The sequence below is a fragment of the Oryx dammah genome, unplaced genomic scaffold (assembly GCF_014754425.2).
Source record: "Oryx dammah isolate SB20612 unplaced genomic scaffold, SCBI_Odam_1.1 HiC_scaffold_18, whole genome shotgun sequence".
Classification (NCBI taxonomy): domain Eukaryota; kingdom Metazoa; phylum Chordata; class Mammalia; order Artiodactyla; family Bovidae; genus Oryx; species Oryx dammah.
Window position 1 is genome coordinate 117,908,646 of NW_024070202.1, and position 71,617 is coordinate 117,980,262.

A 71,617-nucleotide genomic window follows, 5' to 3' on the forward strand; every position below is an offset into this window, starting at 1 on the left:
CTGTGTAAACGAATGAACTACCGTCAATGAAGCTGTCTTCCCAGACAGTTTCACTCGCCCAGACATAGCGCACAGCGTGGCCCCGCCCAGGGGCCGTGGAGGGGGCGGCAGGCGGGACGCAGAGTCAGGCGAAGCGCTCCCCGCAGCCTGGCCCACCCCGTCCTCGTGCACCCACGCTCTCCCAGGCGCTCCGGGTGCCACCCTCTGATCCGTGCCCCACCCTGGACCTGCACTGGCTGTCAGCGCAGCAGCACAGGGGCACACACAGACCTGAGCAGCCCCGCGGAGAACACGCCTGGGCCGGCCTGAGATGCAATGCTCCTGGGGCAGGACTGAGTGACCCCAGTTGCCAAGGCCACTTGAATGAGAGCACTTTTCAGTTTCTTCCTTAGTAAGTTGCTTGTTCATGTAAGAAGTCGTCCCCGCCAAGGCCTCCAGCTAAGCCCAGCCAAAATCGCCAACCTGCGGACTTACTCACAGCTCAGATGAGTCTTACTGCTTGAAACCCGCTGAGTCCGGGGTGGAAAAGGGCTGTAATGGGTCATTACTGCGACCACAGACGTTGGACATGGAATCGTGGAGGGACTGAGTGGAGACAGACAACAGCCAGACCATATGTGATACCTGAATGTTGGCCCACAGTCTGGCAGCAGCCAGACAGGAAGCCAGCCCGTAGCCTCTGCCGCCAGCAGGCCAGGCAGTCAGGACTGACCCACACCAGCTTTGGTGTGTTTTACCCATGCTGTCAAGTCAGGGCAAAGCAGAAAGGCTAAGTGTGCCCCAAACCAGGCACACCAGATGTCCTGCGTCTGTCGTATGCAGCCCGTCCCCAGCTTCCCAGTGCCCGCAGCCTCCAGCAGGGCACCCTGAGCCTCCCCCGTTTCACTCCTGCCCATCTTCGAGGCTCTGCTGAACGCAGTGCTGGGGGCCAACGCCCTCTTGAAAGAAAGCCCTCAATCAACAGCACGTCTTCCTGGTCTGTCTTTCTTTACCTCCACTGCACGAGGGAGCAGAGAAGTGTAGACGTTATTACCAGCTCTGACAGAGGTATAACCAGGAGCCAAATGGACGGGTCATAACGTAAATAAAAGTGCCTGGTCAAAAAGCTGTGTTTTCATATCCCTTCGCTTTAGCTTTGCCTTATACAGCAGAGTCTTTCGTTGCAGATGACTTGAGACATTCCTCACCGTGTGCCTAGGGGCTTCTCTTAACCCTTCAACCTCAAAGCCTTTCTCCTCTGAAGCCCCTTTCCTAGTGATCATCCTTGTCAATCTCCTCTAAAGTCACCGCCTAATCTAAATCCACCAGATCTTCAATCAGCGATGGCTTTCCCCGTGAGGCCATTTCCATCAGCTACAGTACGTCCTGATGCTCACTAGATCTGTAATCTTAGCTTTGCAATCTCTTTGCCTCGTGTTCTTAAAAGTGTTCAGTGTCCGTCCTCAGTCAGAGGCGGAGAGAGAAGCTGCAGCACAGCTGAAAGCGGGGCATGGGAGGGACATTTCTACAGAGCTAATTCTGTAAGTGCTTTGGTAGATCAACTCTGATCATGAAGCCAGGAAGCGATACTTCACTCTTCTCATAATCTTCTTGTGTTTTAGAAAGATCTTTCGGAAACAAAAAACATTATGGTAAAAAATTATATCTAAAAACAACCCTCAATACTTTTTATTTTTTATATAGCATGTCAAGTGTGATTCCCTTGATCACACATTCATTTTTATAGTCTATCTCTTTGTATACATGCATTGGAGATATGGCTAAATGGTATTCACCAAATGTTCATGATAACTACTCCTTATGGTGGAGCCTTGAGTGTGTTCACATATGTTTATACATGTGTGTATATGTTTACTTTCTTCTTTGTAGAGTTATATATTGTTAGAAGTTGTTTAAAAGGCTCTATGATTTTACAAAACAGTAAAGTTTTTCTTTTTGACACCCCAAAAGTTGAAAGTATACAGATAAACATCTATTTATTCAATAACTTACTGACAATTTATGAAAGTAAAAAACAATCAGGGAAGAGTTTAGAAATGTAGTAGGTACAAGAAGGCTAAGGGAGTAAGTAAAAAAAAATCAGGGATCATATAAAGTAAAAGGTTAAAAAACTAAAAGAACAGATAATGAGGGAGGGAGAAAGAAAAATTACCCAATGAAAGGGAATGAAAGAAAGTAACCCAAGAAGAAGACAGTTATAGGGGGAAAAAGCAAACAAAACATCTAGATTCACAATGCTGACTTTTACTTTGACATGTAAATAGCTTGCAGACATCACTCCCATACTCACAAGGAAAGAGCTGAAAAAAATCAACAACTTTTCTTAGGACAACCAGAGATTAAGATCAGAGGGCAAACCATCACACCAAAACCAGAGCTGGCTCGCTAATCGCTGCAGCGCAGGCCGGCTTAAGAGGTAAAGACCACTGGGGGCCAGGTCTTCCGTGAGCTGTACCTCCAGGAGTTTCACCAGGTTCTCACGGTGAATCCTGCCGGAAGACTCCCCTCCCCTGGTGTCCATGGCGGTGGGAGGGAACACACAAGGGAGGAGGCATTCTGAAATACACACGGAGCTTCCTCTTCTTTGCTCAGAGACCTGCCCTCACGGGGAGCTTTGCTGTCGCAGCCTGGGGAGAGGACCAGTGGCTGAGCCGAGCCCCTGCTATTCCTCCTGCCTCACATGAGGGGGCGAAGGCTGGCGGACTCTCGTCAAGGGCACAGCCCATGGACGCCGGCCCACTGAAAGTGAAGATTTATCCCAAGATTACAGAATTCTCCTCCTCCCCCATACCCAGCCACCACATCAGCAGGGCTCCAGGATAATCAGAGTGGATTATGACTGAGAAAGACCAGGCGGAGCATCTGTCCAAGAGAGAGTTTCGAGGGAAGAACAGGAAAGAGCAAAGATCACAGCGGAAATGGAAGCGTTGGTACCTCCAGCTACAGCAAGGATTAAACACAGCGCGACTCCTCACCAGATAAGCAAAAAACATGGCACTGAAGGTCTAGTCACCTCACTTCCTATTACCCAAAGCACATGCCTGGCTCCCACCAAAAGTAATAACACACGCAAAAGGCATTTTAAAAACTGCTGTCTGGGATGCGCCTGGTGGTGCAGTAGATGGGAAGCCACCCGCCAGTGCAGGGGACACGGGTTCGATCCCTGGTCTAGGAAGCTCCCACATGCCACGGACACCACAGCTACTGAAGCCCACACGCCCTAGAGCCTGTGCTCACAAGAGGAGCCGCTGCAACAGGAAGCCCGCGCTCCAGGACGAAGAGTGGCCCCGCTCACCACAGCTAGACAAAGCCCACACCCAGCAGCCAAGACCCAGCGAAGCCAGAAACTCAACAACAAATCCGATTTGCAAAAAAACCTGAGCTCTGAAAAGACAAAGCAAGCATGTGAACCGAACTCCAGTGTGGCAGCGATTTTGAAATTATCAAATGGGTCTTTTTTAAAACAATGACAAATATGATGATGGTTCGGGCGGGGAAAAAACGCACAACATGCAAGGACAGACAGGAAATTTAGGCAGAGACGGAAATTCTAAGAAAGAGTCAAGAGGAAACCCTAGAAATCAAAACTGCTACAAACAGCTGAGTGCCTTTGCTGGTTCATCAGGAGGCTGTGGCACACGGCCAAGGAAAGACTCAGCTAGCTTGAAGACCCGCCAGTGAAAACGTCCCAAACTGAAGTGCAGAGAGGAAAAAGAAGCAAAAAGAAGGAGAACATCCAGTAACTGTGGACAATTCCCAAAGATTTAATATTTGTGTAATTAGACCATTGGAAGGAGAAGGAAAGAGGCGGAAAAAGAAATATTTGAAATAATAATGGATAAGAATTCTCAAAAGTAATGGTAGACACCAAACCACAGATCCAGGAAGCTCAGCAACATCAACCAAGATAAATACCAAAAATTGTATACCTGGCATATCACATACAAATTACAGGAAACCAAAGGGAGAGACGAAATCTTGAAAGTCAAGAGAGAAAAAAAACTCACCTTACCTATAGAGGAATAGGATAATATTTACATCAGACCTCCCCTCAGAAATCAGGCAAGCAAGGAAAAAAAGTTGAGTAAAATATTCAAAGCATTGAAAAAAAAAAACCCCCACTAACCTAGAATTCTGTATCTAGTGAAATTATCCTTCAAAGTGAAGGGGACACTAACAATAATCTGAAAAGGAAATAAAACAATTCAATTTTCCACTGCATCCAAAAGAATAACATATTTAGGAATAAACTTATGCAAGGAGGTGTAAGGCTTTTACACTGAAAACTACAAAATCTTGCGGAAAGAAATTAAAGAAGACCGTAATAAATGCAAAGATACCCTATGTTCTTGGATTGGAAGGCTTAATACTGTTAAAATGACTCCCAAATGCGGTACAGAGATTCATTGCAATGAACCCCTATCAAAATCCCAATAGTGTTTTTGCGGAAATGGGAAAATAAATTCTAAAACTTATATGGAAGCTCAAGGGACCTAAAATAGCTAAAACAATCTTGAAACAGAAGAGTAAAACTAGTCTCCTAGGGCTCAATTTATGGCAGCTGCATAGGGACAGACACAGAGACCAGTGTACCAGAACTGAGATGCCAGGTCTACATCTATGGTTAACTGATTTTTAACAAAGGTGCCAAGACCATCCAATGGGAAACAGGTGGTGTCTTCCCAAAAACCGTGCTGGGAAAAATAGGTGTCCACATGCAAGAAAATGAACTGCACCTTTGCCTTACAGCATATACAGACATTAACTCAAACTAGATTAAAGAACTAAGTGTAAGGGCTAAAACTACAAAACTCTTCGAGGAAAACATTAAGGGGAAATCTTCATGACACTGGATTTAGTGATGATTTCTTTAGTGATGATACCAAGAGCACAATCAACAAAGGAAAACACAGATAAATGGGCCTATTGAACTATGAAATGTCTGCTTATAAAAGAAGATGCATGAAGGGAGTGAAAGGACATACCACAAAATGGGAAAAACATTCGCAAATCACATAGATGATAAACGTTTCATTTCCAGAATATATAAAGATCTCCTAAAATTCAAAAACAAGCATACAAGCCAATTCAAAGATGAGCAAGTGACTTGAATAAACATTTCTTCAAAGACAATATGTAAATGGTCACCAAGCACATGAAAAGCTGCTCAATGTCATTAGTTATCAGGGAAATGCAAATTAAGGTCACGGTGAGATACCACCTCACAACTATTAGGATAGCTGTAACACTTTTAAGTTCAAATTAGCAAGTGTTGGAGATAATGTGGAGAAACTGAACTTGTACATTTCGGACAATGTAAAATGGTGCATCTGCTGTATAAAAGTGTAGTGGTCACGTACCATACGACCAGCAATTTCCCTCCTGGTATGGGCACAGAAGAATTCAAAACAGATATTGAACAAATGCAAGTACACGTGTGTTCACAGTAGTGCTATCAACATTAGCGAAAACATGGGAACAGCCCAAGAATGGATACACAAATTGTGGCATACACATACAGTAGAATATTACTCAGCCACAAAAAAGAATGAAGTACGGACACATACTACAACATGGATGAGCCTCAAAAACATCATGCTGACTTAAAAAGAGCAGACACAAAAAGCCATATAGTGTATGATCCTACTTATATGAAACATCCAAAAGGGGTAAAGCCATAGAGTTAGAATGCAGACTGGTGGTTGCCAGGGGCTGGGGGAGGAGGGAATGGTATGGGATGTTATTTTCACCATGGAGTTATCAGAATGCTTTGGAACTAATCAGAGGTGGTAGTTGCACATTTTGAAGATGTTAAATGCCACTGAATTGTTCACTGTAAAATGGTTAACTTTATGCTATGTGGATTTCACCTAAATAAATTGTTTTTAAAATAATGGAGAAATACAGACCTTTTCAGACAAAAAAAAAAAAAAAAAAAACTGAAGGAATTTGCTCCCAGGAGAATTGTCTTGCAAGAAATGCCTAAAGTTCTTCAGAAAGAAGGGAGATGACATGGGTCAGAAATTCAAATATACTTTTTTAAAAGTATATTTGAATAAAAAAGATGGTTAGAGAAGGAACAGATGAAGGCAAAACAAAATTTTTCATTTTTTCATGTTCTTCAGTGATCAAATAGATGTATTGTTTGTTCAATATAATCAACAAAGAGCAATATATTGGATGATTTATAGCTTACAGATAAGTGAAATGATGCCAATGTTATAAGGAATGGCAGAGAATGACAGTCTACTCCTATCCATGAAGCAACATAATGTTATTTGAAATCAGATTTAGGTTAGTTGCAAATGTATACAGTAAACTTAGTCACTTGGTCGTGTCTGACTCTTTGCAACCCCTTGGACTGTAGCAGGCTCCTCCATCCATCGGATTTTCCAAGCAAGAATAATGGAGTGGATGGCCATTTCCTTCTCCAGGAGATCTTCCCGACCTAGGGATTGAACCCGGGTCTCCAGCATTATAGGCAGATGCTTTACCATCTGAGCCACCAGGGAAGTCTCCACTGAAACAATTTTTAAAGGAGTATAATTGATATACTAAGAGAGAAAACAAAACAATATAAAATGTTCAGGTAAAATCACAAAAGGCAGAAAAAGAAGGAAAGACCAAAAAGAAACACAGAACAAATGCTAAAAAAATAGAAAACATATATAGCAATAAATATTAATCCAACTCTATAAGGATCACTTTATAGTGAATGATCTAAACACATTAAAACACAGAGACTGACAAAGTGGATTAAAATACAACAGTCAACTACATGTTGTTTAAAAGAAACCCACTTTATATAAAGACAATGCTAGATTAACAGTAAAGGGATAGAGACAGATATACCATGCTAGCACCAATCAAAAGAAAGCTGGAGAAGTTGTATTGATGTCAAACAAAGCCAACCTAAGGAGAGGATAATCATCAAAGATAAAGATAGGCATTTCATAATGATAAATGAGTCAACTCTACATGAAGACATAACTATTTTTAATGCGTATGTACCTAACAACAGGTCAAAATATGTGAGGCACAAATTTACAGATCTGCAAGAAGAAATAGATAAATCCACTATTATAAGCCTCCCATCAATAACTGACAGATCCATCCTGTAGAAAATCATTAAGGACACAGTTGAGCTGACCAGCACCATCAATCAACCAAATTTAATTGACATTTAAAGAATAGTTCATTCAACAACAGCACAATGTACATTCTTCCCAAGTTCATATGGAATATTCATCAAGATAAACCACATCTGAAACTAAACTACTACTTATCAATAACTGAAACAGTTTGAAAATGCTGAAATATTGGGGAAATCAATTACACATTTCTACATAAGACATGAATCACAGAAAAAAGTCTCAAGATTTTTTTTAATACTTTAAATATGAAAATGTAATTTACTGAAGTTTGTAGGATGCATAAAAAGCAGTGCTTAAAGAAAAATGTACAGTATTGAACGCATGTTAGAAAATAAGAAAACTCTAAAATCAAGAATCCTGGCTTCTGCATTAGGAATCTAGAGCAAGAAGAGCAATATAAACCAAAAGCAAAGAGAAGAAAATAAGTAATAAAAATTAGTGCAGGAACCAATGAAATTGAAAACAGGAAAACAATAGAGAAAAATCAACAAAATCAAAGCTGGTACTTTTAAAAGATCAATAAAATGTATAAACCTCTAATCAAGGAAAAAAGAGAAGACAGAAATTGCTAATCAGAAATTCAAATGGGATGATCAATGGATTGCTACTGACCCATTGGACATATAAAAATAGTAAAGGGATACTCTGAACAATTTCAACATCCACAAATTTGATAACTTATATTAAACAGGCCAATTTCTTAAAAGATAAAATCTAACAGAACTTTTAAAAAGAAAAAGAGATAATCCGAACAGCCTATATTTAATAATAATATAGGTGCTAGAAAAATTAAGCAGCAGGTCAAGAGTGTTTCACTGCTGCTGCTGCTGCTGCTAAGTCACTTCAGTCGTGTCCGACTCTGCGTGACCCCATAGACGGCAGCCCACCAGGCTCCACCGTCCCTGGGATTCTCCAGGCAAGAACACTGGAGTGGGTTGCCATTTCCTTCTCCAATGCATGAAAGTGAAAAGTGAAAGTGAAGTTGCTCAGTTGTGTCCAACCCTCAGTGACCCCATGGACTGCAGCCTACCAGGCTCCTCAGTCCATGGGATTTTCCAGGCAGGAGTACTGGAGTGGGGTGCCATTGCCTTCACTTTTAAGAAAGAAATCACACAAATTTTCTACAATCTCACCCAGAAAAACAGAAGCACTACCCTGATACCTGCACCACATAAAGGTATTATAAGAAAGGAAGACTTACAAACCAATGTCCTGATGAAAATAGATACCAGTTTCTCAACAAATTATTAGCAAATAGAACCCAACAATGCATGAAAAGAATTACATACCATGACCAAGTGAAATTTAATCCAGTAATGCAAAGCTGACTCAACACTGAAAAATCAATTAATGCAATCCATCACATCAACAGGCTAAAGAAGAAAAATCATATGATCTTATCAATGGATGCAGATAAAGCATATGACAAAATTCAACACCCATTCATGACAAAAAACTCTTAGTGAACTAGGGATAGAGGGGACCTTCCTTAACTTGATAAAGAACATCTGTGAAAAACCTAACAGCTAACATCAGAGTTTACTGTGAGAAGACCAGCGCTCTATCCCTCTCATGGGGAAACAAGCAAGAATGTGTCCTCACTCCACACCTATTCAACATCACACTGAAAGTCCTAGCTAGTGCACTAAGACAAGAAACGTGAACGATAAAGATATACACATTGGGAATCTTTGTTCTCAGAAGATACGATTCTCTACAAAGAAAACACCAAAGAATGAGCAAAAAGGAAGAAAAAAAAAGTACTGGAACTAATAAGCAATTATAACAAGGCTGCAGGATATAAGGTTAATATAAAAAAATCAATCACTTTTCTGTATACCAGCAATGAACAAGTGGAATTTGAAATTAAAAGCAGAACACCATTTACATTAACTCCAATAAAAATCAAATACTTAGGTATAGATCTAATAAAATACGTACAAGATCTACATATGGAAAATTACAAAACTCTGAAAGAAAGCAAAGATCTAAACAAATGGAGAGATATTCCATGTCCAGGGAAAGGAAGATAATGTATTTAAAATATCAGTTCTTCCCCAATTTGATCTATGGACACAACACAACCAAAATCCCAGTGAATTACTTTGCGGGACTCCACAAACTGATTCTACAGTTCATTTGAAAAGGCACAAGACCCAAAATGTTGTTGTTGTCCAGTTGCTAAGTCATGTCTGACCTTTGAGACCTCATGAACTGCAGCACGGCAGGCTTCCCTCTCCTTCACTGTCTCCCGGAATTTGCTCAAACGCATGTCCATCAAGTCAATGACGCCATCCAACCATCTCATCCTCTGTTGCCCCGCCCCCTCTCCTCCTGCCCTCAAACTATTCCAGAATCAGGGTCTTTTTCCATGAGTCAGCTCTTTACATCAGGTGGCCAAAATATTAGAGCTTCAGTTTCAGTATCAGTTCTTCCAGTGAATATTCAGGGCTGATTTCCAGGATTGACTGGTTTGATCTCTTCTCCATCTACAGTATTTCAAGAGTATTTCAGCACCAAAGTTCAAAAGTATCAATTCTTTAGCTCTCAGCCTTCTTTATGGTTCAACTCTCACATCCGTACATGACTGCTAGAAAAACCGTAGCTTTGACTATATAGACCTTTTTCGACAGTGTCACGTCTCGGCTTTTTATTATGCTGCCTAGGTTTGTCACAGCTTTTCTTCCAAGGAGCAAGCATTTTTAAATTTCATGCCTGCAGTCATTTGAAAACGCACGAGACCCAGAAGAGCCAACATAATACTAAAGAAGAACAAAGTTCAAGCACTACATTATAAAGCTATAGTAATCAAGGCCACGTGGTACTGGTGAAAGAGTGGACAGATAAATGGAGCAGAATAAAGAGCCCAGGGGAAGAGAGGGGTCTAGACACAGATCTTGACTCTTTCCCAAAAACTAACTCCAAATAGATAATACACCTAAATGTAAAATGCAAAACTATAAAATTTCTAGAAGATAAACTGTGAGAACATCTAGGTGACCTTGGCTTTGGCAATGACTTTTTACTAACAGTACCAAAACCACAATCCATGAAAGAAAACAAATTTTAAAGATGGACCTCATTAAAATTTAAAACTCTGTTTTGTTAAAAATGTTGTTGTTCAGTTGCTCAGTTGTGCCCAAATCTTTGCAACCGCATGGACTGCAGCACACCAGGCTTCCCTGCCTTTCACCATCTCCTGGAGTTTGCTCAAACTCATCTCCATTGAGCCGGTGACGCCATCCAACCATCTCATCCTCTGTTGCCCCCTTCTCCTCCTGCCCTCACACTTTCCAGCATCAGGGTCTTTTCCCGATGAAAAAGACAAGACACAGACTGGGAGGAAAGACAAAGATGGAGGAAATCTTGCAAAATGCACATCTGATAATGGACTTGTATTCAAAATATACAAAAAACTTTTACCACTCAACATAAGAAGGTATCCTAATTTTTTTTTAAAGTGGGCAAAAAATCTAAACAGACACCTCACCAAAGTAAATACATAGACAGCAAATAAATGTTCAATATGACATGTCATAAAGAAACTACAAATTAAAACAAAAATGAGATGCCATTAAACACTTAAGAAGGCAGTGGCACCCCACTCCAGTACTCTTGCCTGGAAAATCCCATGGACGGAGGAGCCTGAAAGGGTGCAGTCCATGGGGTCACTGAGGGTGGGACACGACTGAGTGACTTCACTTTCACTTTTCACTTTCATGCACTGGAGAAGGAAATGGCAACCCACTCCAGTGTTCTTGCCTGGAGAATCCCAGGGACGGGGGAGCCCGGTGGGCTGCCATCTATGGGCTTGCACAGAGTCGGACACGACTGAAGTGACTTAGCAGCAGCAGCAAAACGCCTAAACTTCAAATAACTTACTATATCAAGTACTGATAAGGCTGTGGAGCTAGTGAGGATTCTTTGGAAGACTGGCAGTTTCTAACAAAGCTAAACGTGTCATATAATCCAGCAATCCAAATGAGTTGAAAACTTATGTCTACACAAAAAGCTGCACATAAATGTTTACAACAGCTTTATTCATAATCACTGAAAATACCAGAGCGTCCTTCAGTAGATGAGTGGCAAACAGACAGTGGCATATTGCTCAGCAATAAAAAGAAATGAGGCATCAAACGTAAAAAGACATGAAGGAAACTTACATGCACGTTGCTAAGTTAAAGAAGCCAGTCTCAAAAGGCTACACACTGCATGCGTCCCACTCTGTGAAATTCCGGAAAAGGCAAAACGACAGACGGTACAAAGATCAGTGGTCGCCCGTTATTAACATCCTGAGTGTATATGCAACCAATGTTAACACATTCTGATTAGCTGAAGTGTATAGTTTTAAGCATTCACATCTCCTTTTGTATCGTTGTAAAGGTTTGACAGCTGCACCACGTCACGTCCACGACTACAGTCTCACTCAGAGAATCTCATTACCGTAAACATCTCTCCCTCCCATCCATGTACTGTCTGTCATTTTGCCTTTTCCAGAATTTCAAGATTCTTATGGTTTTACGGTTTATGAATTCTTAAAACTACACACTTCAGCTAATCAGAATGTAACAACATTGGTTGGTTGTTTGGGACAAATGCAGCATATAAATGCAAGATGTTAATAATGGGAAACCGTAAAGAAATGCTCTGTATTATATGCTTAACTTGTCTATAAATTTCATTAAATAAATAAAATTTATTAATTAAAAAAAAACGTACCTGGATCTGATCAGGGTTGAGTCCTTACCGAATATATCAAAGCATCAGCAGATTCAACTTTCAGAGAAACTGTGCTGTCGCTGCAGTGGTTAGAGACCAGCACGCATCTCTCTTCCAGGCTGCTGTGGAGTTTACACGAGAAACCTGGCATTTGTAATGCTTTTAACAGGCTTCCCTGGTGGCTCAGCTGGTAAAGAATCCGCCTGCAATGCGGATGACCTGGGTTCGATCCCTGGGTTGGGAAGATCCCCTGGATGAAGGGAAAGGCTGCCCACTCCAGTATTCTGGCCTGGAGAATCCCACTGACTGTCTGGTCCATGGGGTTCACAAAGAGCCGGACCCGACTGAGCAACTTTCACTTCACTTGATTAGGGCAGAAAAATCACAAATGTCTGAGCAGCGTCAGTACTTGCAACCTCCAGTGAGTAAGCATAATCGCCCTTAAGGGGCTTGTAAAGTGTCTGGGGCAGGAGAATGACAGGGCAGTGGGCGCGAATATCTTCATCGTGTCAGCCGTTGCATCGTAACAGGACACCCCTCTTCCCCAAAGTGGCAAATCAATTCTAAATATATTGGATTCAACAACAAAGAATGAATTTGCTCCATTTTCTGTTCCGAAAACAAGTTTTTAAAGGAGCTCTTTGGCTATGCCCGTGGCTTTAAATTATAGGCAAGGCGCTGAAACACCGCAATCCCTCTCCCACCCCCACCCGCCACGACGTAGGAGATGTTGCCATTCGTGTCTATCGCTATTTTAACATCAACAGGAACGATGCAATCACTGCACTCCTGTCACAGATATAAAAATACAGATATGCCTTTGGCCAGAAGGGATGAACTAATTCAACCTAAGCTCTTTTTCATTTCTTTATTACAAACAAAACAAAACTCTTGCATATAATCTCTAGGAAAAGGAGTAGTTTAGACACTTGCCCCACTGGTGTAACTGAGCCTTCACAGGGTAGCTGCCGCAGGACTCGGAGAGATGGCAAAATTTCCAACAATCGCTGGACCTCACATACTGCAAAATACAGGAAAAGACTTAGTTATTTGGAAAAAAGACTTGGGTGGAAGTAAGATAGTTCAGTTCAGTTCAGCCAGTCAGTCGTGTCCGACTCTTTCTGACGCCGTGAACCGCAGCACGCCAGGCCTCCCTGTCCATCACCATCTCCCGGAGTTCACTCAGACTCACGTCCATCGAGTCAGTGATGCCATCCAGCCATCTCATCCTCGGTCGTCCCCTTCTCCTCCTGCCCCCAATCCCTCCCAGCATCAGAGTCTTTTCCAATGAGTCAACTCTTCGCATGAGGTGGCCAAAGTACTGGAGTTTCAGCTTCAGCAGGAAGTAAGATAAGAATTAGTAATAAATCTTAAAATATTAGTAGAAAGTTAAGGGCGATACTAAAGATTCAGAGAAATATATTGAAGGGAAGGCATTTTTGGTGACAGTTAAAATTGAAAGCTATCCATAAATTAAAGGTGGATTCTGCGCCACTGTTCTTCACTCTGCAGGTTTATTTCCAGCATTAAGGAGAGTGCTAAGAGAGCCCAGAGCGGAATATGCGTCGAGTGGGACTAAGAATATTCTGCAGGCAACAAAGGAGAAACAGGAGAGCACTAACATTAAATAGGCGAGGGTGCAGAGGAGGTTAAACTAGGAAGGACCACTCTAAGCCTGCCTAGTGTCCCTCAGCACAGCGTCCGTAGCCTTGGCAGATGGGCAAACTTCATCTGTGTGGACCAAACGTACTGAGAACTCAGACTCTCCCACCGCTAGTGTCCAACAGCTTGTCTGCAGTAATCGTGGGAAAACCTCATTCTCAACCAGGAGACAAAGTCCAAATGCCAACTGTCATAGCTGGATATTTCCCTGCGTGGTAGAGAAGAACATGCCCAACTCCACACTGACTCTCACCTCTGCGCTCAGTCATGCTGGCTCTGCATGTCTGTAAAAGGACATTGACTATAGCCTGAAATATACACGGGAGCCCTTTCTCAATGCTCTGCCTCCCAGGCTGACCTTTCCATTTAAGGAGAGACAAAAATGTGCAGGACAGAAAAATACCAATTATCTGGCTGGAGATTCAAAGGAACATTGTGAACAAAGGATTCTGGCACCAAGAAACAGGCAACAAGCCCCTCCTCTTTGGGTTAAAAAAAAAAAAAGGACCCTCAATGCTAATTTGGGTAAAATGGTTTTCTGGGACACTAGTCCGCCATCTTCTCTGTCTGTTGGCTTCCCAAATAAAGTCACTATCCCCTTGACCCAACAACTGGTCTGTGGATTTATTTGACTGTCAGGCTGCGAGCAGTACATGCTTGGACTCGGGAATACCTGCATTGCTCCTACGCAGACAAAACATAGTATACGATTCCCCATCACACACATGCTTCCCATCGAAGAGCCAGCCCTTCCCGTCCCTGGCTGCCCCTCCTTTGAGGTGTTTGGCACCACCACCCTTCTCTTCACAGTGTTTATGCCCGGATCGCTAAACTACAGCACCACACACGGGGCTTCCTTCTCGGTGCGTGGAGAATACAGCACAGTGCGCTCGCTGCAGGCACGTCCGCGTCTTCTCTCTGCGTCTAAGCGGAGCAACCAGCCTCAGCCTGTCCTCTCCACCCGCATCTCCTCTCCTCCCTGGTGTCTTCTCCTCAGACCATTCCCATAACATCCAGTTCATGCTTCTGAAATTCTAAGACATTAATAACGCAGGTGGAAGCAGACACGGTAGGGGGTCCCCAGAGAAAGGGAACCAGACATGGCTTTCCAGACATAAGAGAAGTCATTTTTGGTCTAAGCCATTTTGAGATCTAAGTCTGGCCACAGTGCTTGCCCTTGAACAGGTCTCAGTCATTAATGATGTTAAAGGAAACGAGGACATGCAGAACCAAAGAAGACGCAATCAAGAAGCAATAGCTCACCGATAAAACAGAGTCCGAGTTCCCCCGAAGGGGTGCAGGTAACAATCTGATACAACCACTGCTGTTGTGTCTGACTCTCTGCAGCCCCACGCACTGTAGCCCCCCTGGCTCCTCTGTCCATGGGATTCTCCAGGCAAGAACACTGGAGTCAGGTGCCATTTACAACCACCGAGTTCTGCAGGAATTAAGGCCCACCCCCCCTCCCCAGTACAGAATAGAATGATGATGTTGACCCTTTAAGACCAAGACTTTGACAAACTAAAACTTGGACTCTGTTGACCCTCACCCCAATGCAATGCTGAATTCTCCTCTGCTCAGGCCCCTTCATGAACGTGTACGTGACGTGAAAGTCACTCCGACCCTTTGCAACCCCATGGACTGCACAGTCCATGGAATTCCCCAGGCCAGAATACTGGAGTGGGAAGCCTTTCTCTTCTCCAGGGCATCTTCCCAACCCAAGGATGGAACCCAGGTCTCCCGCACTGCAGGCGGATTCTTTCCCAGCTCAGCCACCAGGGAGGCCGAATTCGTGAATGTGCATGGACCTTAGCTTAAGACTTCCCCAGCCTGGCTGCTCTGGGAGGCACTGCCTTGGGATGGAAGAGCCTGGTGGGCTGCCGTCTATGGGGTTGCACAGAGTCTGACACGACTGAAGCGACAGCAGCAGCAGCAGCAGCAGCAATCTTTATATCAATTTAAAGGTATTTGTTCTTTTTAAACTTCAACATCTAAGGAAAATTCCCATTTAAAAAAATTCCTTCGCTCCATCCAAGAGTTTGAACTTTCAGGACTGCTCTACTCTCTGCGTGTTTTCTGTGCTAAGGAAGTGGGCCTTTCTTCTGGGTGACATAGAATACTTTTCTGCAGGCATTTGCTTAAAATTTTAGTCTTGCAATTGTTCCTTTATAATTCTTGATAAAAAGCATAGCTGATGTGGTTGATATCTGAAGATGTTATGAGGACCACAACTGTACTAGGGCCTCCCTGGTGGCTCAGAGGATAAAGCGTCCACCTGCGATGCAGGAGACCCGGGTTCGATCCCTGGGTCAGGAAGAGCCCCTGGAGAAGGAAATGGCAAGCCACTCCAGTACTCTTGCCTGGAGAATCCCATGGACAGAGGAGCCTGAGCAGGCTACAGTCCACGGGGTCGCAAAGAGTCGGATACGACTGAGTGACTTCACTTAACTCACTTTCACTTAGGCACTGTACTAAGCAGTTCACATACATATGCTGTTTTAGCCTTATCCATACAAGCATGGGATTCTCCAGGCAAGAATACTGGAGTGGGTTGTCACACCCTCCTCCAGAGGATCTTTACGACCCAGAACCTTTACGAATCCACGTCGCTTACATCTCCTGCCTTGGAAGGCAGGTTCTTCACCACTAGTGCCACCTGGGAAGCTGTTTTAACCTCACCAGAGCCCTAAAGCGGCAACAGTATACCTATTTATCATCCGAATTCTTCCCATTACAAGTAACAGAAAACCGGACCTCAACTGCCTGAAGCTTAAAGGGAAGTTATTCACTCAGGTTAACTGGAAAGACTCAGAGTTGGGTTAAAGCCCCTTCAGGACTTAAACTACCTCACCAGGGCTTGGACTCTGTCCAAATCTATGGCACTTCCTGTTTAATCTCCTTCTGAGGGTTCAGAACAGCCCCCAGCAGCTTCGGGCTCTCACCTTGTGAGAAGACAGCCAGCACAGCTGCAGCTTCACATCTTTCCTTGTTCCCGCACTCAGCAGGAAGAAGAAAGGAATCTTCCCGTTGCTCCCACAAGTAGGCAGAGTCCATCTGATCAGACCCGCTCCGTACTACGCTCATGCCAACTGTAAGTCAGTGTGGCCAGGACACGGAGACTTTCTGCTGAGCTGAGGCTGGTCGTAAGCTCCCTCCCAGGGCGCCTGATGGAGCAGGGCTCATGGATGCTGAGGGGAGGAATAAGAAGTGCCCCTTTATGTGCAGAACCCAAAAGTAAGATCTACCGACAGATCCCAAAGCTCTGGCGCTCTCTCCTCTGTGCGAGAGGGACACTCCCAGTCACAGAGCAAAAGGTTCTCAGACCAGTGACCCTGCCTTGCCTCCGAGCCCCATCACCAATCGGAACGTCAATCAAGGTTAGTGTTTGTTGGAAAAGCTTCCAATAGTATGTGAAGATTAATAAATTCACTTCATTATGAATTTAATTTGGCTTTACCAAAAAATTTTAGCTGCTTTTAGTCAGTTTCTACAAGCTTCCAAACAAGAGTGGCCACCTTACAAAATTTAATTCCACTTGGAAAAAACATCTTCAATGAAGCTTCTAATTGTCTTGTTTCATCAATATAATACCACTCATTCCCATGTTACATCACTAACGTGGCCTTCACCAATCAACGATCTATTTCCAACCAACTTGGGAAGTTCTTTAGACCTCGCTTTCAGAGGAGTGGAGAAAAAAGGGACTATTTGCTTTTTGTATGTTGTCTCTGTACTTTCAGCTGAACTTCATTTGAATAAAAGTTGAAATAGTACAACTGAGTCAGTGTCTCAACAAGCTTCTGTTGGTCTCCGGCTTGGGCCAGAGTGCGGCGTTAAGTACGGGATCCAAGCTTACCTCTAACAACTAAAAAGCCAAAGAAATGTACGAAACTGGTTTTCGGACGCTGGACAACGGGTAGTGCGTGATGTGATGCTTAGAGAAGGGAAACGAGGGGGCCCAGGCGAGTCCAAGACATAACCGAGGCAGGGCGGCGGCCCGGGGCAGGCGGGCTCCAGGAACCGCGCGGGGCGCGTGGGGAGAGAGCCGCGGCAAGAGCGCCCCGGGCCCAGCCGCACGCCAGCCCGTCCCGCGCGACCCCGCGCCCCGCGCTCCACCCGCACGCCCGCGCGCGGGCCCCCAGCGAGGGCCGGGCGAGCGAGCACGCGCGGCGCGGCCTGTGCGGCGCGCGGCCGACGAGCGCGCGCGGTGAGAAAGCCCCGCCCAGGCGTAGTGGGCGCTCGGCAGGGCCGACGAGCATGCGCAATGCAGCTGCAAGCGGGGGCGGGACTGGCGAGCATGCGCAGTGTGGCAGAGCCGCGATGGGCCTCCGGAAAGCAGCTCCCGGCCGGGGGCGGCAAGGGGCTGATGAGCATGCGCGCTGGTGCTAGCCTGGCGCGGCGGCGGTTGCTAGGCAACGGCGAGCGGCGACAGTGGAGGGCTCCGGTCGCGGTGGGCGTGCGGCGGGCGGGGTCGATTGCGCCGCAGGTGTGGTCTCCGGTAGGGTACGGGGGAAGGGAGGGGAGGGGACGCCCTGCGAGCGATAGCGGTCGGCACTGTCCCCAGGACGGCCCACCTGCTCCGCGGCCATCCCTTGGGAGGGCCTGACGGGTCAGTGCTTGAGAATCCGTTACTGAAACGCTTCACGTGTACAGTTGACCGGGGAACTCCAAGTGAGCTGCGCGCGGATGTTCTTCAATAAATAACGTGCTACAGCGCCGTATCCTCCCTGGAGGAGGACGGGAGGCGGGGGTGGGCTCCTAGGGCTTGAGCGAATTGGGGACTTGGTCAAACCACTGGTACCCAGGGACCCGAGGACGTCACTTTACATCTGTCTCTGTGCTGGCCAACCTAGGTGCAGTCTCATCAAAAACGTAAAAACAAGGGAATCCTGAGTTATAAAACGTAATAAGACAGTGTCCAATTGTCTTTTTAAAATTGTGCTTCTCTTGTATGCCTGTGTTTTTAACTAGCGTGTTTATAAATTAGCTTAAAGTCACTCAGACAAATTGGTAACTAATTACTTTGGCACCACAGTAGTGTTTTTTGTTACTAAGTCCTACATCTTTTAACAATGGAATTTACAAAGAAAGAATATTCCTATTAATTTTAGCTCTAAATACTGCCTAAGGATTAACTTTCTAACCCTACCATTGCCACAGACTAATTATATAATTTTGGAGGAGTCAGTAATCTCTGGATATGTTTTCTCCTTTTACAATGAAGTTAGTGTGTGTGCGTGCACGTGCGAGCTCAGTTGCGTCCAACTCTTTGCGACCCAAAATGAAGTTGGACTATACCTCAAAAAAAATGAAATTGGACTAAATACTTGAAAATAGTTTCTAATGCTGAAATTTAATGACACTATAGGACTTACAAGGGGCACCGTTTTTAAAAGCTCTTATCCTGATGTTAATCACAATGGCTTACACGAGATAAAAGTATCAACTGCAGACAGTTAGCTGTGATTATTAAACAATTTTTAGGATGATGTAAACTATACTCTGCCAGGTTGTGGGCGTTTTGAAAGTAGAAGATTCTGGTAGTGATCTTTCAGCATTTTAAATGTCTTCTGCCATTTCTCCAGCCTAGACTGTTGTGATGAAACATTGGAAGGAAACTTCCTTCATGCTTCTCTTGATGCCAGAATGTAAGGGGGATGAGGTTGCCATGGAAACGGTCACCTCACCTCACTTCTAGGGGATCTTGGCAGCAGCTAAGCCCTGCCTTTTCTCATTCTACATTTCTCATTCGACACTCTCGCCTTAGGAAGTTCATTCTGTGGGACTAACTGGATGTAGGCGTCCATCCTGAGACACACATGAGGGACTACTTCCTTTCTCCTCTTACAGTCAGGCCCTCAATACTGCTCCCTAGGTGACTTCAACAAGATACTGTCTCTCCCCACCCCAATGTATTTTGGTCTCTTGTCTTCTCACATGCTAAAGAATCATAAGATATACCCTTGTCTAAAAACTGCCAGGGTCAATTCCAAATTATTCCTCCAGCTTTGAAGGGAATCAGGCTGTGTCATCTAATCCTGACAGTAGTCCTGCATGGAAAGTGCTGTGTGTGTATCTTGAGATGGGAAAGCCGACTCAGATATGCTACGTATTTTTCAAACAGAGCAAGACTGGAACCTGGCTCACATTCTGTAGTCTGTACTCTAGGCAGGGGAAAGTCACAGAGCGCTCCTCCTCCGTCCCAGGGCATCCACTGTTCCCTTCTCCTCTGAAACGCAAACCTCTGCTGAGTTCTGGAGCGTCTTTGCTTTTCTCGTGCTGTGGGGCAGCATGTTCATCGCCCGCTCTCTGTCCTTCAAATCCCAGGTTTAGTATAGTATTATCTCCTTAAGAGGCTTCCCTGGTGGCTTAGATGGTAAAGATTCTGCAATGCAAGAGACCCAGGTTTGATCCCTGGATCAGGAAGATCCCCTGGAGAAGGGAATGGCAACCCACTTGAGTATTCCAGCCTGGGAAATCCCATGATCAAAGGAGCCTGGCGGGCTACAGTCCATAGGGTTGCAAAAAGTCACAGCAACTAACACTGTGACTTTTCAAGAATTATTTCACTTACAATATTTCAAGAAAGATTTCATTGATCTTTTAGTCTGAAATTTTGTTGTATTCACACATGATATCATAATTAGCAATGGATTTTTCTCATTCACATTAATATGTTTCCCCCAACTCACTGGAGAACTGCTTGAGGACAGGGCTTGATCAAGATTCAACTGGCTTAAATTCCTCCAAGAACAGACCATGGAGCGTGGGCTGTGGTGGTAGGTGGTCCTGTCACTTCACCATCAGTTAGACCCTCAATTGATCTCTTCCCCATAAACTTCACCAGATATTTTATGCACACTCTAACTTTGACTTTCTGTTGACTTTTTTACAGTAGAAGAATTAAAGGACTGGGATATGAAATGATGATATAATTTGATATAGCCAAGCAACAGCTTCTCCTGAATCAGCATGTTAAGAAATAAGGTACACAATCCTCTTTAAAACACAGACATTGCTTTACTCATGAATATGTTTTAATTCAGCTATTTAATGGCATAAAAATAGTTTGCAAATAGTGAGGCACTGTCAGCTGTGGTGCTTGGTGCAAGCATTTCTTAGCTGCAGAGCAATTTTATTTTGTATAAGTTTTCACCAAAGAAACATGCACTTGAATGCAAGGTCCTCTGTAGTATAACAGAAACAAGCTTTGCCTGATCTAATTATAGTGAAACAATGTGCTCGGGCAGGCACAGCTTTTATAGGTCAGAATGTATTCACTCTTATTATGATTAAGGCCTTAGTAATTAAGTGAAAAGATGTTACTGTGTCATTAACACAAATGAGACTGGGCTTTGGTCCCCCGACTTGGGTAGCGATCGGTGCAGCATTCTTTACTACTGGATCTGGTCTGGTATGCCATCAAGGTTGAGGACTAAAGTGTAAGCTTTCTTGTAAATGAGCCATTAGATAATGTAACTAGAAGGCTTTTTTCCTGCTTTTAGGGTCATTCCTCTAAACAGGATAACTTTGCAGTCACCGCAGTGGCTTTACAAGATCACATCGTACATGATCTTCAACTTCAAAATCTTTCAATAGCAGATTATTCTAAGACAAAGGTGCAAAAGACAGAGAACAGAGCCAAGTCTCTAAAAAGAAACGCAAAGGCAGTAATAGATACTGGACTTAAGAAGGCTGCACAAGGAGGCCCTAAAGTGGAAGATCCGGAAGAAGAATATGTTCTTGATCCAAAACCACCACCATTAACTTTAGGTAAGCTGGTCTCATCGCTCTTATTTTGACTTAGTAGAGCTAAAGAATCTAGTTGAGATGAATAGTACCATTTTCTCTGATACAGAAATTATTTTAATTTACAATCTTGCAGAAAGATATGTGTGTACTAAAGTTTAAAAACAGTGGTGGGGACGGTTTGAGCAAAAATTAAAGATAGTAGTGATAAATGAAAGTTGCTTGGTCGTGTCCGACTCTGTGACCCCATGGCCTACACAGTCCATGGAATTCTCCAGGCCAGAATATTGGAGCGGGTAGCCTTTCCGTTCTCCAGGGGATCTTCCCAACCCAGGGATCAAACCCAGGTCTCCCGCATTGCAGGCGGATTCTTTACCAGCTGAGGCACAAGGGCAGCCCGGTAATGATAAGTAGAGCAAGAATAAGTAAGAAGAGAATAAAGTAAATATCCGTTAATCTACAGTGATAGAAATAAACCATTGAGTAAATAATAGGAAAGGCTCTTTCTTACAGTCGATTAACAGCTATTAAATATAGTAGATAGGGGCTAGAAATAGGAAATCACCATCTGGCCAAGACCACAGTGATAAAAAGCAGCCACATCACTTTGCTGACAAAGGTCCGTATAGTCAAAGCTATGGTTTTTCCAGCAGTCATGTACAGATGTGAGAGTTGGACCGTAAAGAAGGCGGCAGCCAAAGAATTGGTGCTTTCAAACTGTTTTTATGGACTTCAAGGAGATCAAACCAGTCAGTCCTAAAGGAAATCAACCCTGAATATTCATTGGAAGGACTAACGTGAAGCTCCAGTACTTTGGCCACCTGATGCGAAGAGTTGACTCATTAGAAAAGACCCTGATGCTGGGAAAGATTGAGGACAGGAAGAGAAGGGGACAACAGATGGGATGGCTGGATGGCATCACTGACTTCGAAGGGAGAAAGTGAAGGACAGGAAAGCCCGGTGTGCTGCAGTCCATGCGGGCACAAAGAGTCGGACGTGACTTAGTGACTGAACAACGTCCACAGTGATGGCGGTGGTGCCGGGATGCTGGCAGTGGCGGGGAGTGGCGCTGAGACTCGGGCCTGGGCGCAGCCTCAGAGCGTCGCCCCAGGGACGTACTCACTGCTCAGAGAAAGCGGCGGCACCTTTCCCGGGGGAAGAAGTCTAGGGCCAGGCTCTCAGAGGGTGCAGGCCCCTCCTAGACATTCCCACCGGACAAGCATCTGTCGACTGCTCTGAGGACATATCAGCTGACCCAGCGTCAAGAGAAGCAAATAAAGACCGAGGTGCCAGGCCAGGTCCTGAGGGGCCGAGGGGGCAGCTCTGCTGAGCACATGTGGAATCGGGGTCAGAGCACAAGGGTGTCAGTGAGACTAGAAGGACACCTTGCAGGGTGGACAGATGAATCAACAGCGCTGGATCAACAGGCCGAGCTGGATGGGACCACGGCGCGCAGGTCCCGGGACATGTTAGCATCTGGGGAGGCCCAGTGCAAGGCGCGTGAGGCTCCTTTACACGGTTCTACAGCGTTTACAAACAAGTCCAAACTATTATAAGCTGCAAACTTAGGAACAGAAAAGGTTTTTTTTTTTTTTTTTTCCATTTTTTGCAAGGGAGGTCAGATCCAGCCATGCGCACCCAGAAGGAAGCTGGTGAACATCAGCCAGCTTCCGCCATAGATTCACAGGGTTAAGAGGATTTGTCCCTGAAGTTCCCTCATAGCTCGTTGGTAAATCATCTGCCTGCAATGCAGGAGACCCACGTTCGATCCCTGGGTCGGGAAGATCCCCTGGAGAAGGAAATGACAACCCACTCCAGTGTTCTTGCCTGGAGAATCCCATGGACGGAGGAGCCTGGCGGGCTGCAATCCACGGGGTCGCAAAGAGTCGGACAGCACTTAGCGACTATACCACCACCACCGAAGAACAGAGGAAGAATGTTCTTGACGGAGACGGGCACGTGCGGGCTCTGAAGCAAGGCAGCTCGGGTGGCTGAGTTGCCGAAAGGAGAGTGAGCTGGGGCCTGGTGAGCGAGGGTGGGGCAGAAGGGAAGACTGGGGAGAAACCGGGAGGGGCCAACTAGGAGAGGGGTTGTGGTGTGGAACTTTTGCTGTGATGGAATATATCAAGTTTACCCCTTCAGCCATGTTTAAGTGTGCTGTTCAGTGGCAGTAAGTACACTCTCGCTGCCCAGTGATCATCGCTGCTGTCCGCCTCCAGAGTGCCTTCATCCTCCCAGACTCTGCCCACTTACTCCCCGCCCCTCTCCCCACCGTGGCAACCACGAGTTTCCTCTGTGTCTCTGAGAATCCGGCCACTTTGGATCAGTCTTTTAATATCTGTCCTTTTGTGTCTGGCCTGTTGCTCTCAGCGTAACGTCTTCCGGGTTCTTTGGTCTGACAGTTGCAGCACTATCAGAACCTCCTCCTCGTTTAGGCCCGAATGCCATCTGCTTGCCGGCGTGCAGCACGTCTGTCCATTCCGTCGGTGGACACTTGAGTTGTCTCCTCTTTCAGTTACCGTGGATGGTGCTGCCAGGAAGCTTTTTGTACAAGTACCTGTTTGAGTCTCCACTTTCCATTCTTTGGGGCATGTGCCAAGAAGAGGAATTGCTGGACCATGTGGTAATTCTATATTTAATTTTTTGAGGAACCACCATAAAATTTTTTAAATGATGCTGGGCCTGGAGAGGAGGTTTGCTGGGGACCTGGTGGTGGAGGGCAGCTGGCGGGCGTAGAAGGAGCCCGGGGCCTGCTGGCGGCAGCTGCCCTGTGAAGGGGGAGCCCGGGGCCCCCAGAGTGCCGCGGAAGCTCCAGCCTTCTCCCCGGAACTGCTCACAGCGCTCGTCCCGTCCTAGACACGGTGTCGCACGGGAAGTGCGCAGCTTGGAGCACACAACAGTGGTCAGTGACTGCCTCCTGTCTGCACGGACAGTTCCTGGAAACCATCAGGAGCCTCGGCACCGTCACCTGAGGCTGTAAATTACACCAGGACGAGTGTCCCGATTTGGGATGAAAGAAACATCTTAGCATCATGCATGGTAGCTACTAGTGAGCTGGGACTGGTAGGGGAAGCACGCTGCCTGAAACCACCCTCCCTGGCCAAGCACCACAGTAACCATTTGCATGAGTTGTTTTACGACAGGAGGTCCCGGTAAGGAACATGGAACTGATAAGCCACCTCCCACCGGAAGAGTGCGGGAAAGGTCAAAAGGAGATACCACATGTCCGACCACCTCCCAGAATCCTCCTCTCTGGCTTCCATCTTGGCTGAACAGGGCGCGCACCACCAGGAAGGACCCTGAGTCAGGATGATTGGCTAAAGACAACCGGGACACTAATCCCATCACCATAAAGCCTTACCTCCTGCTCTCCAACTGGGTGCCCTTTCCCAAAAAATCTCTAGCTTTGTCAGACATGTGTCTCCTCGGACAATTCATTTCCGAGTGTTAGACAAGAGCCCAGTTTCGGGCCCTGGAAGGGGTCCCCCTTCCTGCAACGGTACCACACGCTCTTAACTGTTGTCCAAACCTAATACTGCTCTGGGGTTCCCATCTTTTCTTGCTGACATGCTGGAGTTCTCAGCGTCCTCTCTGTCTGAATCCCGTGTTGACTTTGCCATGGAGACCACCCTCTCCAGGTCTGTGTCTGATCTTACATTTGAACAGACTCTTCACTCCAACTACTGTTTCGTCTACCAGTTTTTCTCGTTATCCTTTATGATTTGGGGGGTTTCCATCTTTACCCATCCTTGAGATCGCAAAGATGTCCCTGTCTTTTCTTCACTACCTTTGAAGTTTTGCATTTCACTTAGATCTCAGCCCAGTTTATTCTGCAAATGATTTGGGGAACATCACTTCATATAACAGTTAAAGTTAGATTTTTCCTTCAAATCACGAGCCACGCCTCCTTAGCTGGCTTGTGGCACTGTGTTGTGCGTGCAGTGAGTTTTCTCTGTTTATCTGAGAGACGGGGAGGGGGAGTGGGCATGAGCTGGGGCTTCTGTTTCTATGTCAGTATCTCACTGTTTTCATTCATAAAATTTTGTAATACGCCATAATAGCTCATAGGAAAAGAGCCAAAATCTGTCCCCCAGAATGTCTTCCAAAAATATACTCTCTCAGAACTTTAAAATACAATCAGTGACTCTTCGTTTTATCCTCATGGAGACATTCCTTCTAGAACCTTCCACCATTCCGCTCGCATCTGGACAGTTGCTCTGCGGGGCTGGTGTGGCGCTGTGGGCCCTGGGCCTCTGCTCAGCACCCTCCTGTGGACGGTGGCCCTGAGGCTCTCCTGCCCCTTAGCTTTCTGCGCCCCGCAGTGCCATTGTAGCAGGAACTTCTGGGAAACAGCGAGTGAGCGGCCACATCCAAGGGAGCAGACAGCAGACCCCTGTGTTCTGCTCTGACGTGGAGTGTGGCTGATGAGAGCTTCTCACGTGGAAAGTGCCGTCTCACAATTCCGGAAGGGCTGCCTCCTGGTGTCTGTGTTGCTGTGGATACATCCGATGTGCTTCTAGCTCCTGGTACTTTGGGATCTTTTTCTGCCTCTGCCGCATCGCAGTGACCAGACCTGAGTGAGTCCTTTGTTCCGGCCTTGCTGGGTGCTCTCTGGCTAGAAACAGGTGTCCTCTTCTGGGAGACGTTTGGGTGGTTTTCTTTACGTTGTCTACTCTCTGTTTTCTTTTCCTGCTGGAATGCCTGACTTTCAGATGTCAGACTGATCCTTGAGTTTTCTTATTTTCTGTCTCCTCCTTTACCATATTCTTCTACTTTGAGACTATCTTAACTTCCTCCTCCAGTCTTTTGGTTGACCCTGGTATTTCTATTGGACACTAAAACGTTTCCATCTTCGAGAGCTCTTCTTGTACTCTGAGCGGGCCTGTCGAGGCCTCCGGTTCTTGTTCCGTAGACCTAGCGCTTCACTCTCCGTCCCTGAAGGCGGCCCTGTGGGCTGGTGCTGTGTCCACTCAGTGGCCTGGGGCCGCGGTGGGGAGAGCGGAAGCTGTGCTGACGACCTCACCCCCCTTCTCCCGAGCTCCTCGCAGCTCCTTCTCCAGAGTGAGTGCTCCCGCTGGACAGATGCTCCGGTCCGACCCCAGGGCAGACACGCAGAGGGTCCTCAGACATGGCTGAGACGAGGACTAGCACTAACGGGTAACTGTGTCATAAGAAATTTTTCGCAAGGGAAGAACTGGGTTGATACTCATTTTACAAAGCTCACTGGCAGCAGAAACAAGCAAAATTGGAGGAAGGCAATGCCGAAAGCTGAGAGAGAAGTTAGCTGAGAAATGAGGAGAACTTTGGCCAACACCTATGAAAAATTCGTAAAATAGGATATCAGCCTGGCCTACTTTATAGAATCATTGTGAAAATGAAATAGATACGGGGAATTTTTTGTAAATAAAAACAACATAAGTGTAAGATATTATTCACCTTGAGAGTCCCTTGGACAGCAAGGAGATCAAACCAGTCAATCCTAAAGAAAATCAACCCTGAATATTCACTGGAAGGACTGATGCCGAAGCTAAAGCTCCAACACTTTGGCCATTTGATGCAAAGAGCCGACTCATTGGAAAAGACCCTGATGCTGGGAAAGACAGAGGGCAGGAGGAGAAGGGGGCGACAGAGGACGAGATGGTTGGATGGCGTCACCGACTCGATGGACGTGAGTCTGAGCAGCTCCGGGAGCTGGTGAAGGACGGGGAGTGCTACAGGGTCAGCCACAGTCGATGGGGCTGCAGAGAGTCGGACGTGACTGAGTAACTGAACACCAAACTATTCTCCTTGACTTCCGTGCACCCGTATAAAAGCAGCATTCTAAATACGGTGGAATGAAGTAAGTAATGTGAACGTTTTGCCTTAATATTTGCAAAATAATGTCATTAAAATGACGCATGAGTTACCACCTTCTAAAATATACTGGACTCATTCCCTGTTCTTTGCATTTCAGCTCAGAAGTTGGGCCTCTTTGACCCTCCCCCATTGCCACTGTCGGCGGATGAGTGGGACAGAGTGAAGCAGAGGTCCGTTGAGCAGGGCGACTCCATGCAGCCGTGCCCGATATGCAAAGAGGAGTTTGGACTTCACCCGCAGGTGTTGAACGTGAGCCTTAGATAAGCAAGCCTGCAGTGACTGGACTCTGAACCGGGGATTAAGAGGGTCCATGCTTCTTTCTTCCAGTCTCTTCCTCCTACTTGACCCTCAAAGACTCAACATTTTCTTTTCCATTAGTTAAGTTTGTATATGAGAAAGAGCTAAACACCCTCACTGAACAGTCTTATTTACTGATTGCTCTTAATTCTCAAGTACAGAGTTTGTACAAGACTGTTCCCACTCCACCGGCTGTGCGCAGCTGGCAGCGTGCACAGAGCACAAGAGTGGGTAATGTTTATGTTGTTTCGATAATTAAAATCCTAAAAGGAAAACTGAGCTCGAGTATCTCCAAAGAATCTGTGGGAGGATCTTTAAGTAAAATCTTATAACAATCTTTATTATGAAAGTTTACCATAGTTAAGACTGATGATAACATAGATAATATACAGTCTATGTCATAGGCTTGTTTGTTTTCCTAGACACACTTTGTCTAATTAATTAAACTTCAGTCTCGTGGAAGTTAAGGGACTCTGCTATTCCTAGAATCTTTTTTTTTTGTTTGTTTTTAGAAAATGACCACCCTGAGTAATTTCTCTCACGTGTAGCATTATGCCTCCTACACAGAAGCACTTGGAACTTTGCTTTAAAAAAAAAAAATACAGCAAATATATTTAAAAGCAGGCTTAGAATTCACAGCCTAGGAATCCCAGGCTTCGTCTACCAACCTGGCACATAAACTCTCAAACTTCATTTGTTTTAATAAGTTTTTATGGTTAATGAGTTAGTTCACAGTCATAAACTTTTGTTCTTTACTAATTTGAACTCACATTATTTTAAACATACTTATTATGTTCTAGTTCTCTATCAAGACCTAATCTCTTAGGTACATGAAGGTTGGGTATTTCAGAAAGATTGTGGTCCTTAAAGTGCAGAAGTAGCTCTGGGACAATTTAGCATTTAGTGAAAGAGCTAAAAAAGCCGCGAGGAGTCTTTCTGGCCCCAACAACCTCTTCCTTAGTTGTGCTGAAGACACTTGGTCCAATGGTGATGTGAAGAAGGGAAGCTTGAAGCTGAATATCTGAAGGGGGACCAGGGTGTCACACACCCAGCGTTTCTCCCATTCTGCTCTTTATAAACTTCTCACTGTAATATTTTTGATTATAGACGTAGACATGTGTCTCTTTTGCATTTCTAGTTATAGTTCTCAGGTTTAGATTTTTTCTTTGTTGTTGTTTAGTCGTTCAGTCATGTCTGACTCTTTGCAACCCCATAGACTATAGCCCACCAGGCTCCCTGTTCATGGGATTCTCCAGGCAAGAATACTGGAGTGGGTTTCTATTTCCTTCTCCAGGGGACCTTCCCCACCCAAGGACTGGATCCCAGTCTCTTGTATTGGCAGGCATATTCTTTACCACTGAGCCAACTGGGAAGCCCAGTTTTTCCTTAGTCGGCATTTTCCCGACATTTGATCAATTCAGCTCATGTGTCTCTGAGGTGGGCGTTATATCCCTTAACTGAAGAGGAAACAATTCCCATGATCCACATCAGGCTGCCTTGCGACATGTACTCAGCAGGGCTGGGATCCAACCCTGACTTCGAGGACACTTTCAGTGTGTTTACCACCACTGAGTCATTCAATTTTCTTATCTCAGAGAAAATTTGCCAATAACAACTATTCATGAATGTTTAATAGTATATATTAAAAAGACAGAGTTCAGTTCAGTTCAGTCGCTCGGTCATGTCCAACTCTTTGTGACCCCATGGACTGCAGCACGCCAGGCTTCCCTGTCCTTCACCATCTCCCAGAGCTTGCTTGGAGATTTGATGGACTCGTGTCCATCAAATCGGTGATGCCATCCAACCATCTCATCCTCTGTCGTCCCCTTCTCCTCCTGCCTTCAGTCTTTCCCAGCACCAGGGTATTTTCCAATGAGTCAGCTCTTCGCATTAAGTGGCCAAAGGATTGGAGTTTGACTTTCAGCATCGGTCCTTCCAATGAATATTCAAGACTGGTTTCCTTTAGGATTGACAGGTTGGATCTCCTTGCAGTCCAAGGGACTCTCAAGAGTCTTCTCAACACCACAGTTCAAAAGCATCAATTCTTCGGCACCCAGCTTTCTTTACAGTCCAACTCTCACATCCATACATGACTACTGGGAAAACCATAGCTTTGACTAGAAGGACCTTTGTCAGCAAAGTAATGTCTCTGCTTTTTAATATGCTATATAAATTAGTCATAGATTTTCTTTTAATCTTTAATTAGCTTTTTAATCTTTAAGGAGCAAGCGTCTTTTAATTTCATGGTAGCAGTCACCATCTGCAGTGATCTGGAGCCCCCCAAAATACACTGTCACTGTATCCACTGTTTCCCTATCTATTTGCCATGAAGTGATGGGACCAGATGCCATGATCTTCGTTTTTTGAACGTTGAGTTTTAAGCCAACTTTTTCACTCTCCTCTTTCACTTTCATCAAGGGGCTCTTTAGTTCGCTTTCTGCCATAAGGGTAGTGTCATCTGCATATCTGAGGTTATTGATATTTTTCCCCACAGTCTTGATTCCAGCTTGTGCTTCATCCAGCCCAGCATTTTGTATGATGTACTCTGCATATAAGTTAAATAAGCAGGGTGACAGTATACAGCCTTAATGCACTCCTTTCCCTATTTGGAATCAGTCTGTTGTTCCATGTCCGGTTCTAACTGTTGCTTCTTGACCTGCATACAGGTTTCTCAGGAGGCAGGTAAGGTGGTCTGGAATTCTCATCTCCACTTTGTTGTGATCCACACAGTCAAAGGCCTTGGTATAGTCAATAAAGGAGAAGTAGATTTTTTTCTGGAACTCTCTTGCTTTTTCGATGATCCAACGGATGTTGGCAATTTGATCTCTGGTTCCTCTGCCTTTTCTAAATCCAGCTTGAATGTCCGGAAATTCAAGGTTCACGTACTGTTGAAGCCTGGCTTGGAGAATTTTGAGCGAGACTAGGTGGACCTTTGTCAGCAAAGTAATGTCTCTGCTTTTTAATATGCTGTCTAGGTTTGTCATAGCTTTTCTTCCAAGAAGCAAGCTTAAAGGATGATAGTTTAAAAGGACCCACGTTAATGAGTTTTTGCAATTTAGGCTTCTTGGTGGCAGTAAGTTTCAAGGATCGGTTTTAGAACTTTCTGAGTTGTATTTATTTTGATATTTCTTCCATTCTCCCCATTATGAAGAAAAGTATAGACTGAATAAAGGCATGATGGTGGGGTGAGGGGATGATTACTTTAAAACTGGGAGGTTTCCCTCAGGCCAGTGGCCCAGGGAAGGCATGGGCCTTCCCTGCCTCGGAACATGCACTCCTGGCGACGTTTATCTGCTGTGTCCCGCTCCAGCCCGGCGCCCTCAGAGAGCCTTCAGGAGCGCGGAGCAGGGGACTGGGCTGCATGCTGGCTGGCCTGGTCACCCTTCCCTGGTCCTTCCTTCCAGAAGAACCAACGGTCTTTCTCTTCATTCAGTCTAAGCTCCTTTGTTCCAGCCCAGAGTATCTTTAGACAGTCTGGATATAACATCTCAACCCAGAATATCACAGCATCACCGACTCGATGGACATGAGTCTGAGCAAACTCTGGGAGATGGTGAGGGACAGGGGAGCCTGGCGTGCTGCAGGTCATGGGGTCGCAAAGAGTCGGGCACGACTGAGCGACTGAACAACAACGGAATACCATTGTTCAGTGGGAATGTGGGCCACAGAAAGGTGGAATTTTCTGGCGGCCTCCCTTGCCCTGCATTTAAAGGAGAAAAAGTAATTCATGTGTCTCTGGGATTTACTGCTCATTAAATTTGAGAGTGCAGTTGAGTTGAACAGAGCCCTAAGAAAAGGTGTTTGCTTTCTGTCCTCTCACCCCACCCCCAGCCTGGGTCCCTGCCAGCTGTGCTCTTTCTTAAGATCTGCCCGGAAATACTTCTTCTTTAGAATCGTCTCATTTTTAAGTATGCGCTTGTTCTGTAGCAAACTCCACGTGGCCGTTTGGTGTTTCAGACTGTTGTTAAGTTTCTCTTGTAGAGCTTATGTACCTGTGCCATGCAAAACTTTCACTCCGAATATTGTAAATATCAAGGCTGTTCATCTGCTTCTTAACTTTTTCAAAGAAGCGACACAGCTTACCTTTCAAAGAGTCAGAACTTTTCTTTTAATTAATGCATTTATGCTGCTTCTCCTTTAAACTAATAGAAGCTTCAAACCTCCTTTGTCTTCTCTGAACAGGTGCTGCTCTCCTGCTCACACGTGTTCCACAGGGTGAGGAGCCCCCTCCGCGCCCCCAGGGGCCACGGCGCCCTCCTAGCTCAGAGGGCAGGCCGCCTCTCGCTTTGGTGTTTAGTCCCTTGGTCGTGTCTGACTCTTGGTGACCCCGTGGACTGTAGCCCACCAGGCTCCTCTGTCCATGGGATTTCCCAGACAAGGATACTGGAGTGGGTTGCCATTTCCCCCTCCAGGGGATCTTCCCCGCCCAGGGAGCGAACCTGCATTGGCAGGCGGATTCTCTACCACTGAGCCACCAGGGAAGCCCTCTCTCACTTTCTGGCTCCTGAAAAGAGCCATTTATTTATCCATAGTCACCATTGACAGCTAGAAATATGATTTTAGGCTAGAGTAGGACTCATCCTGTTTTGAAAGCTGTGAGTTCTCGGTGGCGTTAGAGCCGCACACGTCCCCAGGAGAGAGTGTGGTTAGTGGCGTCCGCCGACGCGGGTGAGCCCCCGCTCCCTCCGAGTTCACTGCCCGGCCGCCTGAACCAGCGACATCCCCCTTCACATGGGGGCTCTCGGAGCTGTTTGATGTGCCTGCATGTACAGTCTTGTAAAATATCACTTTTCATGAGGGAGGTGTTAACATCTGATGAAACTTCTTCCCTTCGTAATCTAAATTGGGCCAAGTCTCATAATTATGCGAGAATAGAACACTATAATTACATGAGAAGTAAAGCAGGTTGTTTCTACGTAATTACTCGTGAAATTTCAAGTGAAATGTTTTCCTTCAGGCTTGCCTTCAGGCTTTTGAAAAGTTCACAAATAAAAAAACCTGTCCTCTCTGTAGAAAGAACCAGTACCAAACCCGGGTGATCCGCGATGGGGCCCGACTCTTCAAAATCAAGTGTGCGACCAGGTGAGTGGCTGAGCCTGGGACGCATGCCCGCCGTGAGGGGCAGGCCAGCCCCGGGCGCTCTGGGGGCTGCGGGGTGGGGGGTCTTCCCTCCCCCGGGGCCGGCCGGGGCTGACGGCGCCCTGTGCCCTAGGATCCAGGCGTCCTGGCGCGGACACGTGGTCAGGAGGTGGTACCGGGACCTGAGGCGGACAGTGCCGCCCGCAGATGCCAAGCTCAGGAGGAAGTTCTTTGAAGCCAAGGTGGGTGTGACCCTGACGCACCTGCCGGGCCGCGACACCCTGAGCCGGGCTTCAGGTTTAGGCTCTTTCAAATGGTGGAATGCCGGCCCCTTAAACTGGCTTTCTAACCTGGACGGTAAATACTTTCAGATTTCCTTTTCTAGTCACCGCATGAAACAGAAGTTGCTCAGTCGTGTCCAACTCTTTGCGACCCCAGGGACAGTAACCCACCAGGCTCCCACGTCCATGGGATTCTCCAGGCAAGAGTCCTGGAGTGGGTTGCCATTTCCTTCTCCATCATAAAACTTGTAAAATTGGATAAGGTGAAATTCAGAGCAAGCTTTTGTGTGTCCACCTTATGACAACGATTTAGATAAACTCATCTCTTCAGAGAAAAGAAAGGGAGCCAGCTCAAGGTTTCACACCTCCTCCTGAGCAACAGAAGGGCTGCTTGGCGTCACCAAAGTGCAAGAGAGTTTTAGAAATAAGTAACTGCAGTTTCTGCCTTTTCCTTTAGCCAGTTTTTACCTGTGTGTGTATATATATTTATATACATATATTGGTCTGTTTAACAACTTTCCCTTGCGCGCCTCATACAGAAAGGCCAGGCGCAGGGGAGGGGCCAGCCTGGCCTTATTTGTTGTGGTTCATTCTGAGCCAGTAAGCGACTGCACCCCAGCTCTGCGGCCTCGGGCGACACCCCGGCTCCTGCCTGGGGCCCCGTCTGTGCTGCGAAGGCCGTCGTCTCCCCCGCAGAGCGGAGGGCGTAGCCCACAGTGGGCACCAGGGACCACGTTTACTGTAAACGTTACTATATCGTTCAGGTCAGTCTGTGCGCGGCTTTAGACGTGGTGCGATTCCGCATTTTGTAGCCGCGCCCCGCATGAGAGGACGGCGTTGTGACAGTGTCCCCTGGAATCACCGGGCAAACCCACAGTCACACTCCCTGTGCCTGTTGTCTGCGGAAGCACCACTCCCGTTTATTTCCATCCTTTCTAAACACATCTGTCTGCTAGCCTGCACTCCCATGTGGGATAATGAGCGATAGGAAGTTACCCTTCACCGTGCAAGGGGTGCCCTCTCTCCCGCTATGTGATTCCTTGTGTCCAGAGGCTAAGGACTGAGCCCCGTGTGCTGGGGAGGGGGTCACCGAGGGCCATCGGCAGACCTCCTGCCCGACCTCAGGCTGCGGGGCTGATGTCAGTGGGTCTCACGACCCCACCATCCTTCTGCGTGCCCGGGGTGGGAAGCTTCTTCGGTGTCCCTGAAAGTGGGTGGATTTAGCTTGACCACAAAACGGCGATCATAACAGATTTTTCTAATGCCTTTCCTGGTCGCTAGGTAACGGTTCCAAGCAAGGTAGCTGTCAGTATGCGCCAAAGAAAATCAGAATCGTGGCTCACGTGACGTCACCATGCCTCAGACTTAATAGAGAAAGTGTTCTTGATTTGCACTCAGGAGTAGGACCCCAGTAAAGGCAGCGTGTGAGCAAGCCACCTTAAAATACCGAGTCTCTTGATGACGCGGGGGTTGACGCGGGTGGAGCGAGCCCTTCTGTGGCCCAGCGCGGCCGGCTGGAGCTGCCCGGGGGCCGCCCCCTTCCCTGGCGTGGGGGGGGCAGAACCGGGGAAGAGGTGTCCGGAACCTGGGGCTCCCCACGCAGGACAGGCGCGGTGGACGTCGGGGCCGCAGCGGGGCCTGGGCGGCTGCAGGCGCAGGGGTGAAAACCCCCGAGTTCCCCGACGCCTGGGCCTTTCACAAGCACCCCCATTTTACAGAAGAAACAGCAGATCAGCCAGAACTCCAGATAAGGGACTCGATAGAAAGGACACGTGCCGCCCTCGCTGTTTCCTGGACCGTGAGCTCAGGGAGCACCACGCTCACCTCCCGAGGAGCTCCCAGCTCCACCGAGTCGACCGGCCTCTCCAGAGAGCCTTGGCCCTGCCCTGCACGGAGCCCCGGGCTTGCCACCCCCAGCCTCGATGGGGCCGCCGTCACTTCCTCCACAGGCCGCTGCCCCACCTGCGCGGCGCCAGCGATCCCGCGTGTCGTGGTTCATTCTGAGCCAGTAACGACTGCCTCCCGTGTTGGCGTTTCCTCTTCCTCTCACGTTCCTGCCATGCTTTTCTGCATTCTTAGTCTGACAGTGAGGCTTATTCTCTGTGCTCCTCTTAATAATTTATGACATAATAATTATTATATATAATTATTACATAAATATATGTGGGTTCTCAAATCAGAAATTATCATTTCCGCTTGGAAAAATTTAATGACAGACTCAATAGTCGTTTTACCTTCTGTGTATGATTTTTTAATTTTCATGCATCAGTTTAACTTTTGAAAGCGTAAACCACCCTTTGCGTTTACACGGAACCAAGTCGAGCGGCTCAGCCGGCTGCACACACACACACACACACGTCACTCTTCCCCAGAAGCATTTTAACCTAGTGAAGTTATACTCCTACTTAGTTACACAAATAGGATTTTATAATTACCTCTTTCAATTTATGAAATCTAGAATCCCCGGCTCTCTCTGCTAGTTTCCTAAATCTTCTCCACAATATTTTCACACCTCGCCCCAGCCCACTTATCCCATTTGGCCACGAACAATCGACATCTGTAAACCCAAACCTCATTTTCAATAAGTGAAGACTGAATTTACATCAGGTAGTGGATTGGCAGAAGTACACACGCCTGTCCCTGCTCCTGGTGGCCAATGATGGTAGAGGCCTTGGATACTTAAATGCCTTCCTAGGTGGAGCCCAGAGACCGTCCTTTATGACGCAGACCACTTCTTATCATTTATTGAATGACTTGTGATGTGATGGCTTTTCCTCCCTCTTCCAACTTGATGGACTCACTTGTTGAGCTGTAAGTAAGGTCTTGTTGCTCAGTCGCTCAGTTGTATGACCGTTTGTGACCCTGTAGACTGCAGCACGCCAGGCTTCCCTGTCCTTTACCATCTCCCAGAGCCTGCTCAAACTCATGTCCATTGAGTCAGTGATGCCATCCAGCCATCTCATCCTCTGTCGTCCCCTTCTCCTCCCATCTTCAGTCTTTCTCAGAATCAGGGACTTTTCTAATGAAGAGTCAGCTCTTCCTAGGGATGATCTAGGAAATGTTAATCTACAACTTTAAGTGCCAGCATGCTTGTGTGGAATCTGAGAGATGATTAAACTAGGTCACTGAGTTTCACATCACCCAGGAGTCTACACTCAGACTACAAGGATGTACACAGATGACAGTCTGAGAGCCATATCAGTAAATTACTGTGAGCTGCTGGGTGAAAGATTGTTGGGAAACTGCATTTTTCACACACAATCTTAAAGGAATCACCCCACAGATGAGTCAGAATCTATCAAGAGGAGGAGAAGTGCATACGCTGGAAAAGTCCCGTAATCCTCTTCTCAGCCCAGGGGCCACAATGCCAGTCACTGGGCAGAGTGACCCCTGAGCCCCTCGTGTGCACGTGGAGCGCTGGGACAGAGCTGTGTCTTTGCACTTACACACCTGAGCCCAGCCACAGGGGCCCCTGTAAGCAGGTGGACCCGGAATGAGCAGTATTCTGTGAAACAGCCGACTTCAACGGAACAGGGTCATAAAGAAAAAAAGAGGAATGTTCTGGAACAAAGATACTTGAGAGATATAACATTCAAATGTGATGAAAAGCCTTTGACCGGCTCCTGGGCCAACACTAAATGTGAAAGGAACGTGAAAGCCAAGCAGCTCTGACAGCAGAGGAGCGCGCTGATCTTCCCAGCAACCGGCTCCAGAGGCACGGAGGCCTGCGGTCCCCATGGAAAAGAGCTCGCGTCTCGAGGAGGCTCAGCGAGCTACCATAAGCACAGAGAAGCCATTCAGCGGTCTCAGGAACACAGCACAGAAACACAATGAGAAGCTTAACAGAGTGATAGAAAAAAGAACCAAGCAGATTCTGGAGCTGAAGTATACAATGAATGAAATGGAAAAAAAAAAAAAAGAACTTTAATAGAAGGCCTAAACATTAGAATGATTCAAACAGAAGAGGGTGAGTTAGAAGACAGAACTTCTGAAACTATTCAGTAAGAGGAAAACAAGGAAAAGAGTGCCGGAAGCACGTGTGACCCTGGGAGGGCGTCAGAAGCGACAGTGTGTACATCATCAGAGCCCAGAAGAAGAGGGAGAGGGGCAGATAGTATATGCAGGGGCAATGGCCGAGAACTTCCCAGATAGGGTGAGACTGAGACATCCCAGTTGGTAAACCTCATAGGTCACCAAACAAATGCGATTTAAAGAGACATTCTCCAAGATACATTATAATAACGGTCAAAAATCAAAGACAGCATCTTAAAAGCAGCAGGAGAAAATAAGCTTATAACTAACTTAAGAAAATGCCCACAGGCTATCAGTGGGTCTCATCAGACTCACAGGCCAGAAGGCGATATATTCAAAGTGCTAAAAAGAAAAAAAACTACCGAGCAAGACTCCTCTGCTAGCAAAGATGTCCTTCAGAAATGAAGGAGGCAGTAAAGCCTGCCCCAAACAGATGAGAGCTGGGGGCTTCATCTCTAGACCCGCCTCCCGAGAAACCTTGAGTTTTTCAGGCTGAATGCTAATTTCGGGAAGGACTCTGTGGCCCGTAGACTGCAGCCACCAGGTTCCCCTGTCCATGGGCTTGCCCAGGCCAGAATACTGGAGCAGGCTGCCCTTTCCTCCTCCAGGCGATCTTCCTGACTCAGAGATCGAACCCTTGCCTCTTGGCGTCTCCTGCATTGGCAGGGGTATTCTTTACTATTGCGCCACCTGAGAAGTCCAGTTAGTAACATGGGAACATATAAAAGAAATCACATTGTCAAATTCAGAATTCTCTTAATACTGTGATATTGTGCTATATTACTCCCTTATAAAGGTTAAAGGACAAAGTATTAAAAATAACTATAGCTACAGTAATTTCTCAGTGAATATATTTGTCAGTACTATAAAAAGATGTCAATTGTGACATCACAGGCGTGAAAGGGGGAAGTAAAAGGGTGGAGTGTGTGCAGTCACGGTCACCAGCACACCTGTACGATGCCTCACGGAAGCCTCCTGGTGACCACATGGCGAAACCCTACCGTAGATACACTGAGTTAAAGAGAAGGGACGAGAGTATTCCACTCTGCAAGACCTTCAGTCCACATAGGACCAGCGAGGGAGGAAGAAAGGAAGACAGGAACTAGGGTCAGACAGGAGGCAGTAGGGGGCGTCTGGAAGTCCTAATATGAATGAATTAATTTGTCCACTCAAAAGGCATAGAATGAGCAGACGGATTAAAAAGCAAAACTGCCTACAGAGAGACTTGCTCCACCAGTAAGGGTACAAATAGGCTCACACTGAAGGGACAGAAAAGATATTCCATGCAGGGAGAAACCAAGAGACAGCCGGGGTAGCTGTGCTTCTGTCAGATAAAACAGACGTTAGAGCTGCAGCAGACGGAGAAGACCACTGTATGATGACGAAGCAGCTGATCCAGCCAGAGGATGTGACCGAAATTAACCCAAAATGGGTTAAGGCTTAAAGCGTGAAACCACAAAACCCTCAGAAAAAAGCACAGGGGGGATCTTGGCACTGATCTTGGCAATGATGTTTTTGGATACAACACCAAAAGCCAGGCAACAAAAGCAAAAATAAATAAATGGTCCACCTGAAACCATCACAACATTGTTATATCGGCGTTCAGTTCAGTTCAGTTCAGTCGCTCAGTTGTGTCGGACTCTTTGCGACCCCGTGAATCGCAGCCCGCCAGGCCTCCCTGTCCATCACCAACTCCCGGAGTTCACTCAGACTCACGTCCATCGAGTCCGTGATGCCATCCAGCCATCTCATCCTCGGTCATCCCCTTCTCCTCCTGCCCCCAGTCCCTCCCAGCATCAGAGTCTTTTCCAATGAGTCAACTCTTCGCATGAGGTGGCCAAAGTACTGGAGTTTCAGCTTTAGCATCATTCCTTCCAAAGAAATCCCAGGGCTGATCTCCTTTAGGATGGACTGGTTGGATCTCCTTACAGTCCAAGGGACTCAAAAGAGTCTTCTCCAACACCACAGTTCAAACGCATCAATTCTTTGGCACTCAGCTTTCTTCACAGTCCAACTCTCACATCCATACATGACCACTGGAAAAACCATAGCCTTGACTAGATGTACCTTAGTCGGCAAAGTAATGTCTCTGCTTTTGCATATGCTATCTAGGTTGGTCATAACTTTTCTTCCAAGGAGTAAGCGTCTTTTAATTTCATGGCTGCAGTCACCATCTGCAGTGATTTTGGAGCCCCCAAAAATAAAGTCTGACACTGTTTCCACTGTTTCCCCATCTATTTCCCATGAAGTGATGTGACCGGATGCCATGATCTTCGTTTTCTGAATGTTGAGCTTTAGGCCAACTTTTTCACTCTCCCCTTTCACTTTCATCAAGAGGCTTTTTAGTTCCTCTTGACTTTCTGCCATAAGGGTGCTGTCATCTGCATATCTGAGGTTATTGATATTTCTCCCAGTAATCTTGATTCCAGCTTGTGTTTCTTCCAGCCCAGCGTTTCTCATGGTGTACTCTGCATAGAAGTTAAATAAGCAGGGTAACAATATACAGCCTTGACGTACTCCTTTTCCTATTTGGAACCAGTCTGTTGTTCCATGTCCAGTTCTAACTGTTGCTTCCTGACCTGCATACAGATTTCTCAAGAGGCAGGTCAGGTGGTCTGGTATTCCCATCTCTTGAAGAATTTCCCACAGTTTATTGTGATCCACACAGTCAAAGGCTTTGGCATAGTCAATAAAGCAGAAATAGATGTTTTTCTGGAACTCTCTCGCTTTTCCCATGATCCAGAGGATGTTGGCAATTTGATCTCTGGTTCCTCTGCCTTTTCTAAAACCAGCTTGAACATCAGGAAGTTCACAGTTCACGTGTTGCTGAAGCCTGGCTTGGAGAATTTTGAGCATTACTTTACTAGCGTGTGAGATGAGTGCAATTGTGCGGTAGTTTGAGCATTCTTTAGCATTGCCTTTCTTTGGAATTGGGATGAAAACTGACCTTTTCCAGTCCTGTGGCCACTGCTGAGTTTTCCAAATTTGCTGGCATATTGAGTGCAGCACTTTCACAGCATCATCTTTCAGGATTTGAAACAGCTCTACTGGAACTCCATCACCTCCACTAGCTTTGTTCGTAGTGATGCTTTCTAAGGCCCACTTGACTTCACATTCCAGGATGTCTGGCTCTAGATGAGCGATCACACCATCATGATTATCTGGGTCGTGAAGATCTTTTTTGTACAGTTCTTGTGTGTATTCTTCTCACCTTTTCTTAATATCTTCTGCTTCTGTTAGGTCCAGACCATTTCTGTCCTTTATTGAGCCCATCTTTGCATGAAATGTTCCCTTGGTATCTCTAATTTTCTTGAAGAGATCTCTAGTCTTTCCCATTCTGTTCTCGGCTATACTCCAACACAAAACAAAAAGTTTAATTAAAAACATAATTAGCTAGAGGGGAAAGGAGGGAAGAGAGGAGAGAAGTTAGGGGTGGAAGCCAGATTTCTCTGAAAGTGTTCAATTTGTGTTTTTATTGATTAAATGTTTGTAATAACTAAAAATTAATAAATAAACTACATCAAAGTAAATAGCTTCTGCACATCACTGGAAACAGTCTACAAAATGAAAAGAGACAACCTAAAGAGTGGGAGAAAATATTTGCAAATCATAAATCTCATAAGGGGGTTGTATTCAAAATATATAAAGAACTCATACAACTCAATAGCCAAAAAAACCCAACCATCTGATTTTTAAAAAATGGGCAGAGGCGGTGACCCTGCACTCTTCTGAAGAAGACATACACACAGCCAACAGGTGCATGAAAAGGTGTTCAGCCTCAGGAATCAGCAGGGGATGCAGATCAACACCAGGGTGATAGCACCTCCCACCTGTTAGAACGACTGTCATGAAAGGCAAGAAATAACAAGTGTTGGTGGGGATGTGGAGGAAGGGGAACCTCTGGGCGCCGTTGGTGGGAATGTAAATAGGTACGGCCTCGGTGGAGACTGCATGGAGGTACTAAAGCTTGAGTAACAGTGGGGCTACCGTAGACCGCCACTCCTGGCAGCTTCTGACCTGGAGCTCCACTCCTGCGCGTCTGACCGTCTAAGGCGAAACCAAGCGCTCAGAGAGATTTCTGCACTCCCACGTTGGCGGCAGCATTGTGCATGTCGGCCGTGACCCAGACGCAGCCTGCACGTCGGTCAAGAGGTGGATGGCCGAGGAAGACGCGGCGCGCTTGCAGTGGGATTCGGCCGTGAGGAAGAGAGCGAGGCCGGCATCAGCACCCGCACACGGGGACCTGGAGGACGCTCTGCTAAGTGACACAAATCAGACAAATAGGATGCGATTCCGCTTATCTGTGAAACCGCGGAGGTCGAACTGACAGAAGAGCAGGACGGTGGTGGCCAGGGCAAGGCGAGGGGGCCGGGCAAGGGGAGACGCCCGCCAGAGGGCAGCGTCCCGCTGTGAGACGCCCTGTGCTCAGCCTGGCGGCGGCCGCCAGCAGCACCGCATCAGAGACCTGAACGCTGCCAGGAACGCAGATCAGAAGTGTCCTCACCACAGACAGGAAACCGTGCTAACTCACCCTTCAGTACGTAAGGGACTCGGGTTGGACCCTTGGAGTGGGACGAGCCCCCGAGGGCACAGCAGCACACTCCAGTATTCCCGCCTGGAGCGCCCCACGGACAGAGGAGCCGGGGACGGCTGTGCGCTGTGGCCCACGGCGTCCCAAAGAGTCGGCTTAGCAGGCACACCCCCTCCTGTGGCGATCGCTTCCCAATATGTAAGTGCATCGAGTCATCACAGCATACCGGAAACTTACGCCGCGGTACACGTCAGTTCTGCCCCAGGAAGGTGGTGCTGAGGTAGCACATCCTCGCTAAATATCAAAATATACATAAAATGTTGGTAACTGAGATTCTTGTGAAACGACAGACGGATGGATGATGAACCAGTAGAAAATCACCCACCTCAGTGTCCAGAGATTCTAAATCTACAGTAAGGAGACACAGCAGATCAGTGAAGAAAAAGACCTATTGAAAAGGATAGTTAATTTCGGCATTCATGTGAAGAAGAGAGACACACATTACTTCATACCTTATCCTCAGAAGACTTCCATATTAATTACACAAATACTTTCCAAGAGAATATATAAAATTACTAGAAGGCAACAGATGACGCACCGGGCCCTGAGCTTTGCCCGCCCAGGACCCAGGATAGCGTGGAGACCCGTGTGCGCCGGGAGCTTAGAAGACCCTCCTGACGTTGCCGCTGGAGCCAGGGGTCAGCGGCCCCCACCGTGCTGAGCTGCTCAGCAGAAAAGCACCAACACACCGATAGTCAACAGGGTGAAATGATCTTTACCTGAGTTTTTAGTAACGACGGAGCACTGGCTTTTATTAATACATAGATTGAAATACACATGTTATTCAGGGGTTTGGGGTATTTTCATGTGCTTTTTAAAAGATGTGATCCTGTGAATAGAATAAGTATTTCTCAGCGCAATACCGTAACAACCTAATAAGAGAGATATTAGACATGAAACAACCGTGAACTCTGAGTTAGTAAAGAAAGAAGTCATTGTCCAGAGGTGCCTTTAGGAAAAAGACTTTCATCTCAGTTCAAAAGGATACCCTATTTTATTAAAGATAATTCAATGGCATTTTTCTAACGGTGGAGACTCTTGAGAGTCCCTTGGACTGCAAGGATTTCAACCCTGAATATTCATTGGAAGGACTGATGCTGAAGCTGAAGCTCCAACTTTGGCCACCTGATGGGAAGAGCTGACTCACTGGGAAAGACCCTGATGCTGGGAGAGACTGAAGGCAGGAGGAGAAGGGGGCGACAGAGGGTGGGATGGTTGGACGGCATCACCGACTCGATGGACGTCTTTGAGCCGGCTCCAGGAGATGGTGGACAGGGAGGCCTGGCGTGCTGCAGCCCCTGCATTCACAAAGAGCTGGACACGACTGAGCGGCTGAACAGCAATGATGGAAACAGAATTTTATTATTTTCATCAAGAAACAAACGTGTAAGTTTGAACTGATTGTTTTCCTTTAAGTGCCTATAAAAATACTTTAACTTGAGCTTGTCAGTATAATGAGCCTTTCAAATCTAGAAATCACAGGTTAAGAGATTTAAAATAAAAGTATAACTCTTGGTCCTGGATTCTCACTGTCTTTATCTTGACAGTTTTTCAGAACCAGACGTGTGTCCCAAACAGAGACCAGCTTCAGAGGCATTGGGGTCTGCAGGTTCCCTAGTGATAGATCCAGTAAAAGATAAAGCCCAAAGCCGCGGCGAGCAAGGGGTTCATCGAGGCCCCAGTGGGCGGGAGGCCAGCCCTGTGACAGGGACGTTCCAGGAGCGCCAGGCGCCTGCACGGGCCTGCCTTTGGCTCTGCCTTCTGACACCCGCGTGCTCACCCCGTCACCCTCCTCACACAGAAATGTCGATCAATGCGCCGTCAGGGACCCAGAGTCTGAATTTCAGAAATCGGACAGTTTACAGAGCAAAATGTGCAGTAGCTACAGTATTGAATATAGTGCGTTCATCATTCTCTGCAGAACCGGGCTCCTTTAAACTGGCAGTGACTTGTGCAACCAGAAGCCACATTTGTCAGCTGTATCTCCATACTGACCACGGGCGAGAGTCAATGTAAAGTCATCTTAATTCAGTCTAAAAAACTGAAATTGCCAGTGACTAAAGAAACCGCATGACCCACTTCACCGCCCAAGGCCAACGGATGGGTGCGTGTCGGCCCCGCCGGCTCCGTGGGCCCGTGAAATCGGGGCACTGCAGCGGGGTCCCCTCCTCGCAGCCCCTGCAGCTCTGTACCCCAGGGGTCTCCAGCCGTCCAGAGTCTGTCGGTGATCAAAGAGAAACTCCGCCTCCAGCAGACTCATTACCAACTTTCAAAAACTGTTCATTTGGCCAAGTAAGAGTTAAACCCAAGCATCACACGGAGGCCCTCAGAATCATCTCGTAAGATTGAAGGGCTGTTTCAACAGCAGGAAAGCTGGAAGTACCTGACCACACACTTCAGGATATTCCTGGACACTGAATTGTTCAGCTCTGGAAGTTCCACTCCACTGAATTCCCTTCTCTCTTCCCCTTGACTGGCCATAGGTGAAAACTTCTCGCCATACCTAGGGACCACTGGCCTGGTTCCCTTCAGGGAAAGGAAGGCTAATCCACAGAAAGGAAAGGCAAAGCGGGGGTGAGACTGTGATATTTTTAGGCACCACACATGAGGAAGTGCTCTTTCCTTTAAAGTTTCAAGACTTCACCAAGATGTATATGTCTTTAATACTCGAGATTAGATTAGCTCCGGCCATTCTATTTTTATAAATCAATCTGTCTTTCTTGTGAAGAACCCTGGCCTTGCCTGCTTGCCCTTCTGTCTCAGGGCGATTCATAAGGGGAATTAATGAGGTCTTCTCCCACCTCAGTCATCCTGCGTCTGCTGGGTGTCAGCAGTCTAGCAGAAGGCAGAGGTCATCTCACTACAGACAGTCACGCTCCCCCAGGCCCAGGCTTTGTCTTGGCAGAGCTGCCTTGCCTGGAATACCCCTGGCACATTCCTGACAAGACGGAACAGGGCAGAGTGAAGCTGCGTCACACCGGAGGTCTCTCAGACACCAGGCAGGGCCGTGCTAAGGACGGAAGGGGGTCGCCTGCTGAGCCCGAGCCCCCGGGGAAGCGTGCGGAGTGACCCTGCGTTCGCGGCGCCCTCTTCGCAGCGACACCGCAGGCCGGGCGCGCTCCCGTGCCGACGGCTGAACCCAGATCAAAGCCGCCCGGGGAGGTCACGAGAGCCGCCGTGCTCACGCCTGTCACAGTGTGTACAGAACGCCCAAGTGTCGCCCAGAATGCAGTGGTCGGTCCTTGAGTGCCTTTGATCCTTATCTGGGAGTTCTGCTAGCATATGTCATATAATTGAGGTATGGCCTTTTATTGCGGCAATTAAAACTTTTCAAATGCATTATATTATCTCCACCCGAGCTAAAAGTCCGGGCCATTGTTTAGAAACCGAGGTGAGGGGTCTGTCAGATGCTGCGGTTGACTTTAGGGACGGCCGCTCCCAGCCCCGCCCCCGGGAGGGTGCTCTAACTTTTTTTTTCATTCCATCTCACCAAACAGCATAATGGTCTTCACGTTTGCTCAGCCCTTTTGACTTCCTTTATCACATAGAGATGGCAAACATTCTGTTGCTAACTTGAAGTGGCTCCAAGCAGCAAGACAGGAGGACATTAAACCAGTAAAAGCTTATCAACGGATTCATTGATACGCTGTAAATTCCAGGCGTTTCACTTTGCTTTTGAGGGCGGCCGTAAGTCAACACATTAGTAAGCAATTGCTGACATCAAGATGGATGCTCAGAGGGGCCCCTGGGCAGGCAGAGTTCACCTGGGCACTTCTGTGAACCCGTCTTCTTGACTCTTTAGCTGGGATGTGCTTGTAAATGACCAGTGATTGCTCTACATATTAGTTACCTGAAGCCGTAACTGTTTAATTTATCAAATAATATGAAATGTGAGGCTTAGAGAAATAGAAGATACTCATTTTTAATGGACAATTTTATGTATTTTGTATGCTTCTGTAGAATTAATATTAACCACTAGTTTGAAAACTAGAAGCCGATCGTCTTGGTGTGTGTGTTCTTGCCTTTCCAACCACTAACGGCCTCTGACCCACGTGACAGTGAGGAGCTTCACAGGAGCAGAAGGATGCTGCTCAGGCAGGAATCTGACCTGTGAGAAACATTTAATAATCGCTACACTTCGGGCGTGGCCCTGACCCTGCCACAGCATAGTCAGTACCCATTTGCTAATTTAACTTTTTTTAGGATATTATTCTTGCTAACTTTTCAATACTTGAAGCGCAAGAGTGAAGACAGTCACACCAGCTCACTCCTAGAACTGCGTCGCAAGTGCACACCGAAGGCTTTTCCGCATATTTATCAACAAGCAAGAGCCCGTGTTACAGGCCAAATACTGATGCTTTATTGAACCTCGGCACTGGAAATTTGTTCAGAATCCTCCCACGCCGACAGGGTCCTCTTCTCAGCCCCCACGAGGAGCCCGCAGGGCACTGCTGCAGAAGGTGTACCCTGGGGGCGTGTGGGCCTTCATTCCTCAGCTGTTGCAGATTTCAAGGCGACGTTTTTGTTGAATGCCAAGGGCCTCCCCAAGATGAAGCGGAGGAGCCAAGAGATAAGAAATACACACAGGAAGAAGGAAGGAGCCCCGGCCACTGACAAGTGTCAGCGGAAGGAGCCAAGAGAGCCCTCTGGGCAGCCAGGCAGAGCGCTAGCCGGGCCGGAGAAGCGCGGCGGGCAGCGGGCGGAGGGAGCCGGGCCGGCCCGGGCAGAGGCCGAGCAGGAAGGCGGCGAGGAGAGGCTGCCAAGAGGCCCGAGGAGGGGAGCCAGGGTCAGAGGCGGAGTGCGGGGCGGCCTGGCGGTGTCTGCCCGCCCCTCCCGCCTTCCTGCTGAGCCGGGCGCCCAGCTGGTCAAGGAACCACGTGGTCCCTCTCCCCGCTGGGCCATGAGCGGCTCCTCCAGGACCCTCTGTGCTTTCACCCCTCACCTGCGAAAGCTAACCGGCAGGGCGAGGGCACAGTGCTTTAGCTTAGCTTAAAGAACCTGCATCTTTTCAATTAAAAAAAATTTTTTTATTGAAAGATAACTGCCTCACTGAATTTGCTGTTTTCTGTCAAACCTCAGCTTGAATCAGTCATAGGTGTACATACATCCCTCCCTTTCGAACCTCTCTCCAGTCTCCTGCCCCATCCCACCCCCCTAGGTTGACACAGAGCCCTGTTTGAGTTTCCTGGGCCACAAAGCAAATTCCCCCTGGCGACCGATGTTACATATGGTAATGTAAGTTTCCCTGTTACTGTCTCCATGCCTCTCATCCCCTCTCCCCAGGTCCGTGAGTCTGCTCTCTCTGTCTGTCTCTCCACTGCTGCCCCGCAAATAAAGTCTTCAGGACCGCTTTCTAGATTCTGTATGTGTGCATTAGAATATGACATTTATCTTTCTCTTTCTGAGTTATTCCACTCTAAATAATAGGTTCTAGGTTCATCCACCTCATTAGAGCTGACTCAAATGTGTTCCTTTTTATGGCCGAGTAATATTCCATTGTGTATATGTACCTCAGCTTTCTTATCCATTCATCTGTCAATGGACATCTAGGTTGCTTCCATGTTCTAGCTGTTGTAAATAGTGCTGCAGTGAACAGTGGGATACATGTGTCTCTTTCAATTTTGGTTTCCTCAGGGTATATGCCTAGGAGTGGGATCGCTGGGTCATATGGTGGTTTTATTCCTAGTTTTTAAAGGACTCTCCATACCGTCTTCCATAGTGGCTATATCAGTTTACATTCCCACCAACAGTGCAAGAATGTTCCCTTTTCTCCACACCCTCTCTAGCAGTTATTGTTTGTAGACTTTTTGATGAGGGCCATTCTGACCAGTGTGAGGGGATAGCTCATTGTAGTTTTGATTTGCATTTCTCTAATAATGAGCAGTGTTGGGCATCTTTTCATGTGTTTGTTAGCCGTCTGTACGTCTTGTTTGGAGAAATGTCTGTTTAGGTCTTTTTCCCACTTTTTGATTGGGTTGTTTGTTTTACTGGTACTGAGTTGTATGAGCTGCTTATATATTTTGGAAATTCATCTTTTGTCAGTTGTTTCATTTGCTATTATTTTCTCCCATTCTGAGGGTTGTCTTTTCACCTTGCTTATAGTTTCCTTTGCTGTGCAAAAGCTTTTAAGTTTAATCAGGCCCCACTTGTTTCAGTTCAGTTCACTCAGTTGTGTCCAACTCTTTGCAACCCCATGAACTGCAGCACGCCAGGCCTCCCTGTCCATCACGAACTGCTGGAGTCCTTCAAACCCATGCCATCGAGTCCGTGATGCCATCCCACCCTCTCATCCTCTGTCGTCCCCTTCCTTCTCCTCCTGCCCTCAATCTTTCCCAGCATCAGGGTCTTCTCAAGTGAGTCAGCTCTTTGCATCAGGTTTCAGCCTCAGTATCAGTCCTTCCAATGGACACCCAGGACTGATCTCCTTTGGGATAAACTGGTTGAATCTCCACTAGTTCACTTTTGGTTTTATTTCTGTTGCTCGAGGAGGAGGGTCATAGAGGGTCTTGCTTAGATTTATGTCATCGAGTGTTCTGCCTGTGTTTTCCTCTAATAAGAGTTTTATAGTTTCTGGTCTGACATTTACGTCTTTAATCCATTTTGAGTTTTCTTTGTGTTAGGAGGTGTTCTAATTTCACTCTTTTACATGTAGCTGTCTACTTTTCCCAGCACCATTTATTGAAGAGGCTGTCTTTGCCCCATTGTATATTCTTGCCTCATTCGTCAAAAATAAGGTTTCCATAGGTGTATGGATTTATCTCTGGGCTTTCTATTTTGCTCATTGATCTATATTTCTGTCTTTGTGCCAGTACCATACTGTGTTGATGACTGTAGCTCTGTAATATAATCTGAAATCAGGAAGGTTGATTCCTCCAGCTCCATTCTTCTTTCTCAAGACTGCTTTGGCTATTCGGGGTCTTTTGTGTTTCCATATGAATTGTGAAAATCTTTGTTCTAGCTCTGTGAAAAATGCCATTGGTAATTTGATAGGGATCACAGTGAATCTGTGGCTTGAGCTTGGTAGTATAGTCATTTTCCCAACATTGATTTTTCCTACCCAGGAACATGGAATATCTCTCCATCTGTTTATGTTGTCTTTGATTTCTTTCGTTAATGTCTTACAATTTTCTGTGTACAGTTCTTTTGTCTCCTTAGGTGAGTTTATTCCTAGATATTTAATTCTTTTTGTTGCAGTGGTGAAGAGATTGATTCCTTAATTTCTCTTTCTGGTTTTTCATTGTTAGTATACAGAAATGCAAGGGATTTCTGTGTATTGATTTTGTATCCTGCAACTTTGTTAAATTCACTGATTAGCTCTAGTCAAATTTATTTTTTAACTGGAGGAAAACTGCTTTACAATGTCATGTCGGTTTCTGCCTTCCAACAACACCAACCAGCTATAGTTTACACAGAATGCTGTCCCTCGTGAGCCCCCCTCCCCGCACTCCATCCTCCGGGCGTCACAGAGTGCCAGGTGGGGCTCCCTGTGCTGGACCTCAGCCTCTCACCAGCTCTCTGTGTTAATCTGCATTTTAAGTCTCCGACGACCCCTGCAGATAAAGGGATGGCTGTTTTTCTCATTTGTGAAATGCTTCCCATTCAGGCTGAGGAAGTGTGCCCGTTAACAAGTGTGAGAGTGACATCAGGTGAGCCGTGCACCCACACCCACACTGACCCTGCCCTCCGCACGCAGACCTGGGTTCCAGCTGGGGGGCTGTGCCACAGACTCGGCAACACAGGGTGTGCCCCCGGCCAGGTGCCCCCCCAGGCCCACGGCTACCTCTGGTGCACCCCGCCTTCCTGGAGGGGAGACACAATACGCCAAGGCTTTGTTGAAGACATGGATTCCCACCAGTTGTGTCCTGGAGAAAACCCTGGAGAGGTAAAGGCGGGGCAGCGACTTCGGCCGTCCCAGAGCTCCTGGCTGCATCCACAAAACCGCCACGGCCATTTTCTTCAGCAGGCGCTTCCCCGGTGCCTCGCGTGGCCAGTGCACAGAGCGGCTCACAGACAGACACACAGACGGGGGGCACGAGGGGAAACAGCCCCGCCCAAGCTGACAGGACGGAGGCGGTGCCACTGCAGGGCTGGAGGCAGGCAGGGGACACCGAGGGCGTCCTCACAGGGCCACCGGGACCAGCGTGCACAGCCGCTCCGGGCACACCAGCTCCGTGCATCTCAAGCCATGAGAGCTCATGCAACACGAGGACAGGTGTGGATTCTTGCCATCACCCTGGGCATGTGTACAGGAAGAAGAACATACATGCCTCGGCACGCACACGTGATAATACACACACGTGTAAGAAAACAGAAACGCCGTGGCCTCCACACTTCCTCTGCCACTCCCTGAAGTGACCCTTGAAAGCTCAGGAGGGTACCGCACACTTGAAGCTGGGTGGTCCCGTCTCAGGGAAGGGAAGGGAAGTGACAGTCGCTCAGTCGTGTCTGACGGAAGGGAGCTAGAAGGGGCCCCCGGGGCCACGAAGGCACCTTCTGATGGAGGTGACCGGCACGGACACGCTGCACACACGCGGTGTCCCGTGGACCGGAGTACTCGACAGTGGGGATGTCCTCTGGGCCCGTGGAGAACGCGTTCCACGCGTCACACACCTGAAGGACCACGAGGCCGAACTCAGTCCCGAGGAAGGAGGATGCAGCTCGTGCTTTGCAGTGAGCCACCGTTAGCCCCCAGTGCTGCGAAAGGCGCGGGCTAGGGGGCGGCACGCCCAAGTCCACACGCCTCCCACGCGACCTCGGCCCATAGCATTTTACAAACCGCACATGGCCAAGTGCGCCCGGCAAACGCCTGCACTCATCTCGGTGACCCTGATTTGCTCAGAGCTGTTGCCCTCAGTGGATGACCACGATTCCCGTTACCTCGTTTGTCCTGAGAGCAGAGTGCTTTTCTAGATCTCTGTACCAAATGCAGACCTTTATAAAGAGGCCTGAGCCTGGGGGAACGTTAGAGACTGTATTTGAGGACTGTGCCTTCAAAGCGAAACCAAAGTTTGCTATAAGCTGTGATAAGCCACCTTCATATTTAGGCTAGCAGTGAAATCGGGATTGTTAGTCCTAAAAATGCGTTCTGTAGCATGGAGACACACGATCATCCATAAACTGATTACCTCAGCTTATTTTTTTTAGCTCTTTAGGCAACAGGGGTGGGTTCAAAATGAGGATTTCAGAGCTTGGTGAGAAAGGCAGGATGAGTAACCAACTCAAAAGGGAGGAGGTGGTCTTTCTCGTGGATTCTCTTTTTGGAAATGTTCACACTGAAAGGACGGTTCCTGACCTGCAGCTGCTAGGGACAACGCTGCGGAGCCAGGGGACGTGCCATGCTAGGCATCACTCACGACAGCCTGGCATGGGCCCGGGGGGTGGCAATGCCCAGGGGCGGGCCTGTGAGGCTCTGGGGCGCTGCGGGTGCTAAGCGTGTGACCCACTGTACCTGGCTCTGGTCCCTCCTCATCTCAACTCCTCCCCAGTATGCTCCCTGCCACCAAGCAAGTCTCGCCGGCAGGTGCCGCTTCCTGAACTCTCCGCCCATGCCGTCTGGGCTGGCGAGTGTGAGGGCCCTGGGGGAGGATGGTGGGAACCCCGGGGTGCTGCCCAGTGTGGCTCACCGTGGGTGCGGGTGCTCAGTTCACAGAGATCAGCCAGCGCCTGCTCTGCTCCTACCGCACGGACATCGACGCGCTCTTCTCTGAGGTGGACCACTGCCTGGCTGTCAACCGCAGCGTCCTGCAGCAGCTAGAGGAGCGGTGTGGCCGCGAGCTCTCCGAAGAGGAGTGGGGCGAGATCCAGACCCAGGTAGGCGCGCCAGGCCGGCCCTGCAGCGAGCGGGGAGGGGAGGGGGTGAGCTGGGCAGATCCAGACCCAGGTAGGTGCGGCCAGCCTGCCGGGGGCGGAGGGCCACGCACTGCGTAGAGGGGCCTGGGATGTGTGTCTGCCGCCAGAGGGCCCTGGGACCCTCGTCACCCACTCTGGGGTGAGGCTAAGGGCCTTGGGTGTGGAATCCTGCTTTGATGAAGGCGTCTAGTTAGCAGGGAAAGCACCAAGGGCAAAGGCCTCCCCACATGCCCTCACCCTGAGCTTCCTGCCAGTCGCAGCCTGCCCACCCCTTGCATCTGAGGAGAGGGACTCCAAACCCGGCAGGGGAAAAACTTACTTCAGTTCAGTTCAGTTCAGTCGCTCAGTTGTGTCGGACTCTTTCTGACCCCATGAATCACAGCACACTAGGCCTTCCTGTCCATCACCAACTCCCGAAGTTCGCTCAGACTCACATCCATCGAGTCCGTGATGCCATCCAGCCATCTCATCCTCTGTCGTCCCCTTCTCCTCCTGCCCCCAATCCCTCCCAGCATCAGAGTCTTTTCCAATGAGTCAACTCTTCGCATGAGGTGGCCAAAGTACTGGAGTTTCAGCTTTAGCATCATTCCTTCCAAAGAAATCCCAGGGCTGATCTCCTTTAGGATGGACTGGTTGGATCTCCTTGCAGTCCAAGGGGCTCAAAAGAGTCTTCTCCAACACCACAGTTCAAAAGCATCAATTCTTTGGCACTCAGCTTTCTTCACAGTCCAACTCTCACATCCATACATGACCACTGGAAAAACCATAGTCTTGACTAGATGGACCTTAGTCGGCAAAGTAATGTCTCTGCTTTTGAATATGCTATCTAGGTTGGTCATAACTTTTCTTCCATGGAGTAAGCATCTTTTAATTTCATGGCTGCAGTCACCATCTGCAGTGATTTTGGAGCCCCCCAAAATAAAGTCTGACACTGTTTCCACTGTTTCCCCATCTATTTCCCATGAAGTGATGGGACCGGATGCCATGATCTTCGTTTTCTGAATGTTGAGCTTTAAGCCAACTTTTTCACTCTCCACTTTCACTTTCATCAAGAGGCTTTTTAGTTCCTCTTCACTTTCTGCCATAAGGGTGGTGTTAGAAATCACAAAAATAGTAAAATGCATAAGAAGTTTAGTGGCTACATAGTGTCAGAGACTGCTTAATTAAAAGAAAGTCGGTTACAAAGGTTCAGCATTTTATAAACTGTATTTCGAAGTGGGTTATCCCAGGTGGGTTGCAGTCCCTTCCATTTTTTGCAGGAGTAGCAGAGCACAGACATAATTAGCGTTATTTTAACCCAGGGTGAAATGTCTTCACATTTAGAAGACCCACGTCTGTGGGTGCCTGGTTCTCACTAAACTCGGGGCACTGCCCGCCACGGCGTGGCCCACACATGTGACCCCCCACCCCTGTGTTGCAGGCCCTGTGCCGGGAGGCCCCCGACTGCCCCATCTGCCTCGCTGCGCTGGCGCCACGGGAGAGGGTCCTGCTGTCCTGCTCACACGTGTTCCACCATGCATGCCTCCGAGCCCTGGAGGAGCTCTCCCTGGGGGACAGCGCACCTTTCCACACATGTCCGCTCTGCCGCTGCTGCTATCAGAAGAGGATTCTTGAATGTTGAATTCACAGGGAAAAAATTGCATAATTTGGTGGGGGGAGTGTTAACCTTATCGTCGGTAGTTGTATGTTAGGAAAGCTGACAATATTTTAAAAGCTCATAAACCTATCCAATTCTAGTCTTTATAAAGAGAAAACTTCAAATTCATAAGTTGAGTCAGCTGAAGTGAGGAACGGATTAAAAACTTCTATCTCGGAGGCTCTACATTTTGCTGATTAGCTCAGCTTCTGGTTGGTGGGCTGGGCTGCTCGTGAGAGTACAGTGATTCCCTCCCCAGCCCCTCCACAGCGGTGCTGATGGTATCTGGCGGGCCTGCCGGCGAGGCAAGAACACAGCGTCTCCCCAGGCCTGCCCGACAGCGGCAGCTCGTGTCCGACTGCAGACTGATCCCAAACCTCCTAGAGCATCCAAAGGCCCTCTGCTACTCAAATGCTTGCTTGTAGTCATTGCTTTATCTCTATGGGATAAGTTACTGTTGACTCCAGCACTTTGAATGCATAAACCCAAGATATAAAATTAAGATATTCACTGGTTTCAACATCAGTTGAGCCACTCAGTGGTATCTGACTCTTTGTGACCCCCTGGACTGCAGCACGCCAGGCCTCCCTGTCCATCACCAACTCCCAGAGTTTGCTCAAACTCATGTCCATCTAGTCAGTGATGCCATCCAACCATCTCATCCTCTGTCGTCCCCTTCTCCTTCCACCTTCAATCTTTCCCAGGGTCTTTTCAATCAGGGTCTTTTTCCATTGAGGCAACTCTTCCCATCAAGTGGCCAAAGTATTGGAAGCTTCAGCTGCAGCATCAGTCCTTCCAGTGAACGTTCAGGACTGATTTCCTTTGGGATTCACTAGTTTGATCTCCTTGCAGTCCAAGGGACTCTCAAGAGTCTTCTCAACACCACAGTTCAAAAGCATCAGTTCTTTGGCACTCAGCTTTATGGTCCAACTCTCACATCCATACACGACTACTGGAAAAACCATAGCCTTGACTAGATAGGCCTCTGTCAGTAAAGTTACGTCTCTGCTTTTTAATATGCCGTCTAAAACAGCACATCACGTATTAATAACTCAGAGCCACGTGTTCATGGCTCACATGTAAAGAAATCCATGAATCTTCCTGGGAGCCTGGTCATTCACAAGCACTGACCACAGGGTCCTGGCGAGGTGCCCCAGCTGCTGGGATAGAAGAGGCCCCAGATGTTAGGGACAGACAAAGCAGCCTGTTCTTCTGAACTTCCCCGCCCATCAGCAGTGGGTGAGGGGCTGAGAAGCTGCCCTCAGTGGCTCCCGGCTCTTGGCTGCTCTGCCTGGGGTCTCCAGCGAACCCTCCCCCATGCTGAGGAAGAGCGGGTAGACTTTTCCTTTTAATTAAAACTAAAAATCCTTTCTTTATTTGGGTCTTAGTTGTGGCTTGCAGGATGTTCATCGTGGTGCCCGGAGCGTGTGGGATCTCAGTTCCCAGACCAGGGATCGAACCCACATCCCCTGCATTGGAAGGCGGGTTCCTACCCCTGGGCTACAGGGAGGTCCTGCAGGCAGGCTTTGCAGCCACCCTGGTGCTCCTGGCAGGTCAGTGCAGCCACAACTAACAGCCAGGCCGGGAGGCGGGGACAGACAGGAGGCCAGGGCCAGCTGCACGCCTGTCAAGGTGCACAACGGCCCCAGCATTGCCTGGGAAGAAACCCCACCACGCCTGTTCCTGTTTATTTCTCATCCCATCTGGGGTGTTTTCTTTACTTAAAGCCCATGCACATATGTCCCTTAATGAGCACATCCACATATCCTGGGGTATGTTCACTTTGCAGTGATGGAGAGTTCCATGAAAGAATCTGGAGCCTGACTTGGAGATGATTTAAATGGTGAGCAGACACTCGTTGGACCATTGAGAAGGCTGAGCACTGAAGAACTGATGCTTTTGAACTGTCATGCTGGAGAAGACTCTTGAGAGCCCCCTTGGACTGCAAGGAGATCCAACCAGTCCATCCTAAAGGAGATCAGACCTGAATATTTGTTGGAAGGACTGATGCTGAAGCTGGAGCTCCAATCCTTTGGCCACCTGATGCGAAGAACTGACTCCTTAGAAAAGACCCTGCTGCTGGGAAAGACTGAAGGCAGGAGAAGGGGACGACAGAGGAGGAGATGGTTGGATGGCATCACTGACTCGATGGACATGTGTTTGAGCAAGCTCTGGGACATGGTGAAGTACAAGGGAAGCCTGGCGTGCTGCAGTCCATGGGGTCGCAAAGAGTGAGACACAGCTGAGCGGCTGAACAGCAACAGCAACACTGTCATGAGAGAGCTGAGGAAGGCTGGCTCCCAGACACGCCCCCTCCTGCTTCCCGCCGGTGGCCCCTCCAGCGGAGCACAGCCTGCTGAGGAGGAAGGCCTGGCCAGTCTGATGCCCAGCCCCATGCCCAGAGCCTGCAGGGGGGCAGCCAGGGGGCGCCAGGCGCTCAGCGATCGCGGGGGGCCACTCAGGGCCGGCGTGACCGCATCCTGGGCACGCTGCCCACACCTGGCGACCCTGCCCGCTTCCGGAGCCCGCCTCTCACACTGTCCCTGACTCCGTGAGTTGTGCAGATCCTTCCAGGAAACTTCCTGCCTACCGCGCTCTGCCGACACAGGCAGCGGCTCCGCAGGAGGTCAGCAGGGACGGAGGCCTGGGCGTGGCCGCTGTGGGAAGTGGCAAGTGAGAAGCCCGTGAGGGCCCCGGGGCGTGTCTCACTCGGCCCGACCGTTGACGGCAGATCAGGGAACTTCCTTACTGAAAAGCTCTGGAACATGACGCCCGGCAAAGGCTGTGGAGGCCACGCTTACCAGGCAGTGGAACAGCCACTTCTCCGGGCCGACGTGCGCAGGGCAAGCCACAGGCACCAGGCAGAGGCTATACGATTACATCGCAGCCTCTCTGGGTCTCCTCTGAAAACTGCTCACTGATCTAGAAAGAGTGGCGGCCCCAAGAAGCGCGAGTTTGGTGGGGGACTCACTTGTGAGGCTGCCTAAATCCATAGATAACCCTACGTTTTGTTTTACCTGTCCAGGCAGCTGGGTATTTGGTTTGTTCTCATTTTAGTAGTAAATTCCAGTTTTGTTTCATCTGACATATATATTTCATTTTGAAATAATCTAGATGCACAAAGAGTTTTAACAAGTCCCATGGAGCCTTCGCCCAGCTTCCCTTCATGTTAACACGCCTTAGTAAAACTGTCAAAACCAGAAAACCAGCATTGAAACAACAGTGTTAACTGACCTACAGATTTGATCCACCGTCTCTGGGATGTCTTGTGAACAAGAATTTTCTTTGCCAACAAGAGTGCTAATGTCTAAAAGAATGCATTGTCCACGCTATAAGCCAGGTGTGTGTAGGGACGTCACCGTGTCCTGTGGGAGACAGAGGGGAATGAGTCACTGATCAGGGCCCGAGAAGTGAAGAGGGAGAGTAAGTATCCATAACTCAAAACACACAGTTAGTGTTTGGTACATGAAGAGGTGCATATTCTTCAAAACAGTGTGAGAAATACTAGTTAGAGCTCTGGGTTAGAGTTTAGACGTCAGCCCGATCCTTAAGGACACTGGGTTTATGGAGAAGGCACGAAGGTCACACACTGTTCACCATACGATTTGCCATGACCCACAGCAGCCTCGTGGGGAAGCAAAGCTGATGGGCGGGAGCTGCATTCGGGGCTCCGAGCAGACTGACGGCGGTGACCTAAATGCCTGTGGGGCGGCCCTGTCCTTGGGAGCCCTGGAGGGCGGGCAGCCAGCTGTGCCCCCAGCGGCTGTCCAGTTCCTGCAACTGTCCCTCTGGAGGGTAAGTTCACGCTTGGCAATGGCTCAGAGTCCCAGGGGTAAGTCCCCTTCACGTCCACAGTGCTTCTCCTGGTGGACCCGCTTCTTTGCCGTCAGTCACCTTCCCGGGGCCCCACACCACACGGCTTTTGTTTGCCCCTGAACCGTACGGGGCCAGGGCCCCGGCCGCCTTGCAGGAAGCCACACTCGTTGCTCTGAGAGGGTGTGTAGCAAGTGACAGCCACGACTGCATTCCTTTCCTCAGAAGAAACCGGGAAAAGGATGACTGATTCCCACAAACGAAGCCTTCCAAGTGGTATGTTTGGGCTTCCCTGGTGGTGCAGTGGCTAAGAATCGCCTGCCAACGCAGGGGCCACAGGTTCCATCCCTGGGCCAGAAGATCCCACATGCCTTGGGGCAGCTGAGCCTGTGCTCATCAATGCCTGAGCCTGGGCCCTAGGGCCCAGAGCTGCAACCACTGAAGCCCATGCTCCACAATTAGAGACACGCGCACACCAAGGGAAGAGTGGCCGCCGCTCACCGCAACCAGAGACCTGTGGCAGCCAAAAATTACCTTTCAAAAAAGTAGGCTGGTTTGAGGAAATGGAAGTGTTCTGGGATTGATTTAGATGGTGGTGTTTGCCCAACCCTGAGGATATACTCAAGGTTAGAGAGAAAAACCACAGGCCCAAAGCGGCCACTAGTGTCACCGGGCTAAAGCCCGTGCTCCCTGGCCTAGCGGCAGTCTCGGCCCCCACCGGAAATGTAACCTCAACCCACCGCCTGGGGCCTTCCGGTCCTCACCAGGTGGCCTGTCGTGTGGGCCCCCTCTGCCCACCAGAGGAAGGGGCAGCCTGCACAATGGCACCCTGGCCGTTCCCTTCCCCAAAGATGCCTTGGCTTAAAAACGCTCCCTCCTCTTCTTTGGCCGATAGCCTCCTTGTCCTGCCCCCTCCCTATAAACGAACACCTTCCTTCTTCTACAACCCCTGGATGCTCCCTCCAGCCACAGGACGAGATGCTGCCCAAATCATAAACCACCTAATCAAGCCTTCAGACCCCTGGATTACTTGAACTTTGGTTTTGAACACGAACCACCAACGGACTGTACACTGTGGGACTGAGTTTTATGGTGTGTGGTCAGGTCCCCCCCGGACGGCCATTCTTCTGCTCTGCTGCGGGCCCAGTCCTTGCCTCACCGGCAGCCTGCTCGCCTACAGCCCTTCCCTCTTCCTCAGAGAGCCTGATCGGTGCCTGCCCGCACGGCTGCCCGCCAGCCCCAGCTCCTGAGCTCCCCAAGCTTCCGCTCAGAGGGGCTCCTTTGCGCTGGTTTCCTGACACCCCCCACCACTGACGTCTATCCCGTCACCGATACCGGCCCCCTACCCCGGGGCCAGCCTGTAACTGACCCCCACCCCCCACCCCCACAGCCTGAAGAGTCACTCCAGGACCTTGCTTCCGAGGTAAGATCTCTGATCCAACAAACCACTGAGGTCTCTCTTGCCGCCGCCAGCCTCCTCCTTTGGTCTTGTGACGCGGCAGTTACAGGCCTTGTAGGCCTGTGGGGTGCAGCCTGACACGTGGTATGCGAGGTACCGCTCAATGAAAGGAGCTGGGGCAAAATTCAGTCAATACTTTAAAAGCTCTTAGAGTAGGGAAGTCCTACATATGATATCAAAAAATTTAAGAGAAATTGTAAACTTTAACTACTTCAAAATTTTAGATTTCCATATCACAGAAAACAATGTGAACAAGGTAAAAAAACAGGAAAAATATTTATGACAAACAGATAAGCACTTAGCACCGTGGTAACTGCATAAAAGAATCAGGATGAGAGATATCAAATGTCAACTAGGTATATGTGATAACCCATATAAGGATAAACAGTGGACTGGTGTTGAAGCTGAGCTGCCAATACTTTGGCCACCTGACGTGAGGAACTGACTCACTGGAAAAGACCCTGATGCTGGCAGGAGCAGAAGGGGACGACAGAGGGTGAGAGGGCTGGAGGGCACCACTGACCTGATGGACAGGAGTCTGAGCAGGCTCCGGGAGCTGGTGATGGACAGGGAAGCCTGGTGTGCTGCAGTCCATAGCGTTGCAAAGAATTGGACATGACTGAGCAACTGAACTGAACTGAAAAATTCTTTTTAAAGTTCCCCCACTAGTTACTAAAAGTGCAAGAAAAAACACCTTTTGCCCATCAGGTTGTCACTAACTTGAAGACTGGCAAAATCCAGGGTTAGCCAAGTACACACATCTCAGACATGCTGCTGATATGGTCCTTCTGGAAAGAGTTTTTCTAGGAATATATGACACTGTGACTTACAATAAGAAATACACATATGGTCTTCCTCCATTTCTGGCACAGAGCTCTAAAGACTGACCCTTGGAATTTCCCAAGTGATAAGAGGATAAGAGTGTCTTTTCACATTCATAACAAGCCCCTTTCAACCATACCGGGGCTTATGTGAATGAAGTGACTTTTTAAGTGAAGCTGATTTACAAACCTGTGTTGGCTTCACAAGTATAGCAAAGTGATTTGATGATCCATATGCATGTGTGTATGTATATATCCAGTTCTTTCCCATTGCATCAGCAGCTTGTCAAAAGGACCTGAATAGACTCCCTGTGGTATACAGTGAACCCTTGCTGTTTCTATTCTGTCTACAGCGGTCTGCGTCTGTTAACCCCATGCTCCTATTTTGCCCCCCACCCTTCCCTTTTGGTAACCATGTTTCTTTTCTGTGCCTGAACACCTTTTGTTTCGTAAATAAGTTAATGCGTACTCCTCTTTGGTGTCCACCTATAAGTGGCATCGTATCTTTCTCAGACTCACTTCACTTAGTATGGAAATCTCTAGGTCCAACCATGTTGCTGCGAATGGCATCACTTCATTTTTTATGGTTGAGTAATATTCCAGTACTTTGGCCATCTCATGCGAACAGTTGACTCATTGGAAAAAACCATGATGCTGGGAGGGATTGGGGGCAGGAGGAGAAGGGGACGACAGAGGATGAGATGGCTGGATGGCATCACGGACTGGATGGACGTGAGTCTGAGTGAACTCCGGGAGTTGGTGATGGACAGGGAGGCCTGGCGTGCTGCGATTCATGGGGTCGCAGAGTCGGACGCAACTGAGCGACTGAAGTGAATATCTGATCGGGGCTTCCCTGGGGGCTCAGATGATAAAGAATCTGCCTGCAGTGCAGGAGATCCGGGTTCGATCCCTGGGTTGGGAATATCTCCTGGAGGAGGGCATGGAAGCCCACTCCAGCTTTCTTGCCTGGAGAATCCCAGGACAGAGGATCCTGGCGGGGGCTACGGTCCATGGGGCCACAGAGCTGGGCACGACTGGCGATCACCTCGCTTCAGCGCTCCACTGTGTGGGCACTGCGCCTTCTTTACCCACTCCTCTGCTGACAGACACCTGGGCTGTTTCCTTGTCTTGGCTGTTGTAAACAGTGCTGCCACGAGTACTGGGGTGCATGCAACTTTTCCAACTCGAGTTTTCTAGTTATATGCCTAGATATATGCCCAGGAGTGGGCTGTTGGATCATACGGTAACTCCAGCTTTTGTGTGTTTTTTAAGGAACCTCCACACTCTTCATAGTGGCTGCACCAATTTGCCTTCCCATCAACAGTGTAGGAGGGTTTGCTTTTCTCCACCCTGAATGGGTTTTTTGTAGACTCCCCAAGGATCACCAGGGGAACCAACCCTGCCATTAGGGGCTGAACTGTCAGCCCCACCCTCGTGACCTGTGGGGAGGGGCGAGGGGCTGGAGCTGAGCTCATCACCAGCGGTCAATCACTTCATCCAGCACGCCTGTAGGGCGGAGCCTCCTCCACACAAACCGCCTCCTGAAGGCATCCTGAGAGCTTCCAGTGGCCAGGTGGAGGCTCTGGGTGGGTGGGGCACCCCGGGAGGGTGGGACCCCCGCGGACGGTGGGGAAGTTGAGCGCCCCCTCCCCAGACCTGGCCTGGGGGTCTCTCCCAGCTGGCTGGTCCTGACCTGCACCCTTTATGGGAGGCAGGTCATCTAGTGAGTGAACTGCTGCCCCGGGTCCTGCGAGCAGCTCTGGCAGGAGCTGGACTGGATGAGGGAGTCCTGGGCTCTGCTGTGGAGCGGGCCAGGCGGAGCATGACGGCCTCCGGGCTCCGGATGTGCGTCTGAAGTGGGAGTGGGCAGTCAGGCTTCCCGAGACTGAGCCCCTCGGGTGTGGGGCTGCACTGAACCGAACTGCAGAATACCCAAGCGATGATGCGCAGAGGACGGGAGAAACGCCTGGCGAGGGGAGACCCACACTGGCGGCCAGAGAGGAAGCAGAACAGACAGCGGAGACTCCCACTGCCAACTCCGAGAGCAGCGCTCTAAGGCGCGCAGAAAGCGATTCCTCAGATTCCAAGGCAGCCAGAAACCGGAAATAAGCTAGACACGGCCCCCACACATCAGGAGGGCTATACAGACATCCCATCGAATGACAGTAACCTACACGTCGGCAGGAAAAGAAGTTCATGAGCAAAGGATGTTCCACACACACACGACAATCCCGTGGGGGCATCTGGTGCGTCGCAGAGCAACCGCGTGGAATTACTGCGGCAGGCACGCTTCCGGAAACCTAAGAGCGCAATTCGGCACAACAGCGGGAACATTTCAGCCATCCGACGTCACCGCCATTTCTTTTACCAGCCATGCCACGTGGCTTGCGGCACCGCAGCTCCCCAGCCAGGGGCTGAACCCGGGCAGCGAAAGTGCCACGTCCTAACCACTGGACGCCAGGGAACTCCGCACTGCCTTTTGTAGACCAGATTTGACGTCTATTTCAAGGACAAAGCCTCATAAGAAAACTGTAATTAATCTAACACATCTCAACTTTCAAGTTTAACCAGAAGAACATAACGAGGATGTACAGACTCAAAAATGTTTTCTTGTTTAAAGTTTTCAACGTAGCCTACATTGTTCCAAAATCCTCATCACAATTTTAAGACACTAAACCTTTAAGCAACCCCAGTAGCGGAGTCATTTCTGTAAGGATCAGCGAGGACGCATTTAGAAAAGCCAGGCGGACCACATAAACGCGGAGCAGCGGCCACGGGCAGGTCTCAGCTGTTCCCACGGTGACCACGGCTAACAATCTGAGGCTCACCTTAGCTCCTTATAGACTCTGCTACAACTAACTATGACGTCGTCTTACAAATGTCAAGCCACGGCAGAACATTTAATTATTAACAATAGCAGCCAATACTTAAGAGCATCTGATGTTTGGCGGCCCCACTCAAGAGCCCTGGGCACAAGGGACACGTATGCAGGTGAGAAGCCACCCGGGTTCCCCTACACGGCTCGTAGGTGTGATGCCCACTTTCTGACTGGCACAGGTCACGGCTACCGGTGCCTAACTCTTTTCACAAGCACAGGCCCTGGGAAGGAGTGTGGGATCGTAAGGAAACCACAGCTCTGCTCAGCTCACAGTGGGGCTCAGAGCCCAGGTACTTGCCCAGCACTAGCGGCTCTGCCAAAACCTCCCAAAGGTGGAGCTCGCTGGGCCGCGGGAAACCCGCAGGGCTGAGAGCTGGGATGGGCACAGCAGAACCAGCATCTTTAAGAAATTTTCCCAAACTGTTTTCTTCCTTCCAAGGTGATCAAGCCGCATTCTTAATGCCCCGACATCTCACTCATGGTTCCTTATCTGGTTCACTGTCCTCACTAAGCACCATGAAAACAGGTAACAATTTTAAACGAGTCCCTTTGTTTGTCTCAGAGACTCTGATACTGCAAGGCTGTGCCAACTAGCACAGGGGCTCCCCGAGAAGACAGGTGCCCTCCGTTGGCTGTGACTGGTAAGGCCATCTGGGGAGCAAGGTTTACAAAGTGGTGACGGGTGAGGACTCAGGAGCCAGCTGGCCCAGGGTTCAGACCCTGTGCTCCGTGGGTCCCAGGTGAGTTACCCAGCCTCTCTGTGCTTTAGCTTCCTCATCAGCAAAGCGGGAATACTAACAGTGCCCCCTCCCCAGGACCGTCGTAAGGATTAAATGAACTGTTGTTCAGCTGCTCAGTCGAATCCGACTCTTTGCAACTCCATGGACTGAAGGCTTCCCTGTCCTTCACCATCTCCCAGAGTTTTCTCACACTCACGTCCATCGACTTGGTGACGCCGTCCAGCCATCACATCCTCTGCCGCCCCCTCTCCTTTCCCAGCATCAGCATCTTTTGTATTAGGTGGGCAAGTATTTTTAAAAACACCTATAAAATGCTTAGAACAATACTTGCCATAGGGAAGCACTACTTAAGTGCCTACTGCTATTACTGCTGTTATTACCAATTTAAACCAGTAAGTCTCTTTGCAAGCTATATGCATAAAACTGGTCTCATCTTAAAATGACATCTTAGATACCTACTCATGCTATCTGCGTAATCGAGACAGAACTAAGTCGGCTTGAGTTTCTGAGGCCATGCCGCCCTTCTGCACCTGAGACAAGAAGGCAGTGTTCAAATGCTTGACTCGACATCTAAGTGTTGGAAAATTCCGAACCACCCGACTGGAGTCACTGGGAAATCAGAACCCTTGGAGCAGGCAGAGGGGAGGCGGCAGCGACGTGGACCTGCGCTCACAGCCAGTGCTACAGCTCACTGGCGTGTCCCCAGGCCACGTCCTCACCTCCCTGTGCCTGGGCCCCCGAGTTCTGGAGCGGAGGGGGGCAGCTCCCCTGCCCCCAGGTCTCGGGCTGCTGACAGCAAGGACTCTGTACCTGCCTCCTGACTTTACCCCCTAACTTCAAGGCCTGATGAGATGCCACGGTGAGGACTAGAAAGAGCAAAGAAGTGGTTCGCTGCTGAGAAGTAGAGGCAGGAGGGGAGAGTGCAGGTGCGGCCAGGGAGGGCCAGGCCCGGCACTGGCGGCTGACCTGTCGCCTCAGCCTCACGCCCACTGCTGAGCCGGCACAGGGAGACTGCAGGCCTCAGGAGGCCACGAGTCAGCACGCTGGCTGCAGGGGCACCCCAGTCCTGACGCTCGGTGCCCCAGTCTGCAGGCAGGCCGTTCTTTTAAAACAGCAGCTTTTCAAAGCAAGAGCAGAATACTGTCTTAGTATGACTCGTGTCATAGAATACTGTACTTTGCGGAGCTGATACAGCTCTCCTCCTCAGACCCACAGCCAACGTGTGGGCGCCAGGCCCCCGCGTTCAGACTCCCTGGCCCTTCGCTGCCTCTGGTCCTCAGGGAAGAGCACAGCAGCGGTGTCTGCCCGGCTCCCGTGACCCTGCTCGTGAGAAGCGGGCTTCTTCACATGCCGGGAAGAGCACACACCAAAGTCACACCCACAGTGACTGGGCTGTCTGAAGTGCCTATCTGATTACACTTGAACTTGAAAACAAGTTTCCTAATGAATTACAAAGACTGTAAGTAACTTCTCTTGAAAATGAGCTCCCAGCACTGCTCCTTCTACACCTAAGGATCACTTAGTTTTGAACTTTATAATCCACGTTTTAGAGTCAGCAGTTTCTACTGACTTTAATGCCATTCTTTGCAGGGCAACAAATAATTTTCATACTCAATCTTTTCACTTCAGAGGTATCTGCGATAGTGGATTTTACCTGAACAATGTTCAAAAGCCAAAACAATTCCTTGTGTTCATCATTCTTTCAGCCAGGAAATGACTTAGTGGTTTCTATCTAATTAAAAATATATATATACAAAAAAAAAAAAAAAAAAAAACACAGGACAGAAAACGGCAGCATGCGTCACACACAGTAAAAGCAGTGTGTGACTATTTTCTTAGATTTTGCTTGTACGCATACACGTGTGTGTGTTGCGCTGTAAACTGGATTTCTTACTGTGGTCAGAAGTCTGAAAGTCACTACCAGAGAGGCTTCTGTCAGTGAATGAACCAGATGCTAAGGGCATTTGCCTTCCAAAGACCCCGGATTAAGCTGCCCAGACCACAGTCAGGTATGTGGCTCAGTCCTTCAGTGGAAAAAATCAGAGAAATCGTATCTAAGTAAGTCAGATAAATAACATAACATACATGATTTCAATCACTTTAGGTTGCAAGAAACTGACCTACCAAAAACTCCCCAACCAAAAGGACACAAAACATCCACTTCTTTCTCTACTTACCGTTCCACCAGAACAACTACTGCCCTTCGTAAGACAGAAATGAACGCAACCTGTACCCTTAAGTTTAGCCACGAGGGTATTTTAAGATAAAAAACAAAAACACAAATATTTGAGTACTTGTAAACCAAAATATGAAGTCACTTTTTGTAAAACTTTAATTTCTGAGAAAGTCACACTAAAAGTAATCTCATAGAGACAAACAAGACTGACAATCTGTGAACAAAAGATTCTGTAAACAAACACCATTTGCCAGTGCATCCAAAACTATCTTCAAAGTAACAGCATACCAGTTTTTAAGAGCGTCAGTGGTCAGGACTGCACGGATCCACATCGCAAGCCCTGCCTTCCTACACTCAGGACACTAAACTGCGCTGACAACACCGAGCGCCGCCAAGGGGCACGCCGCACGCCGTGCTGTGGGCAAACAAGCTGACCGCTGGGGCCACCGGGGGCCACCTGCGCCCCAGCGAAGCCGGGCGGAAGCCACCACCCCAGGTCAGGTGTGTCTGCACCTCAGACGCACCCAAGTGACAACCACCAGTGAGGTTTCGTTCTCACCTGCTGCCCACCCCTCAGCGTGGCACAGAAGCTGCTAACGTGTGCATGCACAGAGTCTTCACATCAAGTCTCACATTTACAGCAGGTTCGTTTTCATAGAGAATGTACATAAAGCTAAATAAATTTTAAACCTAAGAAACACCTTGGAAAATCAGTGAAGATCATTACAAATGCTGTGTGTGTAAAGTGTGTAACCAGTATATTTAAATACCACAGAACCAGGAATGAGGAGAACAGCAGTGCCCACTGCCCCTTTACACTGGTTCCCAGAACTGAGAAAATGTGAGTGGAGCCTTATTAAACCTGTCACTGATGCACCCCGCCCGCTCAGGAGCAGGGCAGTCTGGGCATCTGTGGTGCGGGGCCCTCCGGCCTGAGGCCTCGTGGTGCCGCCCCCAGCCACGGCGCTCCTGGCTGCGGCCCGGCTCCACATGCTGCCCGAACCCCCCCTCCCAGCACAGGACCACACACCTGCCTCCAGCGTGTGTCCAAGAGAAGCGCCTGCGATTAGAATGAGCATCTCACTCAGGAACGAGGTTGCGGACGTGACCGGGAATACACGGGCTATCTGCAGTCTCAAGTGGTCGTCATTACGAGCAGACGGAGGATGTAACAACCTGTATTTGCTCACACAGAACACGTCTGAGACCCAAGGTTTAAAACCATCCCTCTATTCCACACAGCAATGAAGAAGCACCCAATGAGAGCTTGAAAAATCCACTATACATTTCACTCCTTACCGATCCAAACCTGGGTTAAGTCCTCTAATGGAAAGAAACTTTCAGATGAGCAAAGAGTTGATACAGACGTTGAAAAGTTTAATACTTTAGTCAAAAATTTTCAGACATCTTACAAATACCCAGAAGCTCTTCTGGATGTGTGCCCTGAAACTGGTGTAAGTTAAAAGTGATATTCTTTCATTTAAAGGAACTTTTTTCTCTTCTCCCCTTGACCTGGTCTGCTCGAGGCAAGCCAAGTTTCAGTAAAAATCAAAACCTCTAACTAATGCTTAAATAGGTATAATCACCAGTAAAACTGAAGAAAGCCATTTTCTATAAATTTTTCTCAGTATGTGGATCTTATGCTGAGAAATTCACCCACACTAGACTGCTTGTATTCACTGAGGGTCATTTAGAATCGCAAAGTGTTCTTTTGTTTTAAAACTAAGCTGCATTTTAACAAGAGAAACTCAGAAGGAAATGGAGAGGTAAAATTCAGAAGTATACACATGGAGCTGAGATTACTTTTTCTTATAATTTTGCTTCTTAGTGGAAATTTTTTATGTCAAATATATACAGCCTATTTTTCATAAATTTCTCTCCCCAAAACCTTTAAATTCAACAATTTGAGAAAACTATTCTTTTACTTTTATCTGAACACAGACTCTACTGCCATTCGCACAGTGCACGTGGGCGCCCGCGGTGATGGAGGCCTCGTGATATGAGCTGTGTGTGAGGGGCCCGCCTCCTCCTCCTGCATGCACAATTTCTGGTGCTCTGACCTAGCGGAGGGTGACACAGAGTATCACGGCATAGTTTTTACTCAGTGGACTTGAGGTCAAGAACCTGTCCCCGTAACTATTTACAATTTAATAACTGAATGAGCGTGAGGTCATGATACACTGCTGAACTGTCCTGACACCACAAATGTTGGCCGATCCTGTGTGTTCTGGCATTAAATGATCACTTTTGTAAGTCTGAGGTTTAACTTGGCATGTGCAGAAGTGACTGAAGGCGAAAGAAGGGGTTTCTACCACAGAGGATTTACGGTTCCATAACGGACACAGGAGCACAGGGAATTACGGGATTCCTGAAAAAAATGTTTAAAAAAAACTGAGTGTACATACAGCCTATAAGGCAAAATCTAAGTTACAAGTGTATTCAACACTGGCAACTATGTTGTGAGAGGTAATATTGAATTATTTACACATAAACTGTCAGAAAGTATGATGACATAATATATCCTTCCATAGCTTATTACACTGGACAGCAGACGGATTCCTGTGGCATTCTACCAAGGCTCAGGTTTAGAAGAGTTTTGTATTTTTCCCTTAACTCAAATTCCAGTCAATATTAGGTAACATTAGTCAGAACTATGCTTTCATTTTTTTCTTGCAGGAAGTAGAAACTGTCATTTGCAACCATTACAGTTTCAAAGCAGCCACTGCCATAACACCCATCAATTTCCATGTTTTTGCAGAAACTGCCCATCTGAGGACTGAGGAAGGATTCCTTTCATGGAGGTGTCTACACTTTGAATGGACTATATAATGAGATTTAAACGAATCCTTAGAAAGCCCCAAAGTTGCCTTTTCTCACATTCTCATGGCTGCACAGCTGAAGCAAGCAAGCATGTCCCCCAGAAGATGCGCTGCCTAGAGGAGCCTGCGCTTGGCCGGAAGTGACAAGGTCCACCCAAAGGCAAACAAAGAGGAGACACCTGCGGCAGCCACTCCCTCAAATTGTGAAGACGGGGACACGGGCAGGCCCAGGCCTGACACGTGGACCACGGCCAGCGAGACGGCCAGGCTGGCGAGAACGTCACGAGTGTGGAATGCTTGCTCTCGACTGCAGAGTGGCGCTGCGGCCTCACAGTGCTTTCTGATGCCCATTTGCAGAAGGCTTTGCTGTGTCTGAATCCCTTGGTGTATCTGATAAGTGCAGTTTATGAAGCCCTGCAGAAAAATGAAGGAAACGTAAGAATTAGCGCACTGCTGAGAGGCTGGGCAGAACATGAGGTGCTCCTGAGGAGACTGCCGCGTGGCCCACTCCCGGCAGCAAGAAAGGGCTCTGTGCCCCACTGGCAGCGCCCAGGGCCTCTGCTGAAGACAGCTGCCCGGCGGGAAGCCAAGCCTCCCCTCATGCAGGAGCCATCCCCTCACCCAGCCTCCCACAGGCCCGGCTCAGCTTCCTCCGCTGAGGGCAGAGCCCCTGCCCTCCACACAGCCCCCACCCCGCCCCACCCTCCACCTCGGCCCCAGGAGCAACTTCTAATGAAACTGCTCCCGCAAGCTTATCCCCATCCTCAAGTGCCCTTGTTGGGGAATACCCTGAAACAAGGATGATCCCATTTTTGTTTTAAAATACATTCATAGATACACACTCACAGGAAAATGCAGGGAAAAACACACTAAGACATTAAGCGTGCAAGTAAAAAGAAAAGCAATGGAGAATATTACCAAGAAGAAGGGAAGGACAAAGCAACCTGAACACAGAGTACACGATTATCCCTGCCTCGTGAGTTGCGCTCCTCCCCTCTATCACACGGCGATTACTCAGCGGGGTACCCGGCACCCTGAGCAGTACTGTGCCTTCCTGGGCAGAAAAGGCAGGGATTTTTAAGAGCTTAACTGGTACTGAAGCTCTGAGCACTTTAACAAAATGAAGCATAAAGATATTTAAGAACACATAAGCGGCACATCCATGGAAAAGGTTTCCAGGGAACGATTTTCATGAGGCTCAGACATTTATAAAAATATACTTGGATGACTCTTCCCCCTAAAATTTCAGGTAGTTTTCTAGCTAACTTGATATACAATTTAATACCTCTCCCAAGCCAACACAACATGCCGAATTTTTAAATTTCTATCACCTGCACATCTTCATGGAAAAAAAGTGAAATTGAGCCTGTCTATGATGGATGACTGGGAAGGAAAATATAAGTCAGTCAGAAACACACGCGCGCACACACATGCACACAGACACAGACACACACACAGACACACATGCACGCACACGTACACAGACGCACACAGACGCACACACACACACACAGTTCTGGTTTCAGGAGTGGCCGAGCCACTGAGTGACAAAGGGCGCCTACAGCCCAGCTGGACATGGACACAGGGCGCTGCGCTGACACAGGCTGGCTGTGGGGGCGGGCAGGCGCCCGGCCACCAGGTGGTCGACTGTCACGGAGACTCAGCCCCTTCAGGGGCCGTGATTCTGATGAGCTACTTCTCAAACCTGGGGTGGGGGGCACAGGTTATCTATTCGGAAAAACTACAGTGTCTCTCTTCTGTAGAAATCATCACCGGCTCCACCATCACGGCACCTGAATTCCCAGTGGCTGCCCTGTGCCAGAGGCTCTATAAGAAAGACTCTGTGATTCTCAACCCACAGCAGCAGAGGAAAAAGCCCTCCCACACCACGCCCAACACACAAAAGAAGAAAAAAAAAAGGAGATGGTTAAATTTTATATTTTCTGATCAAATTATGATTCTCAGTGAAATCATATTAAGATTTCAGATCATTCACACATTATACACACTTAATGAGGATCTTTTTCTAGCTATCAAGCATTGCCTCCTTAGAGCACTCCAAAGAGTAACAGAAAGCATTAGGAAAGTGTCTATTAGATGTTCTACACAACTCTTGATAACACCACTGCCTCTTATGGTCAAAGAGCAATGCAACATACACAAGCTTTACCTTAGGTTAAATTATATCTTACTACTTTAATAAAGACTTCTTTAGCAAGATGACATCCAAAACACTCTACTCAAATGCTAAATTTACTGCAATTTATTCATCACCATCTCATTTTAGTGAATGATAAGTAGGAATTTATCTAAGATTATGGGTAACTAATATTGCTGATGCTACAACAAGCTAAAATATGATACAACAAGCTAAAACATGAACTTATACCTCTAAACATCCGGCTAAGAGGACTGTTTGATTCCCACTTCATCTTTAGATTTTAATCTGACCAGCATTATGGAATCTGGGCATTAAAATCCCCAAGGTGTCTGGGGCTTCAGCTGAAATGAGATATAACTCTTCCCTTTCTGCCCAGTATTTCATCAGTCACTCTCCTAGGGTAAATTCACAGTAAAACAGACATGAGTAGATAATCTGAAGTCCTTTTTCCTTCCCAATGGTCATCCTGTCAAGCATCAGGATTGGAAAGCTTGGGTTGTGTAAACATCCCTGTACGTGTGAACAGGACCTCAAGGCACCACCGGTACGTTGCGTTCTGCAATAGCTCACCGCCACAAAGGCACATGGAGTATGAGCGTTCACACGGGGGTCAATTCAGGCAAATGAGCTCATGTCAGGACTTTCTAACAATAAATCACTACCTTTCCCCTCTTTTATAAAATTACACACCCTAAACCCAAGAAGGTTTAAAAACAAGACAGTTTATATTGTCCTGGTATTCCCAAAATACAAAGCCTGAAATATGCTTATCACTAATGTTGAAGCAAGCGTGAAAAATACGGTCATGGGTGACATCTGTACCTTTTATAGCTTAGCCAAATCTATGAGTTTTTAATACTGGCTCAATGCATATGTCTCAATGCATATGACTCATGGAATACGTAACAAATGCCCTCTCTCTTATTAATGCCAAACACTAATGCTTTTACTCCGAATTATTATCTGACTTATAAAGAGAATTGTAATTGTGGGTCAGCCTGAAACTTACAAAATCCAATTCTCAAAAAAAATCTTAAACTAAAAAACAGTAAGAGGCCTCATTACCAGAATGTAAGCCTTGCACCTCACCCTCAGTTCACCACCACTGCCCTCATCATCATAAGAGAGCTACTGCTCCCTGAGCTCTCACGGGCATCAGAACTTCCCTTAGGTCCTGACGAGAACTGTTTTAGTTAATATTCACAGCAGTTCTGAAGATGATATTATCACTGTTTTATAGATGAGAAAGATGAAGCTTAATGAAACCTTATACAAGTATATAACCAATAAGCAGTGGGTCAGGAATGTGACCTCGAAGGTCACACATTTGGAAAATGAACAGGTGAAGACTTAAAATTGGCTGAAAAGTTAAAATTATTAAAAAGTAGAAAGAGAGAAAAAGTACCCATAAACCTCAGGATTACCTAGGGCCTTGAAAAGCTCTTCTCGCACAGCAGAGGTGAATTTTCTGACCAGACACAATGTGGTCACAATAGCAAACAGCAGATTGTAGGATAACACAATATAGAAATTTCCCAGCCAATTAAACCTTCCAAAGTCTCCAAGCAGATCAAATCTGGTGATTCCTGTTAAAATAAATAAAATAGCCCTTAATAAATCAGGTACAATATATTTATATAAATTATATTTACCAAGATAAAGGACAAATCAGATCGAATTCCATGGCCTTCCTCATTTCTGTCAGTGGGAATCCTGGGCTACCACAGTCATGACCCTGCGGCCAACCCCAGTCAGCCTAAGCAGCTGTCCTCGTCAGTCTCTGGCGGTGGCGAGCAGCGAAGTTGCAACGGGCCATTCGCTCAGCATTTCCCCGGGTCCACAAGA

The 71,617-nt window shown here is 48.0% G+C and overlaps 2 protein-coding genes across 4 annotated transcripts in view; one reads left to right on the plus strand and one right to left on the minus strand.

Moving 5' to 3' along the window:
- Positions 1-20,084: 20,084 nt before the first annotated feature.
- RNF32 (ring finger protein 32) lies at positions 20,085-53,442 on the plus strand. The gene is made up of 8 exons (XM_040260957.1): positions 20,085-20,522; positions 21,041-21,308; positions 27,238-27,380; positions 31,620-31,652; positions 32,395-32,519; positions 32,650-32,758; positions 51,063-51,230; positions 52,690-53,442. The coding sequence occupies exons 1-8, from the start codon at positions 20,508-20,510 to the stop codon at positions 52,888-52,890; spliced, it is 1,062 nt and encodes a 353-aa protein (XP_040116891.1). The 5' UTR covers positions 20,085-20,507; the 3' UTR covers positions 52,891-53,442.
- A 12,706-nt stretch (positions 53,443-66,148) lies between these two features.
- The window catches only part of LMBR1 (limb development membrane protein 1), a 133,007-nt gene continuing 127,538 nt past the window's right edge, over positions 66,149-71,617 (minus strand). For all 3 annotated transcript variants that reach the window (XM_040260208.1, XM_040260209.1, XM_040260210.1), the window contains 2 exons: positions 71,197-71,358; positions 66,149-68,025 (listed from right to left, as the gene is read on the minus strand). In XM_040260208.1, the coding sequence (XP_040116142.1) occupies positions 67,940-68,025; positions 71,197-71,358 (248 nt within the window). In that variant the 3' untranslated portion in view covers positions 66,149-67,939. The remainder of the gene's footprint in view (positions 68,026-71,196; positions 71,359-71,617) is intronic.

Excerpts from the sequence above, each read along its gene's own strand:
- RNF32 (XM_040260957.1), top strand. Across the intron at positions 21,309-27,237 it reads ACCACCACCATTAACTTTAG|CTCAGAAGTTGGGCCTCTTT; the intron begins GTAAGCTGGTCT and ends TTTGCATTTCAG. Across the intron at positions 32,520-32,649 it reads AAAATCAAGTGTGCGACCAG|GATCCAGGCGTCCTGGCGCG; the intron begins GTGAGTGGCTGA and ends CCTGTGCCCTAG.